Source organism: Pyrus communis, chromosome 3, assembly GCF_041283825.1.
Source record: "Pyrus communis isolate YQ-2024b chromosome 3, ASM4128382v1, whole genome shotgun sequence".
NCBI lineage: Eukaryota > Viridiplantae > Streptophyta > Magnoliopsida > Rosales > Rosaceae > Pyrus > Pyrus communis.
Window position 1 is genome coordinate 22,015,471 of NC_142567.1, and position 60,948 is coordinate 22,076,418.

The following is a 60,948-nucleotide window of genomic DNA, read 5'->3' on the forward strand; positions in this document are numbered from 1 at the left end:
TAAATCTTACGACTTAAACTAGATAAAGAGATCTAAAAAGAGGGGCGTCGCAGAAAAGGAAAGAAAGAGGAGAGAGGAGAAAAGAAGGTAAGAGATGATTGAAGGAAAGAGAAAGAAGAGAGAGGATCGAACGAGATAGATAGGAATGAGTGAGAGAAAGAACCGAGATAATGAAGAGAGCAGATTGAAGGAGAGACGAATAAGGTAAAAAAAAGGGTAAAGTACAAAAAACTACCTCAACTATTGGTGTCACAACACTTTCACATCTCATTTTTTAAAATTGACAATGCCATACCTCATCTTACGAATTTGTGCCAATGTTATACCTTCCGTTAGCTTGGCGTGAATTTCTCAATTAAATGCTGATGCGGCTTGATCCGGGACCCATTTTCTATTAAAATTTAATAAAATATTATTAAAAACTAAAAAAAAAAATCATTTAATAATTTTTAAATATTAAAATAATTAAAAAAATGTAAAAATAAATCAAATATATAAAATTTAAAAAACAAAAAGCCTCACGTCCCCCATCTTCATCTTCTTCCCCCTTCCAGCGCCCCTCCTGCAACCCAAAAAAAAAAAGAAGTAGAAAAAAAAAAAAAAAAAAAATTTTCCCCGACCCCCCTTCCTTTCTTCCCCCCTCCCATCTTCCTTAAACCCGCACCCATCCTTGCACCCACTACCTGCAACCCAAAAAAAAAAACGTTGAGGTGGAATCGAGAAACCTTCATGATGGGGTGGCAGTGGTGGATTTGGGGTTGGCAGGGGGTTGGGCTTTTGGGGGGGGGGGGGGGGGGGGAGGGAGAACTGGGTTTGGTTTGGGTTTTTTTTTTTTTTTTCCTTCTTCTTCCTCATTCTTTCTGGGTTGCAGAGGGTTAGGTTTGTTAGGGGGGAGAGGGGGCGAACTGTGTTTGGTTTGTTTTTTTTTTCTTTTTTCCTTCTTCTTCTTCCTGTTCTTCTTTCTGGGTTAAGCAGGAAGATGAAGATGGGGGAGAAGAGAGAGAGAGAGAGAGAGGGGGGGTTCTTCTTTTTGGGTTACGTTTGGGTTGGGTTTTCAAATTTTTTTTTTTTTTTGGTTGAAGATTAAGCAGGAAGATGAAGATAGGGGAGAAGAGAGAGAGAGAGAGAGGATTCTTCTTTCTGGGTTGCGTTTGGGTTGATGGGTTTTCAAATATTTTTTTTTTTTTTGGTTGAAGATTAAGCAGGAAGGGATGAAGTGAGGGTTTTTTATTTTATTTTTTTAACTTTTGTTTTAATATTTAAAAAATATTAAATAAATTTTTTAGTTTTTAATAATATTTTATTAATTTTTTAATAGAAAGTGGGCCTTGAATCAAGCCATGTCAGCATTTAACTGAGAAATTAACGCCAAACTAACGGAAGGTATAACATTGGCAAAAATTCGTAAGATGAGGTATGAAAATGTCGTGACACCAATAGTTGAGGTTATTTTTTGTACTTTGCCCTAAAAAAAATAGAAAGAGGAGAGAGGAAGAAGAAAAGGGAGAGAGATAGATTTGGAGTGAGAAAGGAGAAGGGAGAGAAAAGAAATGAATGAGTTTAAATTTAAAAACTCATTTTTTTTGTTTTTTTTTTTAAGAATTTTTAGATAAGAAACTATATTTTTGAGTTAGTCTTGAATTCAGTTTTTTAAAATAGTCCTACCAAACAAGTTTTTAAGGCATAAAACTTGAAAATTATTTTTAAATTTAGAAAGTTGGATTCAAATAGAGTACTAAACAAATCATAAACCTTCAAAAACTAGACTAGTTAATTGAAAGTCTACATGTCCACAATTTGAATACTTCGCAAACCTTTCCATTAAAAGTAGTTTAGTTGTGCGCATCAAGCACTAAATCCAAGGGCATTTCAGTCTCTCAAATAAAAAAGTGGAAGCTCTCTCTAACTCTTCCCTCCAATTTTATGGCTTACAATCATTTTCTCTTTTTCATTTTCTTTTTTATTATTTAAGAAAATCTCGACAGTACGAGAAAAAAATTATTGAAAACTATCATTTTTCTAAAATGAAATTTTGGTTGAAATTTAGCGACCATTCATATAATTTGCTCTAATTATATTCTTAAAGATAGTAGTGAAGTGTTTTCTTAATATAACTAATTAATTTTCTCAACCCTTCTTCTAAACAGAAATGCTCCTTAATAATTTCCAATCACTCAGTCTATTTTGTAACACATTTTTGAATGACCAACATTGTCACGATGTGAGTGAGTTAAACGTGTAAACATAGAATTTCTCCTCATTGCAAATGTTATGAAACCTAATATTCTATTCGTCTTATTCAGCTTCTGCAACCCTAATGGCAATTCACCAAAAAAAATACGACTTGACCAATTTCTGCAATTCAAGATATTTCTATTTTTCAATTCAGACTTTGCCTTCTAATTTCTAATTTTCCTAGAATAAAAGGGCAAAAATCCATTTGGATTATCCCCATTGCAAGAAAAATTCACAGCGAAATAGCTTTCTTGCATTCAACTTGTCAAAGTTTGGCAAAAAAACATTAACAAATTAAAGCTTGCTGCAATGTACAATTAGGTATCTTGATACGGTCAAACTACAAATTTCATATTTCAAATGCACATAAAGATTTGTTTAGTTATTTTTTTGAACTAGTTTATCGCTTTAGTACTCAATCTTTATGCCTCTCATGCAAATGCTTCAATTCTCTGTAACCCTAACGCGGCAGCTCATCGTCCACTTTTCTGTGATGGTGGTGTGAATTTTAGGTTTAGGTTTAGCTTGTTCTGCTGAAGCAGAAAGCTGAAAAAAAGAAAAAAAAAGAAGAGGATATTCTCTTTTATGATCTTATCTCTACTCATTTCCTTCATCATCAAGTTAGCTTGTATGAGTCTTACCTCTACGTTGTCTTCATTTTCTTTTGGTCAAGATGCATGTTCTTTTTCATTCAATATATAATACTAGAAGCTTAAACGTATTACACTAACTCTTATTACTAACCGACGCGGAAATTTCTTACTTTCTATGAGTAAATAAATTTCATAACCGATCAAAACAAATATAAAAAAAAATAAAAAAAATAAAACACCGACACATCAATTTGCATCTCTTAAGTTAATGTATCTAGTACGACTTTTTAATTCATTTCCTTTCGTAATCAATGTAGCGAGTATGAGTCTTACCCCTGCATGATACATGTTCTTTTTCATTCAATAGTACAACGATACAAACTTATTACACCAACTTTTGTTACTAAATGATGTGCAAATTTCTAATTGTTTTACTTGTAGTGAATAAATAACTTTTATAACAAACTGAGACCGAAAGCAAATTTTTCTTGGGAATTGAGATTTTGACAAATTTCATATCATTAGTTTCGATGTTCTCTACTAGAGAGGCTATGCATCTATTTATACAATAGTTTGTAAATCATATGAAGTGGTTGTTAATGATTGAATTATTACTTAAATATTGATTAACGTGTTTAATTATTTTTAGGGAGACTTTGGATGTGGTCCTTAGTTATGAATATTCTTTGATTGAAACTTTGTTGGTTTTTAATTTTTGATTAAGGTCCCTAAAATTAATGTGATAATTTATTTCTATGTACGTTACTATATTTTTTAAATTAAAAATTAGAAATTTTAGTTGCTTATATAAATGAGATTTTAAATAAATAAAAAAACCATAATTTGTGGGATTAAAAATATTAAAATATAAATATACTAGTGTGTATAGACATGGGTACATTCATCAAAATTAACCAAAAAATTAATTGTATCAAAACATGGGTACATTCTTCAAAATCACAAAAAAAAAAAAATTAGGCTTAATAACATTAGTAAATTTCTTCGATTAAACTTGACATGGATACATTTTAAAATCAAAGAGAAAAGAATGTACCCATATAAGTTTAAAAATGGATTAGAAAAAAATTGAATAGATTTTATATAAAAAATTGTACATTTTACATATAACAAATTGGTATATTTAAGAATGAGTACATTTTAAGATTAAAAAGTTTTACATGAATGGGTACATATAATTAGCATGGGTACATTTAGCAAAATAAAAAGTACAAATAAAAAAATATATATGGGTACAAATACAAATAAACTTTAAAAAATATGGGCACAAAAAGAAATTAATATATGGGTACAAATTAAAATTGAAAAGAAAATTGGTACAAACTAAAACTAAAAATATATGATAAAAAATTTAGTCATAAATATAAATTTACTCATTGTAACATTTTTAACATTAAATGAATATATTTAGAAATAAAAAAATATTTTATTGTTGAAAGAATTAATGATGTTATTAATACCCAAGGACCTTGATCAAAAATTGAAAATGAATAGGATTTTAATCCATGAAGTAGCAAAAGAAGGATGAGAACCTAATTTCTCCTTATTTTTTATTCTAACACATCACATATTTGCAAATTTAGTCTAAAAAATTGATCCACCTAACAATACTCCTTCTATAATGTCCGTTAAAAAATGATTATAGACTTCTATTGGCTTCGATTGGCTTCTGGGGTCTCAGTGGGCAGTAAATATGAGAGTGACAGAGACGGAGACAGAGAGAGAGAGAGAATTTTTGGTCACACAGCAGTGCCGAAAACGCAGGGGAAGCCCTTATCTGCGGCAGCAAATCCGGCTTTCAATGGATGTCTTAAGTGTGGAAATGTAAGAGTTGTAGTGAAGGGAACGCGTCTGAAAAACTCTCTTGTTATACTTTAATCCTAACAGTCCTTTTTTAATTATATGCGTTTTGCCCCATGTGACCTCTGCTGCATTTTCCATGGGGGTGCTTCCCCTTCACTTTTTCTTGTACTTTTCCTACTACATATATATAAACACATGACCCTTCAAAGCTTGTCAACACAATTAGGACCAGCTTACTTCAAAGCCCTTTTGGCCTCTCAAAAGCTTTTCTCCTCAACGTTGTTGGTGGTGAAGTCCAAGTGTTTGATGAAATTTATGAAATAATAATCTCAACCTCCACTTATTTAATAGCTAGCACTCTAACAAGTTCATATTTGTTGTCTTTGCTCATTTGGGTTCTTGTTTTTGGTGAGTTTCAAGCTTTAATTGCTTTACAAGTTTTGTTTTCTCAGCTCATGATCCAAGGCCGATGACCGATTTATGAATGTGTTCGATGATAATTTCATCTTTTTCAGGTGTGATTGATCTAGATTGAATTCAAATGAGGGGGGTGGCTCGAAATTCGAATACAAGAAGTGCAGATTACTTGGAAGGAATGCTAAATGATTATGTGGGAGGGAAGGTCAAGTTGAAGGCTCATAAGAGTACTTCTGCTAGGCTTGTAACTGCTCTCACTTGTCTCCAATTTGCCTTTGCAGTTTATGCAACATTCCTCCTTTACTACATGAGCCCTTCGATCGACTTACGAACCAAACCAGACTTTGCATGGGCCACCAGGATTGCACAGCAATGGAAACACTATATAATCCAACCCCACATTCTCAACCACTATCAAGAATCCGCTTCTCTTGTTGGAACCGAAAGCCTTCCAATCACGCCCTCATTAGTTTGTGAGCACGAAAAGATTGATTTCATGCAGAAGAAGTCCAATGATGCTCAGATGATCAAGCTCAAGACAGAGCTTTACAATGAGGTTTTGGACTTCCAGAGCAAATCCATCGGCACGGAAACTCTTGCTCAGCTGATTGCAATGAAATCAAAGTGGGATTTGAAAGGCCCCAACAAGCCAAAAGTCACAGTGATCTTAAACCACTTCAAGAGAAAAACACTCTGTGCTCAGCTGGACACTTTGCTTCAACAAACCCTTCCTTTCCACCATGTTTGGGTTCTTTCATTTGGGAGCCCAAATGAGCTCTCTTTAAAGAGAATTGTCGATAGCTACAACGATTCGAGGATAAGCTTTATAAGTTCAAGCTATGACTTCAAGTACTATGGAAGGTTCCAAATGGCTTTACAAACCGAAGCTGATCTTGTGTACATTCTTGACGATGACATGATTCCTGGGAAGAAAATGCTGCAGATTTTGTCACATGTGGCGGGGACGGAGAAGTACAAGAACGCGGTTTTGGGCAGCATAGGGAGGATTTTGCCATTCAGGCAGAAGGATTTTACCTTTCCAAGCTACAGAAAGTTCAGGTCTAAGGAGGCAGGGCTTTATTTGCCTGACCCTGCGTATGATATCACACTGGATAAAATTGTGCAGGTGGACTTCCTTTCCAGCTCTTGGTTCTTGTCTGCAGAGCTTATCAAGACACTTTTCACTGAGACACCCTTCACCTTTTCGACCGGAGAAGATCTGCACCTCAGGTACATTTTTATTGCTTTTCATCGGTTTTTTTTGGACACGATAATATTAACTGCTCTAATATACGGTAGGACGATTCAAACTCGATGAAGAAAAGAGCACCCTGATCTACCCAACTGGCCTAACTCGTGTCTGCTTAGTTATTTTCATCTTAGTAGTTTTTACCTTGATATAGGCTCATATTACTAATTACTAGAGAAAATTACATTTGAATTCCAATGTGATTTTGTTAATTTCAGCCAAGTAAGCAACACTTTCAAGTATTTAATCAGAAATTTTCCTTAGATGGAAATTTTAATTAATTCGGGCATGTTTTAGAATATTGATTTGGAATAAATTGTGAACACAAAATCCAGAAAAGTTGAAGATCGACTGTGTCACCAATTGGCCTTTTTCAAGTTTTAATTCCGTAATCAGATTTGTTTCTAATTGGGATTAGTTTGTGTGAAGGAATCTAACACTAATGCTCTAATAATGTGGTCAACTTGCCTTTTGTGGATGTAAACATTGATATTTTTTATTTAATATTGCTAATTTTTCCACTAGTTCATTTTCTGCGTCCACTTGCTAGTCTATTGTATATTATTTGCTCCCACGTTATATATATTTAAATTTTCCAGATTCCCTTCAACATTGTGGGTTTAATATTGCGTTGCATTTGGGTTGGAGGACATTAGGGTTCTTGGTCATTACCAACAGCAGCAATCACACCAACAACAAAAATTTCAAATATTTCCTGCAAAAACATTGGAATATTGGTTACAAGTTAAAACAAGGAAAAAAATATTGTTAGTGTATTGGATGTTAAATTCTGAATTACCATTCTCCATGTAATCTATGTTTAAGGACTTTTGTGGCGCCGAGCCTAGGAGAGCCTGCTAGTAACTAAGTAGAGCATTGAAGTGACTGGTCGTATGATGGAGGTTGACCTTGTAGAATAGTTCACACACTAAGGCATTTTCCGAGTAATCTGTTATCAACTGGAAATACAACTCTCAAATGGATTATATTTAGCGATTTGAACAAGTTTCTAATGGTTGCTTTGTTATTTTGGTGAAAATGCAGCTATCAGCTTCAAAAGTACAGAAATGCAGGATCATTTGTTCTTCCAGTTGACTCAAATGATAAGGAAACTTGGGGTGACAGTGAACATAGACTTGCTTATGTGTCCGAAACCACTGTAATTTTCAAAGATATCGTTCAAGTCCGAGATGATCAATGGTGGAAAGCATTATCAACTGGTTACATCACTCAGTGGGCTGCAATGTATCCTCAAAATATTGATGCTCTCTTCTATGCTCATTCGGTTGATGAAGTTAAGGCACTTGCACCCCTTCTTGAGAAATTCAGGTCTACCGTTGGCAGGAAAGCTTACATCGCTGTCTCGGGTGGCAACTACTGCGGTTGTGAAGATGCAGCGACTGCTCTCAAGTGGCCTAAGTTGGTCTGTAAAGAGCGAAGGTTTAAGATATTCGATTTGGCTGTGGGAGCTCTTTCGGGAGTATCAAACTCGGAGGTGGTAGTGCTTCAAGGAGTGTATGCTAGCATGAAAGGATTGATCAAAATTCATAACCCAAGTGTGGTGATCACAGTGGCTGACATTAATCCTAATGTGAAGAAAGCACTGAAAATGGCAACAGAGACTAATTTGAATGCCACCACATTGGTTCTTTTACCAAGGCCTTCGATTTCAAAGGTTCATTGGATGGCTGATCTTAGAACAACAGCATTGCCAAGTAAGTTGAATTGACAGCTTTTTAATCCAATAAGTTACCAAATATGCCTAAAAATATATCATTAACTTTCCGTACCCTTTAGTACTTTCTTTTAGCATGCATCTAACCTACCAATTTCTCGAATGCAGATTGGAACCGAATGCGAATATCTATCAACATCATCACCCAAAACAGAGTTCACTCACTTACAAGGCTGCTCAAATCTCTCAGTGATGCCTACTACCTTGGTGATGAGGTACCTATCAGCTTTAACATGGACAGTAAAGTGGATGAGGCAACAATTAGACTAGTAAGTTCCTTTGACTGGCCTCATGGCCCGAAAACCCTCAAAAGACGAATCATCCAAGGAGGGCTTATTCGAGCTGTTAGCGAGAGTTGGTACCCTTCATCCGACGATGATTTTGGTCTGTTACTTGAGGATGATATCGAAGTCTCTCCTTACTACTACCTATGGATCAAATATGCCCTCTTAGCCTACCACTATGACCCCCAAGTGTCCCTCCCAGAGCTCTCCTCAATCTCTCTTTACACCCCTAAGCTGGTTGAAGTGGTGAAAGAAAGGCCTAAGTGGAATCCAACCGAGTTTTTCAAGAACATCCATCCAAACACACCTTATTTCCATCAGTTACCCTGCAGTTGGGGTGCAGTCTTCTTCCCCAAGCAATGGAGAGAATTCTATGTCTACATGAACATGAGATTCACCGAAGATGCCAAGAAAAACCCGGTTCAAATACCCAAGTCCAGGACTAATGGATGGCAAGCTTCATGGAAAAAGTTCCTCATAGACATGATGTACCTCAGAGGGTACGTCAGTCTCTATCCGAACTTCCCGAACCAGGCAAGCTTTTCGACTAATCATATGGAACCCGGGGCACATATCAGTGCCAAGGACAATGTGGTGAAGCATGACAAGTCAGATTTTGAGGTGCCATTGTTGAAGGAAGACTTTAGGAACTTTTTGCCAGGTGGGAAATTGCCTCCAGCATCAAGGCTGCCATCTTTGAACCTCTTCAACCAACCAGTCTCTCTGAAAGGCCTAAAGGCAGCCGGGGCAAAGTTGGGGCAGGATGTGATTGGATGCAATAATGCCACAGAGATAGTGATGGTTGATCATCAAACAGGTCTGCCATCGAGGTGTGCCAAATTTTAAAAATTGAATTGTTGTTAGTTGATTATTCTTTATTTATACACAAAAACAAACGTTTTCTGTAATTTCTGTTTTTTTTTTTTTTTCCCCTTCTTTTAAGCTTTATGTGAGTGGGGTTGGTGCTGAGAACAATTTGGGTGAGTGGAGGAAAAACAGATTTTTGGCAAGGGAAATTGGGATTGTGTTGCTAATGTTGTAATGCAGCCGAAAATTGGCTTGTATTTAACTTTGTAAGCAAAGGAAAAGATTATTCAATTAATGTAAACTCTAGGGTTGGAATTTTTTCCCGAAAATCTCAAACCAAACCAAAAAATTCTTGATCCCATACCGAAAATTTCCCAAACCAATATACCGAAATTTTTGGAATCCTGACCAAACCTTTCGGTACGGGAATCGGGATTACATATTCAATGGTTCAGAAATCCCGAACCAAATCGAAAAAATATATATATTTATTTTGGTTGCATGCATGTTGAATGTTGAATTTAAGTCGTTTGATAGTAGACTATATTAGAAATAAAAGTATGAAATTAAGTAGTTTGAAACTTTGGAACATCAATTTGACTTGGTATGAATGAATTGATATTTTAATTGGTATGAAATTTCAAAATTAAAATGAGGTAAAAAACTTAAATTTCAATTGATATGAAATTGAGGGACAAAATTTTAGATCAAAAACCCAAAATTTAGCCCACATAAAAAAAATCTCAAATTTCAACCCAAAAGCCAAAACCCAATATCCGATCTGATCCATCCCGAAATACCGAAAACATTTTGGAAATTTCGAAAATTGGGAATACAGAAATTTTGGTTCGGGATTGGTTTTCAAATCTCCTTCCCAAAAATTTTCAATTTGGGATTCGATATCCCATTTTCAGTTTGGGATCCCATATCGAACCACCCTTGGTAAACACTGCTCTCAAAATGGAATGTGTCACATTTTCATACTAAGTGGTGGAAAAATAAATTGGTAGTGAACTTGACATTCATGAGAATCAAACTTAAGACTCCTCAATTGCAAGTGAAGAGAAATATTACTATATGGTAATACTAAGTGGCGATATTGGTTTCATATAAGTTCCCACGTCTTTTTGAATTAAGGCCCGGTGGAACTGAAACTAGTGTATATTTGGCACATAGCCACGTGGTGTAACCAATCTACGTGTTATAATATGAGTTAACTTGTAACGCTCCAACCCGAAAATTTTATCTCGGAAAATAATTTCGGTAATAGGCCAAAAATTTAACTCTTGTTTAATTTTCTACCATTAATCACAATTCTTTATTTAAATTTCTTAATCACTCACAAAATCTATAACCAAAATTTACTTACCAAACATAAGATTTAATTTTCGAATAATTCACCAAAGTTTCATTTCTTCAATCAAATTCCCAACAAAAGATTAATCTCAAATATTTAAGGCTGCATCTAACCCCTGTTAGACTGCCAGCCATTCGTAGTTCACCGTTCATTTTCATTCCATTTCCAAAGACATTCAAGTAACCAAAATAACCAACATTGAGTTTAATAATCGAAACACATCAATTGGATACCAAATTCATATTTATAATATCAAAATTTGCACAAAATAGCAACATCCGCCCACTAGCCATGCACCGCCGTGGGTGGCGGTTAGCCGCCTCGACTCGTCGGAAAATTCAACTATTTCCAAAAATTACCAAATTTCACAGAAATGAAGATCTCAATGAGTAGAGCAAGTTTTATACATGTGGCCAAGTCCAATTTGGCCGAGAAAATCTCCAATTCTCCTCAAACTCGCCGAAAACCCTAGAAATTGGTGGCTTCAATCTATCACCTCCGATGCTCCGCCGCCCCTATAATTGTTTGGGCTTTGTTCCTGGCCTCAAGAGGATGTTATAGGTGGGGGTGATCGAAGGAAATTGTTTCAAAAATGGGAGGATCGATGGCAAGAACCCCCGCACCCATTGGTGTTGTTTTTCCCGAATTCAAAACCAAATATCTTTGATTTTGGGGTGTGATAGGAAAAGGGAACGATGGGGAATGTTTTCCCATTGGTTAGGTGACATGGTTCGCTGGAAAAACCATCGGAATCGGTTGTGGAAACCAGGTTGGGTCACGGGTCCAGGGGGTCTGAGTTCCCCTCCTCCCCTCTTCTTTCCTTTCCCCTCTCTTCTTCCTTTCCTGATTGGTCTGTCTGCCTCCCTTTTCTCTCCTTTCTTTTCCATCACAGCCATTCATCTACCCCATTTTTCTTCTATTCCTTTCATCCCAGCCACACACGTGGCATAGCTCATTGCTCCAGATTTTCTGGAGCCTTCCAAATTAATGGTAAAATGCTTATTTTGCCCTCCACTTCAATCGTTAATTACTTCTTCGTTATAACTCCGTTTCACGAACAGTTTCCGCCTACACACTTGTGGGATCTTCTTCTATCCAATTATATCAAGAAATACAACAAAACATATAAGGATTAAAATACATCTCCGTATAATTTCGTTTGGTCAACTAAGGCATTTTCGTCTAAATTTTTACAACGCAAATTATAATAATTTCCGGAAACAAAATTTTTTACAAATTCTCAATTCAATTTTCATAACTATAAATCGATTTATTTTCGATTTCCTCCACGTATTCATGATTATGCATATCTAATTCATATATTTAAATTTTCAGGGTATTACAAAACTAATTGGTGCTTTGGGCTATAGTAATATAATCCATCAACATGTTCAAACAATGGTGAACTAGTTACCGCATGATGGAATATCGATACTACACAATAATTTCTCACAGGCAAGAAGTTCATACAAAAATGACCTTGACAAACCCTATAGCCAACCTCAATAAATAAAATAAAATAAAAAAGCCTAAAAGAAAGATCAACACTACAATCTAAAATATTCCTCTCTACTTGTTGGTGAATTATGTTTTAGTTAAGGAAAATGTTAGGAATACCGCGGTGGCGAAGCCAAGAATTGTTGAGAGGAGGGGCAAAACTTAACCATTGAAACGATGCCGCTTGTCTTGTGTTTTTCAATGTCCAAAATGATGTTGTTTCATTGTTTTGGACCAGTTTTTTTTTAATTATTATTAAAAAAAAAAAAGGTCGCGCACAGCACAACATATAGCAACAATTGCCTTCATTCAAGCATTATAAAGCACGAATACAGACATGGCTACACAATACGACACGTCAATACAAACAATTGTATCATGTTGGTAAATATTTAATAATAAAAATATATTTGTAATATATTTTTAAATGACCAAAAAAGGATTCAAAGAGGGATTATGGTTTTGTTCTGGTTGTTGGGCTTTAGTCCCATTTAAACCCAAGAAAAGATAGGATGTGGAATAGAATGTGGTGTCATTTCAGTACAGAAATAAATAACAACAGGTTGTATTTAAAAATCTTGGACACTCAACAAAACGGTGACGTAGTAAAGATTAAAAAGATTTTGCTAATCATCTTCCTCGCGAGGCCTTCCACCAGACTGTGTCAACGCCGCCTCCATTGTCGCACAGGGAAATGGCACTAAACTGACGTTGGTGTCTGGCAGAACGACCGATCTAGATCATCACCATGGGAGGGGCTTTACGACTTGCAGGTTTTCTGACAAGGGCATAGGGGAGGACCGTCGCTCCTGGCTTCATTTCCGGCAGGGGGAGGGGCGGCCGCCCCTCACTGTTCCTATGTAGCTTCACCTATGGAATACCGTATTTTTGTACGTACCACATTGTACTATCTTATGCAACAAGTGATATGTACATGTCATGTTAATTAATAAAAAGGAGAATTGAATATTAAATGGTGCAACTCGCGACTTCTCCATTTAGGGTAATTCTTATAGCATTATAAGGGCCTAGTTAGTGCCACCAAAAAGCCAAGGTCGACACTGCAAGCAAATCCGATGGCCATAATGAATGCACCTACGTTACAATTTGACAGTAGTAGACTCACATAGTTTTTGGGTTACGATTCAAAAAATGAAATTGAAAAGCGTATCGATCCATCAATACAATGAAAGGAAAATAGAGAAGGATACTATATTATACCCCATAGAAATTAGAAACGTGACAAATAATACTATAACCATAATTGAAATGAAATGTGTAGTAGTATCTGCTAAATTTCGCAACTATTACTATTTCTTTTACGAACACATAATTTTATTCTGTTGTTGGATTATGAATAACGATTTATTGTAATGATAAAAAATAATTATATTTATATATCCTGATACAAGGTTGATTCTTACCGATTTTTTTCTTTCCTCACAATTAATTGTTTAACCCATAACGCTATTGCTCAACTAAAAAAATGTACCTAATAAGATTTAGAAAGTATTTTGGAAAGTGTACACCAAAGATGTAGTGTACGTTGCCCAAAAGTAAAATGTAATGCATAAATCACGAACGTGGCAGGCATAGAAGCAGAGTATAAATAAAAGGCGGGTGCGTTTATCAAAAGCTGGAGGAGCGAAGCGGGCAAAAAAATTGATCAAACACACAACTGGAGAAACACGTAAAACCAACAACTGTAGCCGGGGAGGTGCTGCAGACGCTGTGCCATTACATTCTCTCTCTCCGTCTCCGATACGATCTCCGGCCACCGCCGTAAGTTCCAAACCATAGAATCACCGCAATGCCCTTCGTGTTTTTTGAATTTTTTGATTCCCAAATTTATTGATCGTTAAACGAAGAAGAATGTGAATTTTAATTCGTGTTCGTTTTTTTTTTTTTTACATTTTTTTCCGTTTCATTAGGCTCGTATGCTGCAATAGAATTTTTTTGTTTAATCGAACGTTGGGATATGAATTAATTTTGATATTTATATAAGTAAATTATCGGTTTGATGAAGAATGTGATATGAGGAATGAGAAGTGAGCAGGGTTAAATTATTAACTTGATTTGGTTGTGATTTTTTATGTTAACTTCAGGAGTGAAAGTTTGGAGATTTTTAGTTTGATAGAAGATTGTGGGGTTGAAAAAGAATGCAATATTGGCCTGAGAAGTTGCTGAATCAATTGAGGTTTTTTTGGGAGTGTGAGCTTTTGAGTTGAGTCTCAGACACAACACCAATAATGGGCACTGTACACCGCAGGTACGTGCGTATTAACATGATGATCCCGAATACCGATGCTTCCTGAAGATTGTTACATTAACTCTCTGTTCATCATTAGTCTTGTTTTTTTGAATTTGTTTGATTTTTTTGAATTTTTCAGTGGGGTTAAAAAATCGAATGACAGTGCCAGGCTTATTTTCACTACAATTTTGGGAGTTATCTTTGGATTTTTTATTGGTGTATCGTTACCGATGGTTTCTCTAAGCAAGGTAATTCCCCTTCATCTGTATGTGGCTATATAGAATTTGGACTTGTATATGTATGTGATTTGTTTTGAATTTCACAGATTAGGTTACCTTCAAGCCTTATAACATCTCTTGATGTAGCCTTCACCCAACTACGTAGACCTAGTACTCCTCCCCCTTCAAACAAGAGTCTTGAAGATGAAGGATCAGAGGGTGTCCCTAAGGTTCTTATTGTGCTCCATCTCTGAATATGTGTATTTTCTTGTTGATTTTATTACTGTTGTTTGTATAAGATATTTTATAATTGTGGCAATTCAATATTAAATTTGGTGATGGAATCTGTGTTTTGCTTAATATTGTCTATAATCCTACAATAAGCAGTTCCAAAACTGTTTAGGCCGATGCTGCAAATATTCATCTATGCCCAATTTTTCATGGCTGCGTATTTAGGATTATATTTTGTCTTTTTATAAATAAGATGTATCCTTATGATTGTTTTTGCACTGTCATGTTGTAATAGTTGTCTGACCAAATACACTTCGTCGTGATATTCTTCGTTGACTTTGTGATCCTAAGTACATACATTGAGTTTGACTATTAGGTGACTGATTTTGGGTTACGAAATCCTTTCTTTTCTTATTATTCTTGTAGGTAAGACTCTTCTTCATTTTTGAGCAGTAGAAACCTTGAAGACATCAAAACAACATATTTTAAACTATGCTGGAACAATAGATTCGATACAGAGTATGATACAATAATAGGCAAATTTCCAAAAACATGGGTACAAAGACAGCAATAGAAGTAGTATATACTATATTTCTTTATATCTTTAAATAAAAGGTTAAATCAATAGCACACCTATTGATTTCTTGTTCTTATATCATGTTCATTTTCATCACCCCCAAAAAAACAAACATAAGATATAAGAACCCATATCTATCTTTTATCTGTCACCCTAGTGAGGAAAAGAGGAAGAATGGCTCCCTGTGGCTCTAAAATCATATTTTAAAACCACGATCATACGTTATTTTGATTAGAATTACAAGATGACATATGATGTACCCTGATCATATCCACTGCATATCAGTTCAGACAAATAATGGGTGGTGGCCTCACAGGAGTATGTGCATCTGTGGTGAATCTGTCTTATTGACAATGCTTATCTCGGCCTGACTGCGACCCAAGATAAAAGTTTAGGATAAAAGAACGACTTCAGTCTTCTCTTTCCCAGAACTCTGGCATAGGTGGCATTTTCCGTTTGATGTGGTTGCATGTTGCTACATGCATGTAGTGTAGCCTGGGATTCCAGATCGCCATGGTCATAAGCATTTATTCATAGTGCTACTTTTTCACCCATAATTCATGTCCATTACATTCCAAGTAATAGTCCTTTCATATCGTTTTGTTAATTTTCTGACAGATATATGTTCCAACAAACCCGCGTGGTGCGGAAACACTACCCCCAGGAATTATTGTTCCTCAATCTGATCTTTATATCCGGAGATTGTGGGGTGAACCCAGTGAGGTATGATATCTGTGATATCTGATATCATAGTGAAAGTAGCTGTATATTTTAATTTTCAAAACATTATTTTTTTTTTATTATTTATGATGTATTCACATGTCTGAATGAATTAGGATTCATGGGTTTGGTTTAAGTAGAAAGGGCAGATTATGGAGATGGGTATTGGAAGGAAAGATTGGTTGGAGGCATATGGTGGAAATTTCTTGTCAAGCTTTGTTTGTATGCATACATATAATAGTCTGTATGTGGATATATCTTTGTGTGATCTTGCAGTAGTAGTCCTACTCTTACACTCCATCTTGGAGGCCATTATGAATTGTGCATGTTGCTTAATAATCTTGGTCTGAAAAATGCTTTTAATTGACAATCTTGAACTCTGCAGGATCTGAAAGTAACGCCAAAGTATTTGGTATCATTTACTGTTGGCATAAATCAGAAAATGAATATTGATGCAGCTGTTAAAAAGGTTGAAAAATGTGGTATCCCCTTTCTTTTTTTCTCTTTATTTATTGATTTGATTTTTAAGAATACTGAGGTTCGATCTTACATTTGGTAGTTCTCCGAGAACTTCACCATATTGCTTTTTCACTATGATGGCCGGACTAGCGAGTGGGAAGAGTTTGAGTGGTCAAAGAGGGCAATTCATGTTAGTGTGAAGAGACAAGCAAAATGGTAAGTCTCAATGGTGCTTTGCAAAAATCTCATTATGTGACTTTTTTCAATTAACAAGCTTTTCAAAATTTAAACTAGTTGCAGTCTTTTTTCTTATTGCATTGTCATTTAGGAATTGATCTTTTGCGGCCAGTTGTCATACTTTCCATTGTTTTGCAGGTGGTATGCAAAGAGATTTTTGCATCCTGATGTCGTGGCAGCTTATGAATATATTTTCATTTGGGATGAAGATTTGGGAGTAGAACATTTCAATGCAGAGAAGTACGTTTTTTTTTCAACAATCATGGTTTCTGGTCTTACTTTATCCATTCATGTTTTCTTCTCATTCCCCTTTACCTTATTCTTCAATTGATGTTCCGCATGATTACCAGGTATATACAGTTGGTCAAGAAATATGGTTTGGAGATCTCTCAACCGGGTCTTGAGCCCAATGATGGACTGACATGGGAGATGACAAAGAGGAGAGGTGACAGAGAAGTTCACAAGTACTCTCTTTCTCCTCTTTCACTCAACACCCATTGCCCTTTATACACTGACACTGAAATCATCATGCAGCAATAAATGTGCCATGTATTGGAAGTTATTTCCACATTTCCTTATGTCTGGATTGATAAACAGGGATACAGAAGAAAAACCAGGCTGGTGTAGTGACCCACATCTTCCTCCTTGTGCTGCGTATGATCTCTCTCTCTCTCTCGCTCTCTCTCTCTCTCTCTCTCTCTCTCTCTCTCTCTCTCTCTCTCTTTCATGTACCATGAGCATGCTTGTGTGCGGACATGTATGTTGTGTGCATGCATATGGTTCTAACTGTCTAAGATTGTGTAAGTTTGCCTGTTCTCAAACAATGTGCAAATATCTTGGGTGCTTCTAGAAAAAAATTTAAATTAACATGGTCAATTTTGAACATGAGCTGTATTCAATCTAAGTTTACTAAGTTGTTCGGAGTGTGTGTTTGTTAGTATGGTTATGCTTTTCGCAAGATTGAATAAACAACTTTAGCTTGAAGGCAGATTCAGTAACTGGAAAAGGAGGAAATTTGTTTTCCTTTAGTTCTGGTCTGAAGCTATAGTCAGAATGATTCTAACAGTTTCACACTTCCATCTGGGTGTTCAGATTTGTGGAAATAATGGCCCCTGTCTTTTCGCGGGAAGCTTGGCGTTGCGCATGGCATATGATCCAAGTATGGTGTATACTTGTAATTTCTGGCTCAGCTATTCATACGTAGTCAGTTACAAGATCTTGCAGATCATACGATCTTCTCTTTTGAACAATCGTTTTATCTTTTCAAGGATTCCCTGCAACTGATAATGAAATGCGTTGTTGTGTACTTGTAGAATGATTTAGTGCATGGATGGGGATTGGATTTTGCTCTCAGAAGATGTGTAGAGGTTAGCAGATTTTGCATTTTATTGCTCTCTTTGTATTATTTTTTTATGGTTTTTGCAGCTATGTTATTTGCTTAAATTGCTGGTCATGTTTCAATTGCTCACTTCCAAAACCTGCATTTGATGATGCCTGCTAGCTCACAGTTCCATTTAATTGTCTTTTGCCCCTCTCCATTTTCACTAGCTGAAAAATACTTAAAAGGAAAAGACAAACTTTGTTTAGCCTTTAGTGATAGTCTCCCTTCTTTCCCTTGAAAGTTCAAAGGTTAGTTTTCATTTAGTATCTGCAGAGGATTTCCTTAAAGCGAAGAAATAACGTAATGAGACTAAGGTGGCAATTGTTGTCAAAAGACTCAAAACCAAGGAACTTGAAAATGAGTGACAACTGTATACCAGTCTAAATGATAACTAACTAAATGCTTAAAGTACAAGTATGAAATATTAGTCAACAGGATTATGCCTAACCTCTTTTTTGTCTCTCCAGCCTGCTCATGAAAAGATTGGTGTAGTTGATTCACAGTGGATTGTTCATCAAGTAATTCCTTCTCTTGGGGGCCAGGTAAGTGATCATTGGTATCATTTCTAGATAGATAATCCATATGTATAGGCACATTTATATCCATATCGTACATGGACTATGACCAGAACAAAATTCATACATAGATGTCTCCCTGTCCTGTATAGGGGTATAGTAAAAGTAAGCAAGGGATGTATCTTGATTTGGTTAGGTTTAGAATATTATATGAAAATTGAAAGGGTTGATATCTGGTTAATCTTTATCTTATACAAGAATAGAAATAGGTGTTGGCAGGGAAGCATAATAGTTTTGTGCTTTTGATGCGATGGCGTTAGCACTTTGTCTGATGTGAGATTATTCTCAATAAGTTTTCTATGTTTAAGTTGTTAACCAGGCAATTCTCTACCTTTGAAAGACCATTAGCACAAGGTGGAGGTTATCATATCATTTTGTAGCTACATGTTTTGTTGTAGTCGTGAAATTATGTCAAACACTTGTCTTATTGCCGTAATAAAAGAACCTGTTAATCTTGATCCTTCTTAAATCATCATCAATTTTCAGGGAAATCAGGAGGATGGAAAAGCTCCATGGGAAGGGGTACGTGATATGGTAAAATAAGATCCTATTATATACGTCCTACGCTTTTTCTCTTTTTGCTTTTTACCTTTATATAAGTTTAGCCGCGTTTTTTATTATTTGCAGTAGATTTTTTCATATGGTTATGACCATGTAGACTATAACAGCCCATGATTTTATTGGCTTCCATTCGATATATTTACTGGAGTAGTAAATTAACCCTTTCTTCATACTTTCTTCTGCCTCCAAATCGTTGCATAGTTGCATTCATAATTGTTGGGGAAAAACTGCATAGAACTTTTGTGATTGTGACTGACTTGTTACTTTTCTTTGGCTGGTTCCTCATGCAGGTGAGAACAAGGTGCAAAAATGAGTGGGCTGAATTCCAGGCTCGCCTCCTCGGCGCAGACCAGGCATACCTTGCTAAGAAAGGAAAGGGGTAAATATATGTTTATCCCGTTAAACAAAAGCCTCCACCCCCACCCGACCCCCACGCATCCCCCGTCTCATTTTGTACATGTTTTCACTCGGCCACAAAGGGGGTGTGTTGAAGAGTCCAAATTCCTACTGTAATACTTTCTCCCTTTGCTGAGATGTATCTTAAACGTTGTTAGTTTATAAGAGGAGAGAAATTTAGCCTGCCTGAGATCGATAGAGTCGAGTTTCTGCCTTGTTCTTTTTCACCAAGGTATGGAAATTTTACCTTACCAGTTTCTTTCACCAAGGGAATTGTGGTCTGCGAAGGGAGTTTGATTCCAATTTTGTATGGATTCTAGAGTTAAACTATTTATATAAAATGCAGCGCATCAATGCCATCGATGAGAACCTGGTGTTGAAGATCTAAATCATTATTTCAGATGTTTACGTATTTAGTATTAGTTTGGAGATCAAAATGTTTAAGCTTTAGTCAGGGCGGGTGGGCGGTTTTGGTTTCGACTGTCCTTTCTCCTTTGGGAGAGGGTTGGTGTCTCGCTTATGATTGCTGACGAAGAGCTAATCTTGCCTAATCTCTCTACAAAAAAAAATAATAATAATTTAAGCTTTTGGTTAAACCTAATGATTTATTAAAATCGATTTTAAGGTCGAACTAGCGATTAAGAACTCTTATTTTGAGTGCAAATTGAAAGTGAAGTGTAAAACTTTAAAATAGCTACAATACGTCAACTTATGAAACTCCGAGTAAATTTAATTGGAAACAAAAAGTAGTATCGCCATCAAAAAATTTGTTTGCGGAACCTAATAAACGATTAAAAAAATTAGGAAACTAAATCTTAATCCTTGGATAACTTGACGTATATCGTAAGATTATAAAAATTAATTTTAGCCCGTTGAGCCTATATCTAATGTATTCCACATTAACATGTTATATTTTTCGATAACTTTAAAATTACGAGAAAATGCTCTCACATTATGAGTGGAATGATTTGATGACGTGTGAGTGGGGGAAAAAAGGTGGGGCTTAAACTTTTTATCTTTCAAGAAGATTCAAATTTAATATAAATCTGGTGTTAAATTATCTATTGATTATAATCCTTGAAGTGTCCTTAATTCAAAATAATTAATGTGCATTTTATTTAATGTCTCCCATTAAATATTTAAATTTATTAACATACAAATTTTAATTTATTTTTTGACCAAAAAAGAGTTTTTTAATTTATTAATTTTATTTAACATTCTTCAAACTTGAAAGACTCAATTAATGTACCTAAATGTTAGTACCGAAATGTATTATATTGAACTAATGTATTTAAATGCTAGACTGAAATATATGCACCGAAATGTTTGTACCGAAATGTATTATATTGAATTAAAGGAAAACTAACCAAAATGGCTTAAAAACTTTAGATTTTAACCAAAAACCATATTGTAAGTTTATTTAATAAAAAAGACAAAGCCCACTGTTATATCAGCCCAACTTAAATGGCTCAACCTAAATAACAAGTTGGTTGTCAATTTTGCCCCTAACGGTATTAGGTTAACTTACGTTAATTAATCGTTAGTTTAGTTATTTTGAAATTAGTACAACCGATTGGAACAGTTTTGTTTTTGCGTTGCACAGTTTTGTTTTTGCGTTGCAGAGTTCCTCAATCTGCAAATTTTGAGAGTCGATTTTTGTGAACTGGGCAAAGGTTTTGAGAGTCAATTTTTTTTTAAATCCTGATTTTTTTTGTTGTTCGTTTAGGTTTTTCGAAGTAAGAATTATTCTTCAATTGAAGGTTCTTAGATTTTATTTTTTGTTCCTGAAACTGAATGTTCTAAGATTTTTTTTTTTTGGATTCGTGATTTTCGTTGTCGTTCATTGTTTTACTGGAGTTCTGTAATTGATCGTCGTTCTTCATAGTTTCATTGTTTGGAGGTAATTGGGACTGCATCAAGGTTTTGAGATTCTAGTTCTATAGTGTTTTGAGTTTTTGAATTGACTGATATATTTTGTCTTAATTTGTGTTCAAATTACAATATATCAGGTAGTTAATTCCTTTTCTTTTTTTTTTTTAATTTCCAATTTTGATCATACTATTTTGAAGAATTTGCAGTTAAGTTTTGATTTGTTCATCACGCTGTATGTGTTTAATTTTTCATAAATAGTGGATGTAGTTCTATAATTGTTTTAGAAATGTTGTTAGTTTTTGGTTTATTTTATATGAATATGATTTTCTGAAACAGTTATTATTTTGTTTTACAAATATTGGTTTTAGTTTTACAACAGATTATTAAATAGTTTTTGTTGTGTTTTATATTTTTTTTCGTTGTTTTTTTGTACTCTGCATATAATATTTTGCGTACTGATTTGTAATTGTTTGTATTTTTATTTATTAGTTATGGAGAATTGTAAACTAGCTCAATTTACATATGGTGGTTTATCCGTTGTTAGTTCTATTTCATCATCTTCTACATTCGATCAGATTTGTATTGATTTTTGTTCTAGGTTTAAGGGTTTGAGACTTGGTTGGTTTGAGTTGCGATATGCTTTGAATGAAGATCTTACTTGTCTCCTAGATTGTGATGCCGATGTTAGGAATATGTTGAAGGTTCTTGATGTTGTTGGAAAATCCATCATAGAAATATTGGTTATTGATAAATGTGATGGTTTTATAGTTCAGTTACCTATGGAAAGCATATCTTCATCTTGTCGTACATCAAACTCTACGATTGTTGTTAGTGAAAAATATCATTTAGGGAAGTATGGTTCTCATGATATGTATAATTATATGTCATGTGAATTGAATGGTTACATACAATCTGAGGGGCAAGTTTTTAGGGGAGGTTGTGTTGAATTTCGAGATAGGTTGAAGAAGCTTTCTGTTGAATGAGGTTTTGAATTGAAGTATTTGAAGAATGACAAGAATCGCATTAGTGCTGAGTGCTCTATGAAGAAATCTGATGGTTGTCTTTAGCGTGTGTATGCATCCAAGTGTGATATTAATAACTTTTTCGTCATTCAGAAGTTGCATGATGTGCATACATGCAAAGGTATGATTTGAAAGAAGAAAAACAAAGTTATTGGATAACAGTTTGTTGCTTCTCTCATCAAGGACAAGGTTTGATCAAATCCTCTTATTAAACTGCTAGAGATCATTTCAAACTTAAAACAGTTTTATGGATTGGATATTGATTATGTTACGCATACTTTGGCAAAGAGATGACAATTTTTGAACTAAATGGTGCTGATGTTGATGCTTATAAGTTCTTGACTTGGTATGTTGAATCTACCAGTTCAAGCAATCCTAGTTCTATGTTTAAGCTCGAAGTTGTACCGGAAACCATTATATTTATTTGTTTGTTTATTGCTTATGATGCATGGATAAAATGTTTCATGTTTTGTTGCCCGATATTATTCATTGATGATACTTTTATCAAGCGAAAATACAAGGGAACACTTCTATTTTGCTGTGCAAAAAATGGGAACGACGGTGAGTTAATACTTTCTGAATTTACATTCAATATTATCTTTTTCTTTACTTTTTTTCTTCTTTTTTTTTTTTTTTTTTTGTGTGTGTGTGTTTGTATTTTTGTTGTGCAAAAACTTTTCATAAATAGTCGAAGCACAGATTTACGAAATAGTGCCATGACATTTATACTAGTATTTATATCATAGTTTGATTAGTAGTTGACAATTGACTTTATTTATTTCTTTTTTTTTTGTGCATATATATTTGATTTTATTGTTAAATAAAGGAAAAAAAGTTGCAAATATACTTCAAACACAGTTTAAGAAAAGTTTAATTGGATTTCAGAAGTAGTTTATATTTTGACAGTACATTTTCCTTTTTTGTTTTGCAGAGATTTTTGAGGTTGCTTATGATATTATTGATTAAGAAACGATAGCAAATTGGAGATGGTTATTGTCAATATTATCTGGTATTTTGAGGCCTTAAGGGAGGGTGATCACATTTATGTCGGATAGACATGATGGTATTTTAAAGAGCGTTCGAGAATTCTTTCCCGAGTCTCCACATTCATTTTGTATTGCTCATTTGAAACAGAATGTGAGTACTTTATTTCCAAAGGCTGTTGGCGAGGGACTAAAGAACAAAATGATGAATCTGTTGGCAAATTGTGCGTGCGCATGTACTCCATCTAAGTTTGATGATTGCATGGCATAATTCAAGGATAATGGGCAAAGGCATGTAAAGAAATTTTTGTCTGATTTTCCGAAAGAGAACTATGCTATTGCCCATTTTCTTGGTAAAAGATGGGGATCAATGAACAATGCACTTTCAGAATCTTTTAACGTCATGGTGTCGAATAGTCATTGCATGCCACTTATGGATCTTCTTAAAGACATCCCAAACATTTTCAAAGACTTTCATCTACATGTTAAAACTCAATTTCAATCAAACATTAAAGTCTTAAGATCAGACAATGGCACTGAATTTCTATCTAACAACATGTTTCATACATAAGTTCTCAAGGCATCATACATCAAACCAGTTGTGTAGGAACTCCCCAACAAAATGGAGTAACCGAGAGAAAGAATAGGGATCTCTTGGAGAAGACTCGTGCCATCATGCTTCACATGCACGTTCCAAAGAAATTTTGGTCACTTGCAATCCTCAATACCATTTATCTCATCAATCGACTCCCAAGTCGAGTGCTAGAGTTCAAATCTTCCTATGAAATACACAAAGGTAGAAAAATTGTAATGACACACCTCAGGGTATTTGGATGTGTTTGCTTCGTTCACATTCAAGCCTTTCATTGTGACAAATTAGATGTCAGGGCTACCAAGTGTGTGTTTATGGGTTATTCTTCCACCCAAAAGGGTTGTAAGTGCTTCAATCTAGTCACTAAGTAGTGCATTGTGTCAAAAGATGTGAAGTTTGAAGAAAACTGTCCTTATTTCACTTCCAAAGGCACTACTACAAGTCAGGGGGAGGAATTGTTTGAATTATTTCCAGTCCCTTAGAAGTTTAATCCTCATGTGTTGGAAGAAAACTCAGTCTCTGTGATTTCGATAGTGAAGAAGTGCAAATTGACTCAATCACTGCTAGTCTGATTCCTGCTAGTGAGGGGAATGATGAGTCTCATTCTGATCACTCTCAACCTCTCATAGAGTCTCAAGTGATTAAAAGAAATCCTTCTCGAACAAGGAAGCCTCCAACTAGGTTGCAAGATTATGTTACTTATGCCTCACGCACCCTATCACTGAAAGCATTAGTTTTCGTGAGTTCTCCACGTCTCATGTTACATTTCTCAATGAAATTGATAAACACTATGAACCTAGGAGTTTAAGAGAAGCATCACTCCTCCCACAATGGAATCAAGCCATGGTAGATGAGCTTCTTGCACTGGAAGAAAATAACATTTGGAGTTTAGTTCAACTACCACCAGGAAAAATGGCTGTTGGAAGTCGTTGGATTTACAAGATCAAATTCAAAGCTGATGGTTTTATCGAGAGACACAAGGCTAGACTTGTAGCTCGAGGTTTCACCCAAACCTTTGGGGTAGATTACAAAGAAACATTTACACATGCGGCTAAGATGAATTTTGTGAGGATTTTACTTTCAATTGCTATAAATTATGGGTGGTCTCTCTATCAAAGGAATGTGAAGAATGCTTTTCTTCACGAAGAATTACAAACAGAAGTATATATGCAGCCCCCTCCCGGCTATAATGGTCTTAAAGGCAACATGGTGTGTAAATTGCACAAGGCAATATATGGATTGAAACAATCCCTAAGAGCTTGGTATGCCAAACTCAGGGCTGTGATAGATAGCCCTCTTTTCTTCCTACTAGTCAGCCGCTTGTTGCAGCTAACTACCTGGACCTCTTCTCTCCTTCCTCTCTCATATATGCCTTGTCTCTTGTACATTACAAACATGTGAAATACATTGAAACTTAAAGCTAGAAAATCCACACCTTTGGATCGTGGCCATTAGCTCCAACAAGCAGACTATATTCATCTAAACACCACCCTGCGTGTTGCTCCGAGCCTTGATTCTCGTACAAAAGCTTTCGTTTTTGCCCGACAGGGTTAAGATTTCCATTTTCCTCTGCATGGTAAACCAGTTCTTCTTCACTAAGTTCAATCCAAGTACCTGCATGATCAGTCTTGCGATGGATGTGCGAACCCATCAAGTTTAACCTCTTGACCTTGCATAAGAAATATAGTTCTTGATTATAGTGTTGATATCCTCCGTATTCTTCCCATATATACCATGGTTCTTTGGTGCCAAAGAGGTACTCTTCATGCACAAGGTTATCGTACGGCGGCATCAAAGGTTTTCTTTCAACAACAATCTTGTGGAGAAAGAAGCGAACGGAAACGGATACCCACCAAACTGCACACGAGAATTAGGCATTGCTAACAAAAGAGAGACGAAGTAGTTCTTGTTTCTCTATCTGTTTGTTTTAGTTTTGATGGAAAAGAGAAGGAGATCGATGAGTGGCATTTATAAGCAAGAGTATTGGAAAGTTGGAATAGGACTATAAAAGGGTTAAGGGTTTTGATCTAATTGACTAATATACTTGAAGAAAAAAGAATGGAAAGTAGAAGGGTTTTTGAAATTCAAATCTGGAAACTCGCATGAATTTGAACTTCTTAAGAATATCTCCTTGTCGAATCAGGAAAGGTGCGCCAGGTCTTAGCCTTTCTCATACACCACTTGTGACTATAGCAGCTTGTCAGCTGTAAGGACTTGGGTTTTGGCTAAAAGAATTTTATTTTATGTTTGCGTTTCTTCGGTCAAATAACAAATAGAGATTAAGTTGTTTAGTTGGCCACAAGGTTCAATATATAAGAATATACCAGATCATTAATAAATTAATAATGAAATCACTAAAAGTTCACAAGGGTCAAATGACCACTCTAACGACAAGGTGGCTCCGCCGCTGGTTACATTACTAAGAATCGTCTGATTTAAGTAGATTGGCATAGAATTGTGTGTTGTCAATTTTGACATATGAGAAAATTTGATGTTTTTTATTTGTTTAGATGTTTTGTTGTGTGAATCCTAATAATGCATCAATAAAAAATCATGAAAATTAGTTTTGATTGGTTTTCTTTTGAAGAGTGGTTCTTACAAATATTAATAAAAACATATGGGTTGGAGCAAAAGAAAATTTGGCATTGCCATATAGGCCTTCAAATTCACATTGGACATTTTTCTTCTTTTGACATCTTTCATTAGAGATGTTTTATCTAATTGACTTGATAAGCGTGATAATAGGTCTCAAACCCTCCAACCAAAGCACACCACATGCACCATCATGAGCTCTCATGAGAAGTAACGGTTTCCTCTTACAAGAAATCCTAAACTCTTGAATTTTCATTCATCTTCTGAATCTACCCTAGACATTAGATAGGCCATGCCTCACACCATACCGGCGTGTTGAGTTCTAATTTATCTATGATTGCAGAGATAATAACAAAAACTATTGTGAGGATTTTGTTACCCATAATCACATGTGATATTTGAACTCAGACCCTCTTCTAATAAAGGTCAAGTTGAATACACTAGTAAATCAAATTAATGGCCATTGACATTTGAACTCATTTTCTAAGTCAATGTTGACTTGGAAAGTGTACGTTCTAGCTAGGATATAATGCTACATTGAGCTAGATGATCAGAAGACATCACTTAACACTAGCTAAGATTCAAGACTGCAGTACCATGCATATATACATAGTAACATATAGAATGTTATGACTTTCACATTCATGAACTAAAATGCGTATCACCCCAAAGCCGATCATGTTTTAAGATTCTGAAAGGTAGGTTTGTTTGTTCCATTTATATACCTTGGTGTGTGATGCCATAAAAAGGGGTAAACGATGGGCCAATATTTCTTTTGTTTGCAAAAAACAAAACAAAAACAAAACAAAACAAAAAAATAATAATAATAAAAAATAAAAAATGGAGTGGGACTCAAGTTTCTTCTTTCACCGGACACTAATTGAGGTTGAGGTTGCCAAACAATTTGCTTGCAATTGCAGATACCTCACCCTCATAAAAGAAACGTTTCACCTCACCGTCCTGGCTTGTTTGCTAAGACTTATTTAATATTTCAACCAGTGTCATGGTGTGCAAAGAAGTTTATCAAAGAAAATTCCATTGGTCTTCCCTCCCACCAAATACATGGACATGATCGGTCTAATCAGACTTGATCAGTCTCAGTCGCTAATGATTTCTGGCTAGCTAGAAGATCAAACATCAATTGTTGACGGAAACAAATTGACCATGGTAATTTTTGGACTTTTTTTTTTTTTCAGTACAACGATATATTTTACATTAAGAGAATTTAGAATTCGGCTAAGCGACACAATGTGCAATCTAATTTGGTATTGAATTCGCCATCCACGAGTTTCAAACCTAAGATCTCTTACTTACAAGTAAAGATGAATATTACTAGACTGTAGTACTGAATAGTGGTAATTTTTGGACTTACATCATGCCAAAATCCATATGAATTCGATCAATCAGCAAAAGAGATCTTTAGGTTTTTTTTTTTTTTTTTTTTTTGGTCAAAAATGGGATTTTTGATTTGGTTAAAAATGGTTTTTTAATTAGATTATCAAAAATTGGTTTACCAAGCAATGAATCCAATTCATACTTTGAGAGTTAAAACTTAAAAGTCATCTTCAAATGTAAAAGTAAATTACTTGGTGAATAAAATGTCATCATGTGCATCAAAGACTCTTTTCCAATTCACTTTCCAACTACGAAGTGGGAGGTTCTTTCTGGAATTCTAGTTAATATCAGGTTGACATCTTAACGGTCATTATTATTTGACTGTCTGTTGCAAGGTTTGCTTATGGTTTCCGTTAACTTGCTTCTGAATAAACAGGAAAGGAACATGTGATAAATAAAATATCCTTCGCCCATAAAAAGAAAATAAACAGAAGATCCAAATAATATTGTTTTAAATTTAACGGCGTTTGGCACCAACCACAAAAACCATCTAAAATAAAAAGGGTTGCAAAACCTTTGCATTCTTATGCAAGTCAATTATTGCCACGGCAATACTATTCTCTCTCTCTCTCCATTTGTCTCTTTTTCTCTCTCTGAGTTCGTGGTTCAATTAAAGCTTGGTCTTTCATATCCAACTCCACCATCAGTTTGTAAAGCTAGGGTTGCATGGAGTTGTAAGATTCTTAGCTACGCATTGTACATATATATACATACATATGTATCCTTAGCAAATCATAATTGGCACAGTTGATCATCTCAAAAGGTTGACAAGTAGCCTTGATCATTTGTTGCAATCGGTTATCTTTGCTGAGGTTTCTGGTGCTCCTAAACTCCCATCAAGATTTCTGGTTTCATTGCATTCAAGGTACTTACTCATCTATCTATTTGTTATTTTCCTTGTCATATTCTTGTCGATTCTTTCGTTGACCAAAAAAAATATTCTCATCGATTCTTTACTGATCATAGAGTCCAAAGCAGAAACTCGTACAATCCTATCATGGGAGAAATGGCTGGATTCCAATTGGGCGTTATTGGTGCACTGTTTCTTTCAGTGGCTTCATCTGTCTCTATTGTTATATGCAACAAAGCTTTGATGAGCAATCTCGGCTTCCCTTTTGGTAATAGGTCAAATTCTCTTTCCTCATTTGGTAATAAACTAATTTTTTTTTTCTTTTTTCATTTCAATAATCCTTTTTTTTTTTTTTTTTTTTTTTTCTCCCAGCAACAACACTTACCAGTTGGCATCTGATGGTAACATTTTGCACCCTTCATGCGGCACAACGTCTCAAATTTTTCGAGAGTAAATCAATTGACATGAAGACTGTCATGCTCTTTGGTATTCTAAATGGTGTTTCCATTGGACTGCTAAACTTGAGCCTCGGATTCAACTCCATTGGATTCTACCAGGTAATTTAATTTAGTTTTCTAGTTTTAGGTCATATCTGTACGAGAAAGATGAGCGGTAAATATAGTACATGTAGCACCGTCGAGTGTCATATGTTCTGCACAATTGTCTTTGTTATAACATTTTGGATTCTTGTTTTTGCAGATGACCAAGCTTGCAATTATACCCTTTACTGTGTTACTGGAAACTCTTTTCCTTAAAAAACAATTCAGGTATCAAGCATTTTTAAATGGAAGTTCCACAAGTTATATATATATATATATATATATATATATGTATGTATGTATTTCAAAATTAGTAACCCTTTTATTTTTATCTTAATAATTGCAGCCAGAAGATCAAGTTTTCTCTCTTCTTATTAGTTGTTGGAGTTGGAATTGCCTCAGTGACAGACCTCCAGCTCAATTTTGTTGGAACTATTCTCTCTCTTCTAGCCATCGTGACAACCTGTGTTGGACAAATTGTATCCTTGATATTCTTTTTATTTTATTTTATTGCACTTCAAATTTTTATTCTTTATTTTCCAACTACCTTCTGTTTTCAAGTCTCTTTTGGGTGGCTCATCTGGCTCAGTTGCTTGTAGAACAAGTTAATTCTTAACTAAGCTTCCAATTCAGCTAACAAACACAATACAGAAAAGGCTCAATGTCTCCTCTACTCAGCTTCTCTACCAATCAGCCCCTTTTCAAGCAGCTATTCTTTTTGTATCAGGCCCTGTGGTCGACCAGTTCCTCACCAAGCAAAATGTCTTTGCCCATAAATATTCTTCCATAGTTTTGGTAGGTAGATTCTTCTTTTCATATACTAATTGCAATTTATATTTCCATGATTGATTTCAATTAAAATAATAACTGTTCTGGTATATATAATATGTCAGGCCTATTAAGATATGAAGAGTAATGGTTATGATTGATAATCTGAAAAAAAATATATATACATATATATATATATATAATTGTTAAAAGCACTCTGAAAATCTAATTATGCACCCCCAAACTCTATAATTAGAAAGAAAAATACAATTACAAGGAGTACATAATTAGGTTTCTGGAGTGCTAATAGTAGTTTATATAGCATATCAGACTGCTTAAGAAGTGAATAAGCATGATTAATTTCAATGAAACATTTTCACGATTCATAGTTCTAGTTGATATAAAATATGACAACGTAACATATCAACCTATTTAACAAGAGAAGTTGCTCATCTAAATGTTAAAATACATATAATTGAATGTTCTCTTGCCATACGTTGTCAAATAATCAATCTACATCATCAATTAGGTGGATGCTTATTTTAATATGTGGCTTCAGATTCTAACATATTTCTGCATTATTTTTTGCTTATGTGTGCAGGTATTCATCATACTCTCATGCCTAATAGCTGTGTCTGTAAACTTCAGTACCTTCTTAGTAATTGGCAAGACATCACCTGTTACATATCAAGTGCTAGGCCACCTCAAGACATGCCTTGTTCTAGGGTTCGGCTACACATTACTTCATGACCCTTTCACCGAGAGGAACATAATTGGAATTCTAGTTGCCATTTTTGGGATGGGATTGTATTCATATTTCTGTGCCCAGGAAAACAAGAAGAAACAAGCTGGTGGTGACCTCTCATTGGGATCTCAGATCAAAGATAAGGATGGCACTCCACTTTTGATCCAAGATAAAGACAGCCATGAGGTTAAGAAATTAACTAAGAACTCTCTTGTTTGATTGATAGGGTTTTATCAGATCATATGGCTGCATGTGTATTATTGCACTCTGAGTTTTCAGTCTTTTCCCCATAAGCTGTAATTTGATTTTTATTCTTTTGATTAATAAATTTACCCTTTACATATGTACAATTACCCCTTTTTTTTTCCCCTCTGTTTTTCTCTCTTCTTTTTGGTCTTATAATTTGTTTAGGGAAATGGTTCCCACGCCCTTATTTTTATTTCTGGTACTTGGATTGGATAAATAAAAGAATGAATAACAGAAAAAAATTAGCAATACTGTGAAAAAGAAAAATATTATGCCAAAGTAAAAAATGATGTTAGAAAATCGATTTCCTTGTATATAATAGTGCTTACTTTATTGAAGGCTGTTGTATATTATTCGTCTGGTCCACTATGAAATTGGGCTAAATGAGAAGCCTTGTTTCTCAACTACCCATACTAGTTGTGAGTCCAAAATATAGGCCCCGTTAGTGCAAATGAGCACTTATTCTATGTAATTGGGTAAGAATTGGTCTTGTTTTTCTAAAATTCTTAAGCAATGAAGTGTTATTTTAGGAAGATTTTTTAGTGTGCTGAGAATATAACCTGGTACTTGGCCCACCTGCCTCAAAAAACTCTTTTTCTTTTGCTTATTCTTCCATTCAGTTTTTTTTTTTTTTCATCATATTACCGAATGTTCTTTCTCTACTGTTTGAGATGATTTTCATAGTCCACAAACTAGTGCTAATTATAACACCTCCTTCCATAACTCCTTTTTTGCTTATAAGTACATAAAGGGCATCCATGGCAATATTGTTGAAATAGTGTTGTCAAAGTTGTATTGTATTGGTAAACGAAAATGGCAAGCAAAATTTTGCATTTTTAAATTTTGAGAATTATGTCTGGTAGTTTACACTAAGAATGATGCTCTGAAAAAAGAAAATCGTGAAAGATGTTATGAGAATGAAAGAGACAGTAAATACCTGTGATGGGAGTGGGGTGTGAGTCATAGCAAAGGTGGCGGTGGCGGAAATGGCAGTTAGGATGATTATGGTGGTGGTAGTGGTGGAGGCAATGGAGGTGTTCAATGACAATGATAACGAGTGTGATAATTATGACTAAATTGGTAAGATAGTGATGGTGATGGCAATGATAATAGCGGGTGTGGTGGTTGAGATGACCTTAGTAAGGTTTCGAACTTATGATGCCATATGTATAATTTATTTTTCCTAATACTCTTACTTTTTTTGTTTGTGAGAAAACGGGGACAAAGCCCAAAAAATTCAAAATGGCAGAGGCCTGGAAATACCTGTAACTTTGTTTTGTACATGGCGTACATGAAATTCTCATATTCCATATATGTACAGGTTTTAATGGCATGATTAGGGTTGGGCACTTAGAACCGAAAATTGAAACACGAACCAAATCAAACTGTATCGAACGGTTTGGTTTTCCAGTTTTGAAACGGTTTCTATTTTGAACCGAACCGCAACATAGAAAACGGTTTGGTTTCGGTTTTGGCTTTTGAAACTGCACTAAAACCAAATTGCACCACAAATATTAATAAACATTTAATTAAATATCCATATTAAATTTCATGTTTTAATTGGTTGTTTATTAGAATCCATGTACTTAGTATGTACTCAACCACACTAGAATATCATCATTCATCACTTTCTTTCGTTCATTAACTTGAAGGACCTTTGTTATTTTATACCATCACAGACATACACACGTATATCTACAAGGGTGGACTAATCTTGTCATCAAGAGTCGAACAATGATCTAAAGAAGTCCACTCATTTGAAGCATGATATCACATATTCTAGTATGAAAGTTTCGCTCATGTTTAATGAATTCAAAGTTATTCAACTTGTTTTATGTTATACCTTGTACGAGACACCCTTTTATTTCACAAACATGTTTTAACATCACAACTACATGCAACATGCTAATTGTTTACATAACAAATGTCTTTTTTCCTATTGAATGTTTATTAATATGTTAAATTGCAAATTGTACATTTTTTCTTAAAAACCAAACCGAAACCGTTTGAAGCTGTACCGAATCAAACCAAATGGTTTGGTTTCATTTTGGATTTGGCTTCAAAACTGAACCAAACTAAACAGCAAAAAAATTCGGTTTCGGTTTCACTCCAAGCTACACCGAACCAAACCGTGCCCACCCCTCACATGAGTATTCTTGTATTCATCACTTTGGTTACAAACACTTCAATTTTCGTACTCCCACTTATTTTCATTAATTTCAATTAAGATTAACTTCGATAACTATCATTCATGATATTTGACTTTGAAACTCTTCTAACAAAATAGAGATTAAGTGCTAGTAAAAATACTTTTAAATAATTAAAAACATTTTAAGATAAAATGTTTTTGGAACCAATCACTTCAAGTGTTTTTGAAATCCAATAACATTTTCTCTAAAAACGTTTCAATTATTTAAGAGTGAAACTATCCACAAACCCCTTTTATCTCTCACACACCCTATTAATTTCTATCATTTGGTCTTCAACAAAACACTTACCAAACAAGCTTTTAAATTCAAAACTTCTTTTGACAACGTAAAGATTTAGTTTCACTGGAACAAATTCATTCAATAAATTATGAGAGTAAGTGGTACAATAGTTCTACAGCTGATGGATCTCCATTCCTCAATTAACTCAAAATTAGAAATGGAACTAGCGTAGGATGTATGCAGCAGTAGCCCTGGGAATGTGAAAGAAACAATAGCACCAGGGCACAAGGAGCATTGCATGTAACAAAACAGCAAGTGCGGATAGGCAGAGGGCTCCACTCTTCTTTGGCCCCCACCTTGTATTATTATTGTAATTTTATAAAATAGTAGCAATAGTTCGTTAATTTTAACTTAATTGGAATCTTGATCTCTCAATTAAAAATCTGTGACTATTAGTCTATTAACTCGTTAAAATGTGCAATTTCCGTCAACTTTGTTAGAACTTCCGTCAAAATAAGTTATGGTGGAAGGACGATTGCTGCAATTGAATTAAAGTTTGGAGATCATTTCTTTAATTAGGTAAAAATTATACTACCATTGCTCCAGTTGAGTTAAAACTGAAGGAACATTGCCACAATTTTCTCATTTTGGTTTTTAATATTTGCTTATTAATTCAGCTTCATGTGACTTATTTTGACAAAAATTCTGATAAAATTAACAAAAAGAATCATTTGTTTTGATGAGTTTAAAGCAATGGACCACTATTGTCCAACCATGAGATAAGAGGGACACCTGTGTCGCACTCGCACAGTCGCACTACCAACAATGCAAAACTAGCGTCCCCAGAACACCTTTGACCCAATATTCTAACTATTTCATTCTTTCCATACGACCAAACTTTCCATTTGGAGTAGCGCGCGCACAATTATACACACACGGATGGATACACTCTTTGTCTTTACATGACCATCCTCACAGACAACCGCAGAGAGATTGAGAGAGAAAATCCTGAGAAAATCAGGGTGTTTGGTTGCTGAGAAAATTTGAATCCGGGTGGGTGGGATAGACCTGCCTTTTCAGGATCTGTAAAGGTTCTGAAAGGTGGGGACCTCATCCGTCATCCCTCATTCTTCGTCCTCCGTTTGTCTGCTGCAGTCCCAACACCGTTTATGAACACAACACCCTCGATTTCGATACAGGTATCGAATTTTGTTCCTCTCCGCCCTTTTTTCGCTCCCCTTTATTGTCGTTAGGGTTTCAATTTTGTGGGCTCTTATAAGTTTGCATATTTCCATATCTCAGCTTTGTAATTCCGGAAATGTCTGGTCTTTGTTTTGAATTTTGAGGTTTTGGGTTCTAATCCTGTTTGATAGGAAAATAAGAGAATTTTCTGGGAAAATTTTGCACCAGCTAATAGAATTAGTTTAAAGGTGTGCTGATAGATACTCATTTTTCATTTGATACATACATACACATATATACATATTTTTATTTTTGTGAACTCTTTTGAAAGATGCCAACTTTGGATATTGTTGATTTTGTTGTTTGCAGCAGTGGTTGGAGAATAGGAATAAGGTGTATGGATCTTACTCTGAAATTCTCTATCCTGCTGTTGCTTCTCGGATTCGGTATGTATGAATTGAACACAACTTATGTCTCTTATACTTGCTCTTAATTGTTCTTATCATTTCGTAATTTATAGTCTTCAAGTTAGCACTTTTGGTCTTGGTAATATTGTACACTAAATATATGTTCAGGGCGGTTTAGGTGGGATTGTCTGGAGTGAACCTTATGCAATTTGAACCCATTTGAGTAACAAACGAAATGGGGACCGTGCTGTTTTGAATAAATTGTTTTTGGTTACTTTCTTTCTGTTTTCTTTTGGTTCGTTTCGTTGCAATTACTTGCCTAGTTATATTGGTCAGGATGCTATTCTTGGGGTTCTTATAACTCGTCCACACCTTCTGTATCAGCAAATGCTTCGCCTTTTAGGAATGATTTTGGTCATTGTGAAAGACTAGTCAAAAAATGGGCTTCTTCTTCACTTGAACAAGAAGTTAAAGAAGACAAACACACACTGGGGGATTTGCTGTTTTTTCTTCATGTCCCCAGAACAGGAGGGCGTACTTATTTCCACTGGTAATTCCACATAGGTCCAACTTTTAAGCTAGATTGACACCCATAATTTTGACAACTGTATTAATGCATGGTTCTGGCTATAAATACACTTGCAGTTTCTTGAGAAAGTTGTACTACAGCTCTCTGGAATGCCCTCGATCTTATGATAAGCTGCGATTTGATCCTAGGTAACATCTTGAGTTCTATTTGTTAACTTTTGTTCTTGACATTTTCAATTCAGTGAATTCTCGATCCTTTAGCATCACTTAAGTTCTAAGTTCAAATAATTTTGTCAACTAAGAATTAGTAAACTCAAGTATATACTATTTTATTTTTGGGCATTGAAATGTTACAAGGGTGTGATTGATTTACAGTTGAGATGTCTGTAGGCTTCAGTGGTTTGTAGAATTGTGTTGAGAAAGTTTTGCAGGAAGGCTGTTTTTATTTGGAAAATAAACTTGACAGATACAGTAGAATTTGGTAGCTCCATTTCTTGGAGAGGGGAAAGGTTTATGATTTATCATTTCAGCCATCTTTTTCTATGTTGACTGTGTTATTCTACTTGTTGAGTCATAAGTTGGAGAAAAATACAATTAAAAGAAGAAAAATCACAAGGTTATCATATGTGCTTCTACTAGGTTTGCATCTTAAAAAGTAAAACTAAGCCTGAGGTCAGCTACTAAGTTGGATGCTGACAGAACTATAATATTCTGTCACCCTTTTATTAACCCTTTCCTTTCCTAATTTTGCATATATTTGCATTTTTAATAGATGTTAATTCTGTACCCTTTGCAGAAAGCGACATTGCAGGTTGTTGGTTACTCATGATGACTATAGCATGATGTCTAAACTTCCCAGGGAGAGAACATCAGTTGTGACAATACTTAGGGATCCGATTGACCGTGTTTTTAGTACTTACGAATTTTCAGTAGAGGTAGCTGCTAGGTTTTTGGTACATCCTAATTTAACTTCTGCAACACAAATGGCAAGACGTATACGTTCAAAGACTAAAGGAGTAAGCACGCTGGATATCTGGCCATGGAAATATTTGGTCCCGTGGATGAGGGAAGACCTTTTTGCTCGGGTATGTTATTTTGGTTATGTACTGCTTGGACGAGTTGACCTTTTTGGTTCTGCAGCTCTCATGCACCTTTGGGATATTTCTGCTGAAGTGCAGTATTTCTTCTTCGCATATTATTTGTAATGTGCTGACATTTCTGGACAGAGAGATGGTCAAGAGCATAGAGGCTCAGGTGATATTCAGAGCAGTGACCCGTACAACATGGAGGAAGTTGTGATGCCATTACACGAGTACATCAAGGACCCTATAGCTCAAGAAATTGTTCACAACGGAGAAACATTCCAGGTTGTTTATCCTCCTATAGTTTTGTATAACATCATGGAAATCTTTAGTGCTTATTTTTAGTTTGCTCCATCCATGACTTGTGAAAATGCTAGAAAGCTTTTGCTTAGAGTCTTAGATACTAAATAGTTGCTTATTTTTCTTAATAATGAGATTCCTCCTTTTGTTTGATTTTTCTTCTATGTGGACCCCCTAGTGGCTATAAAATGATGAGTTTATGAGATTTCGTTATGTTGAAGCATCACTACGCACACATCTGCATATAAGACTTTAATTTATTATATGGTTGACTTTCTAGTTCAAAAGGTTGCAGGATTGACAAACAACTCCTATCTATCAGAATCACATGAAGTGCGCCATTGCGTACAGAGGTATAAACATCTTGGTGAACATGTCCTGGAAGTTGCAAAGGTAATTAAAATGAAGTTTGAAAATTTTCCATGGTATTTTCAATTTTGTTATAAATGTTGTTACTCTCATAATCCATTTTCCCGTGATTGTAATCACTGTAGCGATTTGTAAATTTTTCAGAAGAGGTTGGATGATATGTTATATGTTGGTCTCACTGAGAAGCACAGAGAATCTGCAACCATGTTTGCAAATGTAGTTGGCGCCCAGGTGATTTCACAGCTAGGAGGATCAAATTCTAGCGAGGAGAGTGCTGCTAACAGCAATTCCGGTCAGTGTGGCATCTACTTAAAATTTCTGTTATTTAACCTTGTTCAGGTGTAGTACTCTAAAAAAATATGGAGTTGTACTATTTGTTCAGCGTTAAGAGCACAACGAAGTTCAGAACATTGAGTTCAACTTTGAACTGTGTAATGCCTCTAGCTGAGTATTTTAGGATTACCAAATTATTTGCATAGTACTTTGGGTAACATGTTGATTTTTTATAATTGCTATATAGGATTGATTTACACTACAATCTGGCATTTATCTTATTCCTCTGCTTGTGCTACAGAACAGAGCTACTCAGTTTCAGATTCCAAGTCAGATAATAATGAACTTCGGGTAATTAGAAAAGACCATCATCAGTACGTGGATTGCTTCGTATTTGTAAATTGATTTAGCGGCTTTCTTACTGCAGTGTTTCTGTATATGACAGGACAGGACCCCAAATGGAAAGAAAAGTGAGATTGCTTCACCTGACACTGTTGAAGCAGTGAAAGGAAATGTAAGCCATTTTGCATATTGAGTTATTGACACAATGATAGTTGATCTGGCTTCCACTTTGTTGACTTTGATCCTCTCTACACCTTATTAGATGACTGTGGGAGAGCTTATGGAAGCTTATGAAGACTGCATTTCTAGTTTACGAAACACCCAAGCAAACCGGCGCACCTCTTCTTTGAAGAGAATCTCCCCGGCAAACTTTACAAAGCAGGTAGCATTAAGTTTCTAGTTTCTTCAAAGTAGATGGTACAATAGATGATGTTTTGCATCATTCATTAATTTGTGTGCACAGCATCCATTCATCCTTGTACTCATTCTCTTCTTGGTTAGATGCACATGTAATCTAGAACATATATGAACCTGTGATTTATCGGAAATAAATATTGTAAAGCCTGTTGCCCTTGTTTGCATGTTGGTTTGCAAACTACCTTCTAAGCACTTGAACTTGCTATATCGGTGTTGAGTTGCTATAACCCACCTTTTTTGCTTCTTTATATATAAAGGGTAGTTCTATCCACACACCCATTTTACTTCTCGCACGCTCCTCAATTTTTGACCATCGGATCGAATGAAATGAAGATCAATGGCCAAAAATTAACAAGGGTGTGTGGGAGGTAAAATTGGGTGTGTGAATAGCACTATCCTATGTAAAGGGAGAGGGGGAGTTAGGTGAAACTATCAAAATACCAAAAATAACCCTTTAGTGCTAAAGTGAACAAGACACTCATATAATACGGATAAATTAGTAAACTGTATAATTAAACACAAACCAAGGAGAACTACATTGGATGGCCAATTGGCATGTGCGACGAATTGCTAAGAGGCAAAATACTCAATTTGGGCCCTCTCTTCTTTTAGATGTCATTCTGACCCTTAAAATTTACAGGCACGGCTCCAGGTTCCCAAAATGGTCCTCCAGCAGATAAGGGAACTTAATCATCTTGATGTGGAGCTTTATAAATATGCGCAAAATATCTTTGCAAATCAACATAAGCGTACTTTTGGCATCACGGTAAGTCTCTTTTTCAAGGCTAATAATTCCCTATGCCAAATACATATGCATGTGGCAGGATGTGTTAGACTAGACTATCTTATAGTGTGTGCTTTTTATCTTAATTGGTAAATTTACAGTCAACCATCACATTTTCAGTTTTGTCAGACTAAAAATTAGGCCGGGGAAGAGAAAATGTAAATATGGTCGAAGAAAATAATTTGTGATTTTTAAGAAAATGAAGCCTTTTATAGCGGTGTTCATGTTTAGAAATTGTTTAGATGTTTTACAGGTGGTATCCACCATCAACTTTTAAACTCTGTTATAATGGGGTTTCGGAATTGAAATAGTAATTGTTGCTGGAAATTGTTAATGGTGGTTTGGATTTAGAATATAGAAAATCTTTCTTTAGGCTGCTTGACCTCAAGTCTGTCTTGTGAATTGTATTCAACCAAGCATCATGGTTATTCTGTCCAATGTCATATCCCGACTATTTCTCTATCATGAGAGAGTAGCTTGGGTTTATTCCACAAGTACGATAACCATTAGACATTCACTGGGAACCTCTATCTAGTCTCCTTATTAGTGCATATGTGGTTATTTTCTTTTATGCCTATTTCATGTTCCAGCTTTTATATATCGCCTTGAAGTGTGGTGATAGCCTTGTTCTTGAACACGTTGCCTACTTATTTTACGTAGTCTGTACATAATCATTGAACTGATCCTGTACTCTTGACTTTTTACAAAATAGGATTTCATAATGATTGCGATGCTTTGGCCACATGGCATGTTCCCGAACATATCTGCTTCATTATTTTGTTTAGCTGTTTACGGAAAACTGAAGTTTGTATTTCTGTGTTGTCCCGTTGGGGGGAGATGCAGGAAGAAATTTAGCCTTCTTAGCACCCCAACTAATTTGATTCAACAAACTTAGTTCCATCAACTAATGCATCGAAATTGCAGGGAGTTGGGGAGGGGATGCAGAGCAGCACATATGGCGCGGGCATAAAAGTCCTCTCGTTAGGCGCGACTCTTGTTTTACTTCTTTTGGCCTTCTATGTATTTGTTAACGCCCAAAGAAGAACGTCAAAGGTTAAAATATGAATGTACCTTGATAGACTGTTAAGGATCACACCGGTTTAGAAATATTGAGAAACTGAGATGGAAAGAAGGTATCACATTTGCTTAAGTGTTCATCCTTTGTGTTTATTTTATGTGTGTTTTTTAATGTAGGTCCAATTAATTACGGTGGAGGTCTTCGTTTTTGGTCGTTTGCTATCAGTCCTAGACGAGAAAGCTAACAGCTTCATACTTTTTTCATGGTGCATACAAGGACATGACATATTACTATATGACAAAAACAAGCACTCCAATTTCTTTACCAAGGACAATTGACCTTCAATTTATGTTTTTTTTTTAAGAACTTAGGACACTCAATCTTTTAACCACCAATGGAAATAACCTTTATCGCCTTCTTTTTACGCTCAAAAGACAGGAGATTGCAAAGGAGTTTCTCCTCGATTTAAGTGTTTGATTTACAAAACTTTGTATTTATAATCATTATTGTTTATATTATATATCATTGTGTGAATATCATCTTTGTAAAAAAATAAATTAAAATTAAGTTTGTTCAATCAATCACTAATAATAAATAGATAGATGTTCATAATTCTTTTATTGAATTTGTCCTTTTATTTTTGTAGAGTTTGATGACTAAATGATTGTATATTTTATTATTTTTTACAAAGATGATATCTATAGGGTGCTTTATAATATTAATGGTACCGATTATAAGCCTAAAGTTCCATGAATTGGCTACGAAGTAAATTGATGAGGAACTCTTCCTCAACTATGGATGAGTCAAGTTAATTCCGATACATTTCAAAGAAAAGGGTACATTTTATATTAAAAATAATGACCCATACTTTTTATTTTGGCAATAGATCGCCCAAATTTCATATTTGGTGCAAATCTACGACTTGCAACCAAATTCCTTTCATAAGAGTTTGAAAAATTAATATTTTAATAAATTAAGGAAATCACAGACCGATTTGCTGACCTAAAGAAAAAATTGAAAATTCATTGTAATTTTATGTTTTTTGAAAATTTTATTATTATTTGGAGGAGGGGGAAGGGTTTGAAACTATTACAATAAATGTAGGTAGGACGCATAGGTAAAAACCCAACATACTATTCACTGTAAATAAAAGACTACATTTTTGTATAATTTCACTTCAATTCTTCTACAATCTTTACCAAATTCAAACCCGAAATCAACTTCACACTTTCTCTTCATGACCTGACTCCAACGCGGCTAAAAAAATGTCATTTGCCTTCGTATAAATTGACTCGAGTGAGCCATAGGAAGTGAATTGACAAAAATATCCCCCCCCTGTGAAGGACATGTGATATATTATAACGGAAAAATAGATGGAAAGCAACGTAGGTGGTAAATTCCAACAGTTGAGAGAGTGTAGGTGGTAAAAATAAAAAATTGAAAGTGTAGGTAATATTAACACACATACTTACAAGTTCATGTGGTAATTGTGCAAAACCTCATGTAGATATTTAGGGTTCCTGGACTCTAGTCACCTAAGGGTTAGACCATCTCCAATGGTTGGGCTAAAAGCTAAATTTTTTAGCCTGGAAAATTTAGCTTTTAGCCCAGAAACAACTTTTTTGCTACAACCATTCTAGCCTAAAATTTTAGCCTGGGATTATTAAATAATGAACTTAGGCTATTTTTTTTTGTTAAATTAATTTTTTTTTTAAAATAGATATGTAGACTATCGTAAATTAATTTTATGAACATTTTAATCTAAAAAATTTAAATTCCGATAAATATTGGGTGGAGTCCACTCCGATTTCTGGGCTAAATTTTGGCGGGAATTTGGCATTGGTTTAGCATTTAGCATTTAGCCCAAAATTTCCCCTTGGGTTGGAGTGGGTTTGGGGAGAAATTTTAGGGGGTAATTTGGCTTTTAGCCCACCATTGGAGTTGGTCTTAGGTAAGTGTGTTTTTTCCTTTCCAAATTAAGGGTTAGGTAAGTTTATAATGTTGATATTTTCAGTGTCAAATAGGTAAGTTTCTTCCTTTTAATATTCTTAGGTTATTAGGGTTTATATTTTCTATTTCAACAGACTCATAAAACTCTAGCGCGCTTTAACATATTAATAACAAAAGTCCGAGAGTTTTCCCTTTTTCGATGGAGTCCGGCATGCTAGCAGTGTGCTCTAGTTTATTTTGGATCTAGCACACTAGTCTAACCCGTTTCATGTTTTTGCTGCATCACTCGAAAAAGACGTTTTCTTGATTTTTTTGGTTTGTTTGGGAATTAGGGTTTAGGGTTGCATGAACCCTAAAGTCGAAGTCGTATGTTGAGGATTCAAAGGCCTTGGCAGCATGAGAAGGGGTGGATCTTGCTGGTTGCCGAGGTTGGTTCTATATATTGAGATGGCGGTGCTAAATCGGGTGATGACTCTTCTCCAGCGTTGCCTACAGAATAAGCTTGTGCACCTGTACAAAGAGGAGAATTCCAAAGCTGCGTTCATTTAGTTGTTTGAAGAGATCTCCCTGAGTTATCCTAGACATTCTTTTAGCTAAAAATAATGGCCGGAGTCCGGCAGTTTACTCCCCGTTGTACTGCTATCGCTTAATCGAAATTCTGAAATCGCGATATAATTAATCAAACAGCACGACTTAGGCTTGGCTATAGCTAGTATCAACACCAACTCGAAACCAACAGCGAACACATCGCTAACGTTAATTAAATGCGTATTAGAACATTTATTTTTTCAGTTAGAGTCATGTTTCTGTTTTTGTTTCTTTTTCTTCTCTCTTTTTTTTTTTGGCCAAACGAAAGAAATAATTTAGAATCATGCTGCGGGTAACATTCAATGCACAAGGATTTCACCCAATAAATACTGTTTCCTTCTATTGCAATATGCCACCCGGAGAAATAAAGGTAAGAATCCAACCCATGAGATAATTGTCCTTAATTGACAATTCTTGTTCTTATCTCCCTATTTAGTTTTGTTATATATTGTGAACAATGTAATAAGCAATGCAGCATTTCTATTAAGCTTTGATCCCCACCATGAAAATTTTGTCGCGTAAAAGAGTTAGCAATTCAGTGAGTTTGCTATTCTTTGTGTCCGCAATAATCCAAGGATTTTTTATTGCCTTGACAGCAAGTACTCCAGTTTTCATGTGGAATTCCTATTATAATTGAATGAAGACTGTGATACTTAAATAATGTGTCACATATGCGAATTTCTTTCTCCTATCAAATTATGGGATTTGTTGCTCATGAAAATGATTGTTTTTCTCTTTTTTTTTTTTTTGCTTCAGAATGGAGATTCGCTTGCGATCGGGATTTCCTGCGTCTTGAATCGCCAGGTGTACAATACGTGTATTTTAATATTCCAACATATACTGCTTTCGATTTTTCAACAAGCTACTTACTGTGCACCTTATGTTTGTAGGCTTCCACCGACGATCCAGATGCTTGGCGGACTGTTACTCTTACGGATGTCAATGATTCCCATACTACGACAACAATAAGGAGGAGACCGAGGAGGAGGCAGCGGTGGCGGCCAAGCAACGGGAAGATGATGATCATGTTTGGTCTGTCTACGGCCATGATGATAAGAAAACTTACGAGCTTCAAAAAAAAACAAAGCGCCCTTCAGCTCTTTAAGTCCTTTTTTTTTTTTAATGACAATGCCTCTCCTAGCTTGTTGCCAAGTTTAATTGTTGCTCTTTGTACTTTGAGTTGATGAGTGCTTTTTTCGTTTCCTTAACAAAGGAGAAAACACAGATTTTTCAAGTGATACCACAGTTGTTTGTGAAGTGAATGAGCTAGTACGTTGTATGATTGTATTCACTCATCTTATAACACATGAACTGATTATATCATGTATTATTTCAATTTTACACAAATTTTGAGGCATAATTTCAGGTTGAAGCATAAAATCAACACCAATTTAACCCTATATTAAAGAATTTACCAAATGAGAACAATTACAACAAATTTCCAAACATCAATAAAATCCACGCATAAAATCACATAATGCACAAAATTAAATGCAGAACTTAAAAAGTCGGCTTCATTATCAACTCGAGAAATGCTAAGGGGACTCTCTCAAAGTGGGACTCTCCATGGACTCTCTGCTACCACAGTTTAACGTCAATTCACGTGCCAATATTATAAAACATTGTGTCAAAAACATGAGATGGTAGAGAGTCCATGGAGAATCTCAACTAGCCTCGTTCTAGTCATTTTCTTTTAATACATGATTCGCATGTATTAGTTAACAAATACTTTCACACCGTTGGTTGCTACTATTCATTTCATACTCAATTGCCAGTGTCGTAAAGATATGGCGAATATCTATAGATATACCATTGGAAACCACACGATGTTCTTGTGGGTTTGGTAGACTCACCAGAACGATGCCTTAGTAACCAACTAAGTGTCATTCTATGATCTTGCATGATGAAGTACCATACTTGGAAGATATATTTTTTATTATTAGAAACTGAATACATATTATCAACTCTTATTTCCTTACATAAATATAACCTTTTTTTCCCAATAATGACAACACCATTCATGAAATTTGTCTCAAAACTTTTCTTTTCTAAGACAGAAACAGAGACAAGATTCCTCCTAATGTTTGCTTTCTTTTCTAGGACAGAAACGACGACAAAATTCCTCCTAATGTTTGGTGCAAATAGAAGATTTTTAAGTACAATGGTAGACTTACTATTGTTGATCTTCCAATCTCCTTCACCTAAAATATTGACATAAGTATTATTGCCCTAAGTCTATCCTAGTGCTCTCCTAGTGGTTTCTCCTTAAAGTTGATGAAGAAACTTTTGTCCTTACGTATGTGTTGGGTTTGCTCCTAAGTCTATCCACCATTGTCCTTGACTTTAGCAATGAGTGCTTCGAAGACAATCAATATCATCTATTTAAGAATTTTGTTGTTCTTGCGTCGTTTGGGGCACTTGAACCTATAGTGACCCATCTCTCCATAGTTGAAACATGCAGTACTCTACTTTACTTTGAACTTGTTCTGCTTGCGCTTTCCCACTTTTTTAAGTTTTGGCGCTTGTTGCCATGTGGCTTGCGCATGTGTAGCTTGTTTTTTTTGAAAATCTTCTGCATAAGGAGGTTAACTTTGCCTTGTCCAATTTCTTTTTTTCTTATGATTCTTATGAATTTCTTCGATAGCCAACTTTGCAGGCAATGATCCATTGTTAATGCCGCTTGGCCATAAGTCTGGAAGTTGGATGACTTGAATTGATTAAGTCTTTTTCCATTAATTTTCCTTAATTATCAAGGATATGACTATTAGATATAACTGAATAGTTGTATTCAACAAGAGAAGTTGTAACTCCCCCTGAAGAATACAACTCCTCCGGAAAGAGTATTTCATCGCTATATATTCACCAAATTCCTTTCTTGTCAGAGCATTCAATTCCAACTTGATAATTGTTCACACTCTCTTATTCATATCCTCATATCATATATATGGTGATCGATAGTCTATGTGACATCGGTTTTATGATCCTGTTCATTCCCCTATTTCCATCAAATTGTACATGTTTGTCTGCAACTCCCGCCAGTACTCCCCTTTCAAATAATGGGACCATCTGCCTGTTGGAAAATATTAGTATTTTAGGTATTATATTATTTGGGTTATCTTATAAGTTTAGTTTGGGTCTAGCCTGGTAGTATTAGGGTTAGAATAATATAATGCTTCATAGCTATGTATAAATGTAGCCTCTTGAGATTTTATAGCCGTTTCGGCATTCTAATTTGTTTAATAATATTCTTATTATTTTGTATTCTTGTTCATTGGGTAATATGATATTCAACTTGGTATCAGAGCAAATTAGATTCTTCAGAATTTAATCTGTTCTGGGTGGGTTGTTATATGTAAAAATAAAAATAAGAAGATTGAAATTGCTAGAAATCTGAAGTTGAGTCACCAAGCCACGGGTATCGCGTCGCTCTGAAGACTAGAACCCCACTGCTGCAATTCGCATTTGCTGTTCGCATATCGCCGGTTTGTCAGCGTTTCTGTTGACAAATAATAATATGTGACTCCTGTTCCTTGTAGACCAGTCACGCCTGCACGAACCCGCCATGCTTGCACCGCTCGAATCGTGACCCGCATCAGATCTGCCACACCTGTTCAGTTATACCAGACTCGCATCACACCATCTTGAAGCCGTACCCGATGCAAACTGCAACCCAGATCCATCCCGCCACCGCACACCCGTCTACCCGCTGCTCTCACCCACATCAGACCTGCTACGCACTACCACCATCCTCACGATCTGCGTCTCTTGCTGCTGCAACCAAACCACCACCGCTGCTGCCTGTGTTCTTCTGTTGCTGCTAATTTTTCTTACTGCCAAGTTGCATCTGCTGTACGTTGTTGATCGAACTATTGGTATGGTGTTTTTTGTTTGCTTAGTTTGGGACCATGAAGTAAACGAAGAGAAAATAAGGAGCAAGGAAAGGGGGAAAAAAGGCCAAAAGAGAAAGGAAATAAAAAATTGTTTGATGTTGCTTTAGGCCCACACGGTCAAAGGAAAAAAATGGTTACATTTGGTTTTTGATCCACACGAGCTGTTGGCCTGTTTGGAATTGTTTTGTGACTGTTATTCGAGTGTTTGGAGTGTTGACCTCTCAAGTGATAGTTGTCAGAATTTATTAACGTTATTCGTTTGTTGGTACAGTTGAGATATGAAAATCTTGTCTATTTAATGACGGGGAGCACTCATGTGATTTCTTTCCATAATCTCAACATTAACATGTAAGAATCAAAATTACTTTGCAAGTCAAGTTTGCCAGTTTGCAAGTTCAGTCAAGTTCAGTTCGCTTGTCCGTCTAACAGAGCAAGTCCGCATCTGATTGTTTGTAAACCGATGTCGAATACCGCCATGAGTTTGACCGGATGTTGAAAAATATTAGTATTTTAGGTATTATATTGTTTGGGTTTTCTTATAAGTTTAGTTTGGACCTAGCCTGATAGTATCAGGGTTAGGTTTGTTCTCTATAAATATAATGTTTCGTAGCTATGTAGAATAAGTTCGTCACAATATAGCCTCTTGAGATTTTATAGCCATTTCGGCATTCTAGTTTGTTTAATAATATTCTTATTATTTTGTAGTCTTGTTCATCGGATAATCTGATATTCAACTCAATCTGATGGGGTTTGTGGACATTGTGGTCAAACTGGCCACTCCAAAGCCCGCTGCTATGAACTTATGGGTTCTCCGAAATGGTGGGATCATGGTAAGATTCCCCGAAAACAAAATTCCACTCACTAACGCACTACAGCTGCTAGTGTTGCTGAAGACTGAAGAGACCCCAAAGAATTATAGTCAGGCCTCCGTCTTAGCAGTCGTAGCAGGTAATGTCAGTAAGGTTTCTCAATATTCTACATTAACTTTGAATAATAGATAGATAATTGATTACGTTGCTACCAATCATATAACACGATTCTAGACAGGTTCAACTATTAGAATTCTCCACTAAAACCAATGTTTCGACCGCAGACTGTTTCCACCACCCTCTTCAGCAATCTCAATTTGGAATTTGTCCTAGTAATCATTCATCCGTTTGAGAGATTTCACTTCCTAGTTTTTTAAAAGTTGGAATCAACTTATGGAAATGAAGGAGAAGAAGACGTCTTATCTCCCTTGACCGCCATGCATCCTTTGGTTGTGGCATGGTGCAAAGGTGGTTATAAAACTCCTAGACTTTGTACTTCTTTCTGTCTTTCTATGTTTACCATTTGAGTACTATATAGTATAAGCATTCAATGAGTTATGTAGAACATATATACGTTAGAGACACAAATAGTGTGTTTGAATAAATGAACTAAATAAATAATAGACAGTGTGCTTACCAAATGAGGCCATTGTCAACGAACTCTCAATTTCGAATTTTTTTGTAGATTATTGGACGAATTCTTTATGAAAGAAAAACAGATTCTTTTCTTTAATCTTCCTAAGAGCTCGCAGTCTTTGCTAATTGAACGTGTATTTGTGAGTGCAGGGACTTCATCTCATATACGTTCTTCCATTAGGATTTGACTAATAACATGTATACTCCATCAACAACAAGTAATCATATTTAATAAGTTGAAACATAGCGTATTTCGCTAATCAATATATTTTATGTTCCTACACTACACATACTTGTTTTTACACGTTCTTGGCGCGATTTTCTTAGCTTTTTCACTAAAGTCTTTGAATATGATTGATATGCTTTAGTCACATCGCATAACCTGTTCAAGAAACATCTGTTTTTAGCCGTTTATGCCGACCCCTCTAAATGTGTTTAAATTTCACATGTTGAATCATGTAATCTTCTAATTACCCTTTTGCCACACTATCTGATTGCTTCAAAGAAACTTAATTCCTTTGATTAATGTACCTAATTGCAGACAAGTCCTCTCCTTAGGCGTGACTCTAGTTTTACTCCTTTCAGCCTTCTTCCTTTGTGTGTCAAAAGTTAAATTATGAACTTCAACATGCTTTAAAACTATCGGGAGAACAAACACTCGAAAAAGGGGAACCACTTATTACACTAGCTAGATTTATTTACATGGTGTATTTAATTGACGTGTAGCTGCCACTTAGCACTACGATCGAGTAATATTTATCTTCATTTATAAGTGAAAAGTCTTAAATTCGATTATCGCTAAAAGTGATTGGAACCACATTATTGTTAGCCAATTGTGAGTCTTAGTCCACTTCCACATCCAATGGAGGATTCAGGATTTCAAGATCGGGAGGTCCCAACATAAAAGTTCAAAAAATATATATATATATACACATTAGACTAATTTGGTTCATATCACTATTTTCTATTGAATTTGGTTCATTGAATAAATCAAAATTAATCTCAAATGTAATAAAACCAACAAATTCTCCTCACCAACATAACGTAATTAGTGACTCTACAAGTTAAAATTTGTTAATGTAACATATATATTATTAATTGGGAGTTGGGACTAGAGTCTAAGATTAAAAAAACTTATATGAATTTGGAGGAAATAAAATTAGGCAGCTAATGGCGGTAGAACGGCAAATGGTGGTGGGGAATAGGGTAACTTGGGTTTAAAGTTGGAAGGTTGCAACAATTGGGGCTGAGAGTTCTTAAATATAATTTGGAGACACTGAAAAAAGACCGAAGTTCTCGAGCTCTATAGAGAAAACAAAGATATTTTAGTTTTGAAAATTTTTATAACGACCTGGCTCAAAAACGTTGTCGTTTTGGCTAGGTCTTTTAAAACAAAAATTAAAAACCTCTTCTTCTTCTTTGTTAAGCACTGCTGCTTGCATATTCATGGAAGCAACAAACCTATCCACTACACGTGCCCAAATTGTTGGAGGGTCCTAAAGGTCGATCACAAGTGTTTCTTCGAGCTTCTAAAGGATCCTGGGACCCCCCAGGTCCCTGTATGGATCTGCCAGTGCCCACATCCCCTTAATTAGATAATATCGTTTGTTTAAAAACAAAAATTCACGTGCATGTAAATATGTGTTAATATTAAACACTAAATTTTAAGGGTTTTCATCTACTCGGACCACTCGCATTGTACATGAGACTGGTTATACCACATGATATTACCCTACAAATTAAGGGTCGTCTTCATTCACCCTATCACTCATATTATTACATGTAATTGGTCATAGTAATCATATTTCAGTACCATATACAAAATTTTGTTCGTCGTGATTTTGAGTGCATTTGAAGCTTAACCCTATAAAGAAGAGGGCTTATTTTGGTTTCTAAGGTTGGTGTTATTACAATGAAGAAAGTGGATCGCCAAACCAATCATTGGAAATTTGATCCTATTAAGATGTTACTATTGAATGTAATTTCAAAAGGATTATGACTTGTATATACGTGGCTCATGGATCTTGCTTAAAGTTGGTTTAAAGTAGAAAGAAGCTCTATGTACGTTTATGCTGATGGGGAATCTAAAAAGCAGTTTTCCCTTTGAATCTAAGTTGGCTTTTTCCTTGCAATAAGGAAACAGGGAAGAAGAATATAGACCCAAACAAAGATCCGGAAAATTACTGGGTTGATTGAATTATTATTTATTATTTATTAATATATGGTGTTTTTAGTGGTGGAGCTAAATTTTTTAAAAGGCATAATATCACCAAAAAAAAAAAAAAAAGCTTTATTAGGTCATTTCGTTAAGCACCTAGTAAGCATATGTCAATTATTGCCAACATATGTCAACAATTACTATTATTTGTAAAGGCTCGTCGAGGGTGGATGCAGAGTATAGTGGAATAATGTTGAAGACTATTATGGTTTGTCAACAAAGGCATTTATCGAGTTCATGATGTGCATAATAGAGTCGCAACACAAGAAGAGAAAAAAAGGAAGACAAATATGATAGAAGAAGTAGAAGGAATATGTTGTAATTTAGTTTGCTTTAACTGTTTATATGTGCCAAATACAATATATAAACAAATATACATGGAGCTTTTGAAGTTAATGAGATTAAAGACAACCAATGACTAAATGCTGGCATCGTCTTCGAATTCGGATTGGGAGAAATTTTGATTTTAATTGATGAGGAATAATTTAAGAAAAAATGGTTTGAATTTTGGTGTCCAAAATATTTGACCAAAAATAAAAATAAAATAAGAATGTTCCCCAATCGTCGGTGATGCACTATTAAGCAGGGTAAGCGGAGTAGTGATGGCGATGCTTTGTTGCCTTGCCATTAAAAAAATTGAGGCCCGCATGTGACCTTTGCCACCCTCCATATTTGAATCCGTATCACAACCACCGACGCTTATCCAACTTAAATATATTAAGGATGAATGATTTTATTTTTTAAAAAGAAATTATAATCTTTTCGAATTTTTGTATTTTGAATTTGAAATGTTTTCTGATTTGTATTTCGTAATTTTAAAATTTTAAGTTGCTTCAAAGCTTTTGATAAATAGAAATGTCTGCCAGAATCCGCAACTTGGTTACCTAGCACGACGGTTGTTATGATTGGACAAATCATAAAGAAAAAATGGAAGTGGATGTGGATGTGGATGTGGATGTGTGCATATTTTTGTGGTAATAAATGATCATTTACTAGTCATGTGAGGAAATGTCGTACGAGAAAAAAATAATATAGCTATTACAGACTTTACAATCAATACATGAAAATCTACTATCACTTGTAGTTGAATCAAAATCTAATTATCAATGTCAAGTAAAAAATCAAGGAAATTCTTGAGAAATCTACTATCACTTGTAGTTGAATCAAAATCTAATTATCAATGTCAAGTAAAAAATCAAGGAAATTCTTGAGACTGAATCAAGTTTCAATGCTAACTTGCAAACCGTCAAAATTAATCCAACCATCGTGAGTCGATTGCCTAGGCTTGAGTCCATAAACCCTAATAATTGCCTTTTGAAAACTAATTATTTGTCGGCGCTCTATGTGCTTTCTTACCTACGTCATTGCCTCTTGGTCACCGATTCATTCTTCAAAATTAATTACTAAACCTGAAATGTTCATTATTCCTTAAACTAGAAAACAAAGTAGAATGCAAAGTAAAGAGTATAACTTCTCTAGAGGGTGTAAGTGTAACTATCATATAGGATTTAATCATATAACAAAATAATATTGAGGAAAATAGTTTGAAACTGGAAAACTTTAAAGTACGCACGTTGTGGAAGTTGACTGAAAAATGAACAAAATCTGAATCTGATTGGGAAGTGAGACCTTACCGTAAAAACGCGTGGGGCAGCGGTGCACGTGAATCCTCCTCCCCCTGCTGAGAGAGAGAAAAAGAAAACCTAAATTCCAATCTCAGACAAACGCAAAGTGGGCGCAGAGCCATCTTCTCCTTCTCCTCCTCCTTCTCCTCTGCAACTCTCTCTCTCTCTTCTCTCTTCTCTCTTCTCTCTCTCTCTCTCCTCTGAAACAACAGACAACCACCAGCTCTCTCTCTCTCTCTCACTCTCTTTCTGTGAAAGTTCTGACAGGGACAATGACGGCGGTCTCCGCTGATGTCGCCAAGCTAACGAAGCGTGAGGTGCCTACACTCGCATCCCCCCCCCCCTCTGTCTTTCTCTCTTCTTTACCATTTCATCTTCTTCTCTGTGAATGAATGAATTTCATGTTTTCATTCGCTGCTTTTAGGGTTTTTCAGAGGTTTGCATTTTCTCTATTTTCTGTTCACATTTTACTTTTTATCCTGTTTGGTTCGCCAGAAAATGAAATTCGAAAAATACCCAACATTTCCCTTTCAATTTTCTTCTATTTTTTACTTATTTTTAAGACTAAGTATTCATGGAATTTGTTGTACTGCTGCTGCAGTTGTGCAATTGGCATGCAGTGCGAATTAGTGTTTGGTTTTCTTAAGCGTTTTTTTTTTAAATTTTCCCAGCATTTTCTCGGAAGCCAAACAGTGTACTTCGGGAATTGGGATTGCGAGCGTGTGCAGTTATAAGATTTTAATTATAGTTATAATTTTTTTGTTTTTGTTTTTTTCTCTGGTTTAGTAAAAGTAAGTTACCATTTTATGCTATTGTTTCTGATTCAACATTGATGATGAAATTAATTGGATAATTGAATATTCAGAGCCCCAATTTGGGTAACCTTCTATTAATTACGATTTTCTACCCAATTAAAAACGCTTTCCCTCTCTGAATTTATGACCAAAACCCCCAACTATCCAATCCCATCCAATCCAATCCCCCTGAGATAACTTTTCCCTTTTGACTTCTTACTGTGATATCTCTCCTTTTTTTATGGATTTTTTGGCTTATTTTTTCCATTTTTTTAACACTACATATATAGCAAGCAATGCCATGCTTCTCTTGTTTGTCAATACATCTTAATTAATTAAAAAGTTTTCGTATTTAAATTCTTGCTTCCTCTGCCGTTGGCCTTTTGCCACTGTAAACAGAATATTAGTGACATGGATGGTTCTTTGCCCGCCGATGGGGCCTTCAATTACGAGAGCTTCCTCAGCACAGACATCCTCAGCGCTCTCGATTTCCCAATGGAAGACATCGATGACAGTGTCGAAGATAACGATTGGGACACGAAGTTCCAAGACATAGAGCCGCCGCCTAACATTGATCAGTTGCTTGGTCCAGGAATTTTTAGTTATGATGACGAAAAGAAACATACGAACCTCTCCACTCCGGTGAGATTGTTATCTTATGTTAGGGACGTAAAGGTTATTATTCTGTTTGTGTTTTTACTGTGGAACTGTCTTTGTGTTTACAGTATATATGCATTACTCTGTTAAGTTGTTACGCTTCGCACTACTACGTTGAATACTTTCTGCTAATGTGGCCCGGAAATTGGTTTCAAGAATTTTTCATCCCTGCATAACTATTCGTTGTTGTATATCATGGGCAATTTATTCTCGTTGGATGAACAAAGTATGCATAACTAGTTATTGTCGAGTGCTTTATGAATGCATTTAACCATTTTGATGTACCAGGAACTTTATGGTTTGGCAAAGTGTAGTGATGATAGATAGCCTACTTATATGTATAATTTGAAAGAGGATGGAGATAAGTATATTTCTCTCGGAATCAGAGCTTCCATGATATGTGATTACCTCTTAGGTTTGAATTTCTCTGCCTGCTCTTGTATTTCCTTAAGTGAAACTACGGCCCTGCAAATTTGACATGTTGTTGAAGGTTGTAAATCATATGTTGTTCTTGTAGCGGTAAAAATCTTGTTAAACATATATTTTCATTTAGGTTATGGACTCTTGGACTCACTAAGTCATGATGGAAAAGACCAAAGATTCATTGGTAATGTGTTCTGAAAAGTAGCGTAGGCATTGCAATTCTCTGAGTAGCGTTTTATTATGTAGCCTATGGATAACATTTTGGTTGCTGAAGGAAGATTTCCATCAAACCTATATGAGTACTAGAGTTTAAATTGTAAATGAATCTGAACGATATATGACGTTGGTATTGATTTCTCAGAGAACAAATAGAATTGAACATCCAGGCTTGTTCTTGTTGACATGATTTATATAAGATATACTTATTTCACTCATAGAGAAAACTGCTTATATGCATCTGTATTTTGTCTCAAATTAATTTTTGGCTTCCCTTCGAAGCGTTCTTTTTGTCCATCCATCTTGGTGGTGTTCAATTTTAGATTATCCTTTGAATACTAGATGTCCGGATAATGGCTTTGTGGTCCTTCATATAAATTACCGATAATGTTCATGCAGTTGATGGTGAAACAGGTATGGTAATTAAACGACTTTGTGTTTAGGAATGATAGGATTGTACTTTTTATTTTAAAGATGTGTGCATTTTTCTTGTGGCGATTCTTGTAAAGAAATTTGAGGTTTTATACTGTTTTAGCCAACAAATGCCAACGTAGGTCCTTCCCTCATCTCCCTTTTGTTTTTTATTTGGTTTCAGTATGGACATATGTATCAGCGACCGCAATTCCCAAGTGTTACTTGTGAAACCATCCGCAGCAGAGTTAGCCTTCTCAAAGATGACCTTGAAAGCATTGGCTCTTGTGCTGCTCAATTTGAGCCCAAATTTGAAAAGCGCACCCGAAGCAAGCTTTCACGAAGCAGGCGTGCAAACCCAATTATTTTCAGTACACAGTTCATCCTCAGTACCTCATCCAATTCCTCTGCCTCTGAAAATTTATATCGTTGGGATGCTTGTGAATTTGACTTAGAAGCCTCTCGCACAGAGGATACATCAAACACTGCCAAAAGAAAACACAAGAAGAAAACGGGAAAGCTCTCCACGGACGAAGCAGGTGAGAGTCGGGAGACTAAAAGATGCGCGCATTGTCAAGTGACGAAGACCCCTCAGTGGAGGGAAGGGCCACTAGGACCGAAGACCCTCTGCAATGCATGTGGGGTTCGGTACAGGTCTGGCCGCCTCCTTCCAGAGTACCGCCCAGCAGCAAGCCCTACATTCATCGCATCAGTGCATTCGAACTCGCACAAGAAGGTGATCGAGCTGAGAAGCAAGTCTTGCCAAGGGGCGAGTATGGGGATTTTATCGTCGGGACAGTAGGAGATTCAGATAGCAGTAGCAGTAGTAGGGGTAGTCATTTATTCCATTATATCTGGAAAATGAGAACAGTCTTCGTAGTTGAGATACCTTTCTTTCTTTTTGTCTCTGTTCTATTGCTTTCTGTTCTAATTTATTTGATGTGTTCTTTGTGTACATGATGGAATAAGATCGTCAGAAAGCAGTCGTTACCTCTATCAAGGAAAAAACTAGAAGAGCAAAACAAACAAAATAGCTCTTGATCTCCGAGTTCATTCGTGAGGATCGACTTGTAATGCCCCAGTCCAAATTTATTAATGAGTAGGTTTGTTTCGGCTCTTGCTTTTAGTCCCGTTCTTCAACCAAAATAAAAAGACATATTTGACATTCATTGAAAAAAAAAAATGTTTCCTCAAGTAAGTTTGAACTCTATTCAAACTTAAAAATGGAAGTCATTGATTTTTCAAATTTGATAGGAAAAAAAGATAATCAAAATTCAAATGTACTGCCTGCAAATAAAGATTTGTAAATTGGTTTGGTGTATTAAATTAAATTTATCTATATTTAATTAATCAATGGAAGTAATCCAGTTAAATGAATGATACTATCAGAAACAATAGCTGTCGAAACTCTTTTAAACTGCAGCAAAGAGATTAAACTTACTTTTAGCGGGATAATATTACTTTAAAAAAAATTGATATATTCCCAGGAGAAAAAAAAAAGCAAGACATATAAAAAGTTGCTTACAGATTAAATTTTCTCCTTTTTTTATTTTTAATTTTTTATCGGAGATTAAATTTTCTGCTTGTTTGGGGTAAAATACTCCAGAATATATTGACCAAGCTTCACATGGGAGTTTCCTCCAAAAGGTCACCAAACAGGACGAGATCTGGATCTATAATATATATATGAAACTTTTAATGGAAGGGATTTTCATTTTTTTATAAAAATGAGGATTAGTAGTAAAGTTCACACCATATTGAACTTTAATGAGCCAAACCGTCTATTTTTCAAGCTGCACCTTATATATCATCCTTACAAAATATTAGCCAAATCAGAAATGTTTAAGACATTTTATCTTGATAATTAAATAGGCAAATGGTTTCGAATTGATTTGAATTTTTGCAAGGATGATCTATGAATCGAGACTTACAAAATAGACGATTCGGATCATTAAAGTTCGATGTGAAGTAGACCCCTTACCTGATTTCCATTAAAAATAAAAAAATAAAATAAAAAGAAAAAAGAAGAAGAATCCCTTTGCATAAGGGCCTGATATATATAATTGTCTTTACCTATGATAGTATACAGGATGAATCATGATGAGCTGAGTTGATAAAACCATCTACTCCATGTGCGAATTATTGAGTTGAGAACTTGAGGTGATCCACTAATTATCACTCTGTCTGCTCAAAATTTATAATCCAATTTGATTGGAAGTGATTAAATTACATTTAATGTTAATCACTTTCAATTTAGTGTTTTTTTAACAAATAACATTATTTACATTAAGGGGATGAGTGGCTTAGCCTTACAATAAGTTAGCAATAATGTAGTTCAAATTTGCCTTTAACGAGAATTGAACTTAAGACCTCTCACTTACTAACGAAGAGGAATACCACTAAACCGTTGTACTAAGTAGCCTTTAATTTAGTAAAATTTCACAAACACTACTTTGATTAAATTTCTAATTGACCAAATAAAAACTCTTGTTAATTAACCACTTTCACTTATTAAGGGTTTTGTACCAAGCATTGACATGCGTAACACATGTTGCATTTTGATGAAATTTCTAACAGCGATTAATAGAGGTGATACATCTACACTAAGAAGTGTATTTTGGTTAGTAAATTGGCAAGACTTTTGTTTGGTCGGTATTTGTGCATTTCTGTAGCTAATGGTCCAGACAATGTTTGTACAAATTTCTCTTTAATTATTATATATATTGAAAATATACGACATAAACTGCAATTCAAAACATATGATTTTAAGTTTTCATCACAAATTATTCTGAGATTTTCACAACAAAGTTATGTGAGAAGAAATTTACAAATATCTACTTGAAACAAATCATATACAAATAACTACTTGAAACAGATCATTTACGAATTCTTCGCTCCTATCTTTGTAATAATTGGGCATTTCTATTATCTCTCTTCCTCACTTGAGTCTTTTAGGAATTTGAAATTTATTGAATTTTGTATGAATTGAATTGGAAAAAAAATTTTGCGAGGGGGAAACCTAGGGTTCTTCGAACCCGTGCACTTGCACCATGCAAGCTGCAAGCCACCAGGCCAGCAGCCTGCGATGGCCCAGCCCAAACATTGAATCCCGGCCGCAAGCTTGAACCAGAATGGTGCGTTTAAAGCACCTTGTCCCGACCCACATCCTGAAGGCCGGGTCATCCTCGTCAATTTTTTCCGACGAAATACGATCGGCAATCGTGCAAATTGGACAAAACCCATTGTTTTCACCAACGCTTTCTAGAAATTCAAGAAGAATTTCATGGGTTTTTCATTTGAATTCAATTAAATTCATTCGGTCCTCTCTCCTTCGATGTCGAGATCTCTTCTCCATCGACAAACACTGGTTCTTCAACGAACCATGGCTTGCCCGACCTTGAAACACTGCCTAACGCGGCGCCGTCGACTAAAACCCCAACGTTCTTCTCTGATGCACACACCCAGCATGCCTGGGATGTATGACCCGCAACCCTTTGGGCCCCTTATCGGCCTAACGCTCGAACCTCAATCGGTTTTGGGCCTGCTTCCTGAAACCCATAACATTTCCTTTGGCCCAATATTTCCCCGGCCTACAAAGAAAGAAAAAAAAAACAAATATCTTTTGGGCTCGCTTGAAGCGGCCCGTATGAAAAGACTTTTTTTTAAAAACCTCTAGGCTTACCTGCTGCAACCCACCCCCTATCCCGCCCTCCTCGTAGGCTTGTAGCCTACACCTGAGACCCCCAGCCTAATTTTTGGGCCTAGGACACGGATCAATTTTCTTAAGCCACCAGTGGGCTTAGTTTTTCTTTTGGACCCCGAGTTTTATTCGCCTAATTATTTTAGGCCTAATGAATTTTATATTTTTTACCCACACTTTAATTTGGCTCGAAGTCCAAATAATTAAATTCAATTATAATTATAAACCTAAAAGTTATATTTTTGCATATTCTTGTTGCATATTTATGTATATATTTGTGTTTGCCTGTAGGAATATTTGAACCTGAAGTTCATAATTATTTCAAAACATGAAGTTTCTTACAAATATGCCTTATTTGAAAACCTGAAGTTTTCATTTAAAAACATCACCCATGAAAACCCAAAGTTTTTCATGCAAAATTAAACCAATACATGTCTATTAGAACCTATATGTTCTACTCCTATGTGAATGGATTGATTTTTCTCCATTACACTAACCATATCTTGTCCATCTATTTTGTGATAGGAACATGTCGAATTTGAACAAACTTGACTTCACTGCTTTGGAGGTCTCTAGAAGGAACTACCTTAAGTGGGTCCAAGATGTGAAGCTCCACCTCACTACCAAGAACTTACGTCTCACTATTGAAGAAAAGACGGATAACCCTATTGGCGAAGCTGAAAAAGCCACGGTTATGGTCTTCATTCAAAGACATATCCATGATGCCTTGCAAACTGAATATCTTGCTGAGGAGGATCCATATGCACTTTGGATCGTTTTGGCTGATAATTTTGATCACCAAAATGACATATTCTTGCCTGAAGCAAGACACAACTGGCAGCATTTGTGCTTCCAAGACTTTAAGTCTGTGAATGAATATAATTATGATGTTTGTCGAATCCGATCACTTCTCAAGTTTTGCAACGAAACTTTGACTGAAGAGGATCTCCTAGAGAAGACTTATTCGACATTCTATGCCTCTAATATTGTCCTGCAGCAACAATATAGAGCTCAAAAGTTCACTAAGTTCTCCAATTTGATCTTTGTTTTACTTCTCGCTGAAAAGCAGAACCAACTGTTGATGAAGAATCATCAAGCTCGACCTACTCGGGCGACTGTTGTGCCTGAAGCACACTATAGCACCAACCAACTCCCAAAACGTAAAAAAAGGCATGGTAGAGACAGCCAAAAGCCATCCCACCAAGGTCAACAGAGTCGAGGCCCATCTAAGGGAGGAAACAAAGACTTGAAGCGCCCCTCGCTCCGAAGGCCCCGAACTTCAAAAATAAGGGCAAAGCACCTGAAACCATGAATGCGGACATGTGCTATCATTGTGGTTCAAATGACCATTGGTCCCGTGTTTGCGGAGCTCCCAAGAAGGTTGTAGATGAATATCATTCTCGTCATAAGAAGTTTGAATCAAACTTCGTGCAAGTGGACGAACTGGAGACTACAAAGATGGAGGTTTCTGGCTTTCAAGAGGATACCACCCCTATGGAAGATTAGAATCTTAGACATAGACTTATCTTTTAGTTGAAATAAGACAATATGGCCGAATTCCACCTAGTGGCCGAACCCCTCCTTTGGCTTTCAAGAGAATACCACCCCTATGGAAGATTAGAATCTTAGACATAGACTTATCTTTTAGTTGAAATAAGACAATATGGCCGAATTCCACCTAGTGGCCGAACCCCTCCTTTGTTTTTGGTTGATTTTTGAACAATTTTTCCTTTATGTTTGGATTATTTGTTGGTGATTTGTTTTTTGGATATTAAGTTTTAATTAATTACCATCCTTGAATAAATGAAATTATTTTGAATTGATATTTGTTTTTATGAACTTTTATGCATGTGACCGATTCAAATTAATTTTTTTATTCTAGGTATGACTAGTGGGAAAGTTAGTTGTCTAGCAGATAGTGCAACCACGCATACAGTTTTGTGTGAACACATTTATTTCACTAACTTCATACCTAAGAATGCACCTCAGACAACCCTCTCGGGCCCATCCAATCTGATAGAAGGATACGATAAGGCACGTATAATGTTGTCCAATGGTACAATCTTGACCATTGTTGAGGCACTCTATTCTCCATGTTCCTGAAGAACGTTGTTGAGTTTCAAGGACATTAGAGATAACAATTACCATGCTGAAACCCACGTAGAAAACGAAGTTGAATTTCTGTACATAACTTTCTACGAATATGGCCAGAAGCGTATTCTAAAGAAGATGGAGCATATCCCAAATGGTTTGTATATTACAACCATAAGCCCCATAGAATGCCACTATGTGGCCGGCCCTACTACTGGAACCGCACACGAAATTACACTTTGGCATGATCGTTGGAGACATCATGGATGAATAGGGATGTGTTGTATCCTCAAATCATCACATGGGCATCCACTAATCCGAACCTGAGGTTCGATCCACGGAATCGCATGTCAAACATGTTCAATGGGAAAACTTATTACTAAGCCTTCTTATGACAAGATTCGTTCGAATCCTACCATTTTTCTACAATAGATTCAGGGGGACATTTATGGACCGATTCACCCTCCCTGCAGACCATTTAGATACTTTATGGTTTTGGTTAACGCTTCCACACGTGTGCTTGTTGTCCACAAAGAACGCTACATTCTCCAAACTGTTGGTTCAGGTTATCAAGCTCGGGGCTCACCACCCTAATTATCCAATC

General features: G+C 35.6%; 5 protein-coding genes and 1 pseudogene across 16 annotated transcripts; all 6 read left to right on the top strand.

Moving 5' to 3' along the window:
* Positions 1-4,517: 4,517 nt before the first annotated feature.
* On the top strand, positions 4,518-9,470 carry LOC137714143 (uncharacterized). Of its 2 annotated transcripts, none has more exons than XM_088691319.1 (4): positions 4,518-4,670; positions 5,165-6,296; positions 7,360-8,030; positions 8,159-9,470. In XM_088691319.1, the coding sequence occupies exons 2-4, from the start codon at positions 5,191-5,193 to the stop codon at positions 9,178-9,180; spliced, it is 2,799 nt and encodes a 932-aa protein (XP_088547445.1). In that variant the 5' UTR covers positions 4,518-4,670; positions 5,165-5,190; the 3' UTR covers positions 9,181-9,470. The 2 variants fall into 2 exon arrangements, with proteins under 2 accessions (XP_088547445.1, XP_088547446.1); XM_088691320.1 differs by lacking the exon at positions 4,518-4,670 and adding an exon at positions 4,865-5,057.
* A 4,163-nt stretch (positions 9,471-13,633) lies between these two features.
* Positions 13,634-19,990, top strand: LOC137716343 (uncharacterized). Of its 2 annotated transcripts, none has more exons than XM_088691321.1 (15): positions 13,634-13,777; positions 14,101-14,264; positions 14,386-14,494; positions 14,572-14,694; positions 15,891-15,995; positions 16,378-16,461; positions 16,552-16,667; positions 16,827-16,928; positions 17,039-17,152; positions 17,286-17,342; positions 17,781-17,847; positions 18,002-18,055; positions 18,537-18,611; positions 19,131-19,178; positions 19,496-19,990. In XM_088691321.1, exons 2-15 carry the CDS (start codon positions 14,245-14,247, stop codon positions 19,586-19,588), a joined length of 1,167 nt encoding a protein of 388 aa, XP_088547447.1. In that variant the 5' UTR covers positions 13,634-13,777; positions 14,101-14,244; the 3' UTR covers positions 19,589-19,990. The 2 variants fall into 2 exon arrangements, with proteins under 2 accessions (XP_088547447.1, XP_068311882.1); XM_068455781.2 differs by having other exon boundaries at positions 19,131-19,166.
* An 8,509-nt stretch (positions 19,991-28,499) lies between these two features.
* Positions 28,500-31,302, top strand: LOC137716575 (UDP-xylose transporter 1-like). 2 transcript variants are annotated; one of them, XM_088691322.1, is made up of 7 exons: positions 28,500-28,922; positions 29,024-29,175; positions 29,280-29,464; positions 29,607-29,674; positions 29,793-29,925; positions 30,080-30,241; positions 30,816-31,302. In XM_088691322.1, exons 2-7 carry the CDS (start codon positions 29,055-29,057, stop codon positions 31,176-31,178), a joined length of 1,032 nt encoding a protein of 343 aa, XP_088547448.1. In that variant the 5' UTR covers positions 28,500-28,922; positions 29,024-29,054; the 3' UTR covers positions 31,179-31,302. The 2 variants fall into 2 exon arrangements, with proteins under 2 accessions (XP_088547448.1, XP_068312129.1); XM_068456028.2 differs by having other exon boundaries at positions 28,584-28,922; positions 29,036-29,175.
* Positions 31,303-34,408: 3,106 nt separating this feature from the next.
* On the top strand, positions 34,409-40,475 carry LOC137715389 (protein-tyrosine sulfotransferase). Of its 8 annotated transcripts, none has more exons than XM_068454702.2 (13): positions 34,409-34,833; positions 35,189-35,262; positions 35,608-35,773; positions 35,869-35,940; positions 36,548-36,836; positions 36,978-37,118; positions 37,422-37,526; positions 37,647-37,794; positions 38,077-38,126; positions 38,221-38,289; positions 38,380-38,499; positions 39,175-39,300; positions 40,243-40,475. In XM_068454702.2, the coding sequence occupies exons 2-13, from the start codon at positions 35,214-35,216 to the stop codon at positions 40,381-40,383; spliced, it is 1,476 nt and encodes a 491-aa protein (XP_068310803.2). In that variant the 5' UTR covers positions 34,409-34,833; positions 35,189-35,213; the 3' UTR covers positions 40,384-40,475. The 8 variants fall into 8 exon arrangements, with proteins under 8 accessions (XP_068310803.2, XP_088547451.1, XP_068310802.2 ...); XM_088691325.1 differs by having other exon boundaries at positions 34,442-34,833; positions 35,186-35,262; positions 38,023-38,126; XM_068454701.2 differs by having other exon boundaries at positions 34,442-34,833; positions 35,186-35,262.
* Positions 40,476-52,018: 11,543 nt separating this feature from the next.
* LOC137715785 (GATA transcription factor 11) lies at positions 52,019-55,679 on the top strand. 2 transcript variants are annotated; one of them, XM_068455132.2, is made up of 3 exons: positions 52,019-52,369; positions 53,246-53,488; positions 54,738-55,679. In XM_068455132.2, exons 1-3 carry the CDS (start codon positions 52,325-52,327, stop codon positions 55,353-55,355), a joined length of 906 nt encoding a protein of 301 aa, XP_068311233.1. In that variant the 5' UTR covers positions 52,019-52,324; the 3' UTR covers positions 55,356-55,679. The 2 variants fall into 2 exon arrangements, with proteins under 2 accessions (XP_068311233.1, XP_088547453.1); XM_088691327.1 differs by having other exon boundaries at positions 52,361-52,488.
* A 3,103-nt stretch (positions 55,680-58,782) lies between these two features.
* Positions 58,783-59,759, top strand: LOC137714322 (uncharacterized; annotated as a pseudogene).
* Positions 59,760-60,948: the final 1,189 nt, after the last annotated feature.

Coding starts and splice junctions, on each gene's coding strand:
- LOC137714143 (XM_088691319.1), top strand. CDS start 5,191: ATGAGGGGGGTGGCTCGAAATTCGAATACAAGAAGTGCAGATTACTTG. Junction 6,297..7,359: donor GGAGAAGATCTGCACCTCAG/GTACATTTTTAT, acceptor GTGAAAATGCAG/CTATCAGCTTCAAAAGTACA. Junction 8,031..8,158: donor TAGAACAACAGCATTGCCAA/GTAAGTTGAATT, acceptor TCTCGAATGCAG/ATTGGAACCGAATGCGAATA.
- LOC137716343 (XM_088691321.1), top strand. CDS start 14,245: ATGGGCACTGTACACCGCAG. Junction 16,462..16,551: donor TTGATGCAGCTGTTAAAAAG/GTTGAAAAATGT, acceptor TACATTTGGTAG/TTCTCCGAGAACTTCACCAT. Junction 17,848..18,001: donor GCGCATGGCATATGATCCAA/GTATGGTGTATA, acceptor GTGTACTTGTAG/AATGATTTAGTGCATGGATG.
- LOC137716575 (XM_088691322.1), top strand. CDS start 29,055: ATGGGAGAAATGGCTGGATTCCAATTGGGCGTTATTGGTGCACTGTTT. Junction 29,675..29,792: donor TTCCTTAAAAAACAATTCAG/GTATCAAGCATT, acceptor TAATAATTGCAG/CCAGAAGATCAAGTTTTCTC. Junction 30,242..30,815: donor AATATTCTTCCATAGTTTTG/GTAGGTAGATTC, acceptor TTATGTGTGCAG/GTATTCATCATACTCTCATG.
- LOC137715389 (XM_088691323.1), top strand. CDS start 35,214: ATGGATCTTACTCTGAAATTCTCTATCCTGCTGTTGCTTCTCGGATTC. Junction 38,127..38,220: donor CAGATAATAATGAACTTCGG/GTAATTAGAAAA, acceptor TGTATATGACAG/GACAGGACCCCAAATGGAAA. Junction 38,290..38,379: donor TTGAAGCAGTGAAAGGAAAT/GTAAGCCATTTT, acceptor ACACCTTATTAG/ATGACTGTGGGAGAGCTTAT.
- LOC137715785 (XM_068455132.2), top strand. CDS start 52,325: ATGACGGCGGTCTCCGCTGATGTCGCCAAGCTAACGAAGCGTGAG. Junction 52,370..53,245: donor CCAAGCTAACGAAGCGTGAG/GTGCCTACACTC, acceptor CACTGTAAACAG/AATATTAGTGACATGGATGG. Junction 53,489..54,737: donor ATACGAACCTCTCCACTCCG/GTGAGATTGTTA, acceptor ATTTGGTTTCAG/TATGGACATATGTATCAGCG.